Source organism: Carcharhinus amblyrhynchos, chromosome 19, assembly GCF_965287045.1.
Source record: "Carcharhinus amblyrhynchos chromosome 19, sCarAmb.v2.hapA, whole genome shotgun sequence".
NCBI lineage: Eukaryota > Metazoa > Chordata > Chondrichthyes > Carcharhiniformes > Carcharhinidae > Carcharhinus > Carcharhinus amblyrhynchos.
Window position 1 is genome coordinate 23,971,143 of NC_137342.1, and position 72,089 is coordinate 24,043,231.

At 42.2% G+C, this 72,089-nt stretch overlaps 1 long non-coding RNA gene across 1 annotated transcript; it reads right to left on the reverse strand.

The window, feature by feature from the left end:
- Positions 1 to 16,669: 16,669 nt before the first annotated feature.
- Positions 16,670 to 42,826, reverse strand: LOC145355619 (uncharacterized). The gene is made up of 3 exons (XR_013889013.1): positions 42,522 to 42,826; positions 22,397 to 22,564; positions 16,670 to 18,609 (listed from the first exon to the last, which is right to left on the reverse strand). It is a non-coding gene; the product is annotated as an uncharacterized LOC145355619 (long non-coding RNA).
- Between the last annotated feature and the right edge of the window lie 29,263 nt (positions 42,827 to 72,089).

Genomic DNA, 72,089 nt, shown 5'->3' on the forward strand with positions numbered 1-72,089 from the left:
AGACACTGCAGAATGTAGTGTTACAGTCATAGCGAGGGTGTAGAGAAAGATTAACTTAATATGAGGTGGTCCATTCAAAAGTCTGATGGCAGTAGGGAAGAAGCTATTCTTGAGTTGGTTGGTATGTGATCTCCCGACTTTTGTATCATTTTCCCACTGGAAGAAGGTTGAAGAGAGTATGTCCAGGGTGCATGAGGCCCTTGATTTGTGCTGGCTGCCTTTCTAAGGTAGTGGGAAGTGTAGACAGAAAAATGGATGGAAGGCTGGTTTGAGTGATGGACTGGGCTATGTTTCTTGTGGTTTTGGATAGAACAGGAGCCAAACCAAGCTGTGATACAACCAGAAAGAACATTTTCTATGGTAAATGTTGGTGAGAGTCATAACGCATATGCCAAATTTCCTTAGCCTCCTGAGAAAGTAGAGGTGCTAGTGGTCTCTAGCTATTGTGTTGGCATGGAGGGACCAGGACAGGTTTTTGGTGATCTGGACACCTAGAAACTTTAAGGTCTCGACTAGTTCCACTTTGACCCATAGGCATTAGTAATGCTCTCCACCCAGTTTATATGAAATTCAGTTTCTATTAAACTGGAAATTATGGTAGATTAACATGACTTCCTTCCAGTCCTTGGACATCTCCAAATCACTGCCATGGGGTAAAAAAACAGTAATGGTGATCATCCCTGTGCAGCTTTCATTGGGTTGCACATTCCTCACAGCTAGATATTTTCTGGTTTTACAATTAATGCTAATGGAGGATTTATGGCCAATATCTCAATTCACAGGGAAACAACACCTCACAAAGAAATAGTCGAGGATTTTACTGCTCCCCATCCCCCGCCTCCTCCACATGTGTGTTTGGGGGATGCGGGGGGTGGAGGCTGGGGTGGGGAGGGGTGGGGCGACCAGGAAGATCATGGAGTTTGATCAATCTCCTGATGCCACCCTGCTGTTAAGCATTTTTTACCAGCATTTTACCCCAAGGAACTAGTATGGTGGCACAGTGGTTAGTACTGCTCTGTCACAGATCCAGGGACCCATGTTCAATTCCAAATTCCAGCCTCGGGTCACTGTCTGTGTGGAATTTGCATATTCTCCTCGTGTCTGTATGGGTTTCCTCTGGGTGCTGTGTGCAGGTTAGGCGGATTGACCTTGCTAAATTGCCCCTTAGTGTCCAAAGATGTATCAGTTAGATGGATTAGCCATGGTAAATGTATGGGGTTAGAGGAATAGGGCTTGGGTAAGATGTTCTGTCAGGTAGTTGGTGCAGACTCGTTGGGCAAAATGGCCTCCTGCACTGTAAAGATTCTGTGATTCAAGACAGGTGGCTGATTTAGATGTCTGAAGCCCATATAATGCATCTGTTTGCATTTTACACGGTGAATCCAGCAGCTTGATGGGGGTAGCTTCCCAGCAGCAACACAAGAGGGAAGATCTCAAGGGCTAAAGAAGGGACCGTGGACTGAGAAGGCAACATCTACGGCTTCAATATCCTTCCCGGAGGGGTTTACTCTCTGACATCTGGAACTGTGATTTTAATCTTTTTTTAAATTACCAGCTCCACCTTCTAAGTTTCACTGTGTACCTCAGCAGTGCTGCCTTCTCCTGGTGGGGCTGCTGAGGCTTCAGAGCTGCTGACCCACCAATTGGACCAACAGCATCAGCAGCCTGTCCACCACCCTTAATTGGACGGCAGGTCTGTAGGCAGCCAGTTAGGCTGCCTGGAGTAAGATTGCTGAGCAGCTCCTGTAGCCAGCAAATGCGGGCGCACAGCCTGCTTTATACCCCATCACCAGGGCTTCAACATCCTTGTAAAATTCAGCTCGTTGACTAACGAGTTGGATAAGAACTCACTTTTAAACTGCAAGGTCTGTATAAGCTAGTGTAGTCCTGAGGGACAAAACTGCAATTGTTTAGCCAATTGTTCAAAGAGAAGCGTGACATTAACATCGAAACGCTCAACAAGTTTTGAAGGGCAGAACTGAACTGAGGCTATGGCACAGCTCCCTAGGTTTTTAATAGAGAGCTGGAGCAGGAAGCATTGTGCATTTCTATGTGCATTCGTATGACTTGAAGTTCGTAGGTAAAATGGTGGCTTCATGGAAATGTCACTAGACTAGGAATCCTGAGCCCCAGTTGTGGGACAAATCCTGCAATGGCAGCTGATGCAACATACATTCCAGATTTATTAATTGAATTTATGCCATGCTAGTAATGATGATCAGTGTCAATTATTGTAAAAATCCATTTGCTCTTTAGAGAAGGAAATCTGCCATGCCTTAGCCTGTCAGACCTGTGCATGACTTCAGATCCACAGTAATGTGTTTGACTCTTAACTGGCACCTGAATTGGCCTTGAACAGGGCTATTAGCAATGGGTGACAAATGCTGGCCTTGTTGGTGAGGCCCACATCCGGTGAAAGAATAAAGGAAAAGAAATGGACTGAATCAAATGGAGCTATACCCATCAGAGAAGATATTCACTTCTGTTGAGTTCAATAGAAATACAAATCACGAGAGATGTAAATGAGTTGTTGACTTGCTATTACTCGCATTAAGTCAAGATTTAGCACTTGTTTGAGGTGATTGTTGGTACAGGACTCCAGGGCTTGAGCACACAATGTAGACTGATTCTTTTGCTGGGAATTTCTGGCCCCACTGTGATGGATTTTTCCGTGCGGATGTAGTGATTCATTGAAATTCTAATTGATTTTGCCAGGAGTGGAAAATTGTTCAGAGAAGCGTGGCATTAACATCGAAACGCTCAACAAGTCACACATGTTGGACGGAACTTTCCTAAGAAGTGTCATGAGGATTGGTGAGGAAACGAGACTCCTCTGCGCCGTTCTTTTTGGTGAGCTCTGCACTGCCATCTTCCGTCAATTCTCTTGACATTTGGGAGCTTTGTGCTGGTACAGTGTGGGAAGGGGTGGTGGCTGCAAATGCCAGTGAAGCCAGCTTAGAGAGCGCTTGGGCACCTTTTTTTTTGCAAGGTGCCTGATCTGCCGCTGAATCGGGAGACCTCATCCCACGCCACCCCCTCCTCAGCCATCAGATTCCCCCCCCCTCCATCAGTGGCATTGTCATCCTCCACACCAACATGGGATCACCAGCGTTGAGGCATCAGGACCCTCCTGATGGGCCCCCTGCAGACCCCTGACGTGCCCCCTCCGTCATAACCTCCTGCACGACTCCCACCTGCACTGCTGCAGTTTCCAAAGTGCTACAGTGCCCTCGGATTACCCACATGGTTTCATGGCACCTTATCTCCAGTGGTGAAGATTCGTGCTGGTGTGCTGTCTCACCGGCGTGGTGGGAAGCAGCTGTCCCAGACTCGCTAGTGATGTGGAGATCCAGGCAATCTCATCCCAATGAGCTTCGTTACTCATCTGGGCATGAAGCTATTCCTGTCAGTGGAAGGGGATCAGGAGGGTAGCAATCCAATTTGCTGCAGGCACAAATCAGATGTTTGGCCCCTCACACTACGTCCCCGGCTCGCCGCTCTGATCGATGGGCATGGTGAGCTGGTAAAATAGCACCCATTGTCTTTTGGATGAAACGTTAAATCAAAGTCCCGTTTGCTTATCCAGCTGGAAGAAATAGAAACTATAAAAATCATTGAAGGGACTACATCCAGAAGGAAGCATTAGGCTCTGTAGCTGCTGTTTTTCAGGTGTTACAGTCAGGAATAGTGTCCGAAATGCGTGTAAACCAGAAAGTGTGCTGGTTACTATCTCGGTAATGGAGCTTGTACAAGGGCATCGAATGACCACTGACAACATGTGGAGCAGGCAGATTGACAGTCAGGGTATCACACTGACTTAACAGCCTGCCACACTCCAGCCTAGAAGTAGGTTAGCCATCCGAAACCACTGGAACCACTCACCCATCAGCCCACAGGTAATTAGAAACAGAGCTTCTCTGTAACAGTGGAGATGGATGGCCTGGAGTGGGTTGTTAACCTTGCACAGCTGAACACAATATTAAACAGCATGAAGGAACTTGCCACCAATACTACTTAAAAGGATCGTGAACTACTTACAGGTTAGTTGCTGAATTATTTCTTCCAGCTGCTGGTGCAACTGCATGTGTTTGTGGAGCTTCCCTACAATTGCCTAAAGTTTGAATAGTCTACAGAGCTGGTGCCTTTTTGCTTATTGAGAAGCTTGTACTGAAGCAAGTTGCTTCCAGGCATGGATAGGCTGGCAATCCTTCCTCTTGTGATTCATCACCGCAGGAAGAATGACAAGAGGCCACAGAGCTTTGCATTGGCCGGGAATCGAACCCGGGCTTCCCACGTGCCAGGCAAGAATTCTACCACAACCACCAATGCACAGAGCCAACAGGGAGCAGGACAATTTGCCAGAAAAAGAGAACGAGGAAGAGAAAGGGCCTCTTAGAAAGAGTGCTTTTAAGGATCACTTCTCTTCCTGCAACTTCAACAACCAATAGTCGTAACATCTTTGCTTTATTAACAATATCATGACTGAGATCTGCTGCAACTACAACTACAATACTTGGTCCAGCCTACATGTGACTCCAGAGCCACATGTGGTTGACTCTCAGTTTCCCTCTGAAATGGCCCAGCAAGTCAGTCAGTTAATTCACTGTTTCGAGAAGACAGCTCACCACCACTTTCACAAGGGCAACTAGGTTTGGGTAATAAATGTTGGCCAGCCAACAATACCATGTCCCAGAAATGAATTTAAAAATTTCAAAAGGAGACCACATTGGTTGTTAAGGTAGTTGTAACTCTTAACTTTGATCCATCTCCCTCCTTTCAGGCTGTTGCTGGAGATAAAGGCAACATCTCGCAGTTTGCAGTGTACTCTGTACAAGCAATGCCACTGAGGCCCCCTATACATGGAGAGACGGCTTCATCATGTTTTCTCTTGCCAGAGATGAGTGTTTCTATGGATTTACATGATGCAGGATGACTGCATGCATTCATGTGTACTTCATGTTTATTCTACCATTTCCATGAACCTAAGGGGTTTCCATTCCCTCACAATGGAGCTGGTGTGTGGGCACAGGTAGCATGAAGGTTCTCATTATCCCTTCAATAGCCACAATTCCTTCTTCCTGCAGCAGTGTGAGTGAGGGTGAGGTATAGTGTGTGAATTCTGGATTTGAGTACTGATTGAAAGAAAGTAATGACAGGTGAGTGATGGGTTGTGGGTGAGATTAGCTGTTCAGTTGTTAGGATCTATCATTCGAAAATGAAGTCACCGACCTTGGTGATTTATGTGAGACTACTTCTTGTACTTTATCTCTTCTTTTACCAAGTCTCCTAGCCTTGATTCCTGCTGTGACCTGTTGCGTCTCGAGCATCTGTCGGGAAAGCCTCCTGACCCACTGCAGGTGGAGGACACTTTCTTTCTATCTCTTCTGCCAAGATCTCCAGTGCAGTGCCTGAAACCTCTAGTGTTCACTCTCTTGCATTTTCAACTTGCGTGCAAGTATCAAAGCACTCATTCAATTTGCAGATGACTCACCCTGCTTTTGTGCCATCACAATGGCTGTTTTGCTAGTTACAAAGTTGGATCCCCCTGCTGATGTGTGAGGCTAATGAACACAGTGCAGGTAGTGCTGATTGCGTGCACCAATTAAAATTTATTTATTGGTGTAACAAGTAGGCTTACATTAACACTTCAATTAACTTGCTGTGAAAACCCCCTAGTCGCCACACTCCAGCACCTGTTTGAGTACACTGAGGGAGAATTTAGCACCTAACCAGCATATCTTTTGGACTGTACTCAGAGGAAACACACGGAAACATGTAGACCCCGCAGACACTGTGACTCAAGCCAGGAATCGAACCTGGGACCCTGGTGCTGTGAGGCGGCAGTGCTAACCACTGTGCTGCCTGTAAAGCAGCAGGTAGCATGAATTTACCATGCTGTTTGTCAAGAAATGAAAGGACGTGGATTCCTCTCAAATCTCCTCCATCGTTGTTTGGAGATTACCTAATTTAATTTGCAACCGTGAAACTGCACTCCTCCCCCACTCCCCTACATTTATCTCTCAATTACCAATGACAAAAGTTGACTTACTGATTATTTATCTCATTGTTATTTACTGGACTTTGGTCTTTGCAAATCGGCTACCACATCTGCCCTAAAATGACAGCAAAAGTCATCAATTTGAAGCAGTTTGGGACATCCTTGGGGCGTGAAATGTGCTTTTGAAATACAACTCTTTCCCTTCCATTTGGTTGTGCAGATGCTGTGATTGAATGTGAATTTGCACTGCAGCGGAGTGGAAATTGAGTTTGCAGGTGAGCATTTAAAATATCTCCAGCGGCATTTGAACTGATGTGGTCCAATTTTAAGAAACACCTGCACTTCTTTCCTTGGAAATTCCTTTCCGTGAAAACGGCTGACACGTTGACAAAATGCTGCACCAGGGATGTGTTTGAGCTGACAGGAATTGGCCATATGCTGTCAGTTGTAGGAAACTTTCAGCAAACAAGCCCAAATGGGAGGGGACAAAGTGCACAGTCTTTCTGCAATAGTAAGCTGTTTCATGGCTATTTGTATGCGAAGTGATTCAGCTGCAGTTTGTCTCCATAGCAGGAACATTGGTATTCCTAGTCATAACATGCCTTCAAATTTAAGAACTAACCATGGTTCATATTTTAAAGTCTCCACACCACAGTGGACATCAACTTTTGGATTAGGATCGTAAAATAACAAGTAACCGGTCTGTTGTGTGATGGGATTCTTCAAAGTAATAAATACTGACGTGGCAGCTTTTTGCAGAATCTACTCAGATGTTTCGAATGGGATCCAGCATATACATGAAGGCGGGTTCTACCAAACGTGTTGCACACTGAGACAAGTTTTTAAGTAACAACTGCCTCTTATAATGATTCCTGTTATTTGATTTGGAGGTGGGGGTGGGTGTGTGTAATTGCAGGGGTGGGATGGAAGGGGGCGTTGTAATTTAAACTCATCAAGGTAGGTGGGTTTCTGTGCGGGTAGCTGGCACAGCTGGCAATATCGAGAAGGTCACAGAGGTGTGTTGGCTTCCTGGATGGGATTTTCCAGCCGCGCTTGCCCCAAAATTGGAAAATCCTGCTCAAGTTCAGCGGACCTCTGCATGGTCTACACGCGGCCTGCTACGATTCCCGTGGCAGTGGGACAGGAAAATTTCCCCCCCACCCCCACATTTAACCTGTGTGTGTTCTTCAGTGTGTGGGGAAATCCCCTGTGGGGTTTGACAAGTCTGCCAGTTACGTGAGTAAAATGAGCTCTGAATATGAACATGGTGTTCTGTAACTCTCAGAATCATAAAACTCCTACAGTACTGAAGAAGGCCATTTGGCCCATTGAGCCTGCACCGACCATAATCCCACCCAGGTCCTATCCCCATAACCCAATTATTTACCCCGATAATCCCCCTTTTCTATGGCCAATCGATCTAACCTGTACCTCTTTGGAGTGTAGCCATCTGTTTCTGCCTACTGGGAATTAATGATATCGCTAATGGAACTACGTGACAAAAAATGGCAACTCGAGATGCTTTTTTTTTGAAGAACGTACGAACTTTCACTACCCATTTGAATATGAGCTCTATGGGTAGAATATACACTTTAAGCTTAATGTAATTAAGAATTGTTTGCACAAATTGATCATGATTCAGTGAAAGAAGCCTGTGGAGCATTGGAGCGCTGACAACATATTTGAATAATACAGTTACAAGACATATGAAATATAATCGTTAGTCAGAATCAAGTATTTCAACAAAGATTAAACATATTTAATTATTCCATCTGAAATATTTCAATCAATTCATGTAAACTAAAGGTGTAGCCTAGAAATGGATACATTGTTCAAAAAGATGTCCTTCACTTTAATTTCTAATTACTCGTTTCCGACTAACATCACAAGGCAAATGCTATGGGGATCAAAGTTTTATGGTTTGTTATACAAGTGTGATAATTCATGAAACCTCATGATATCTGTCAACTATTCTATTTCCATAATCTTTCTTTAATTATTGCAATCTGACAACAGTGTAGGAACACACAATATGAAAACCGAGAGAGATGTTCACTTTACAGTGGCACAGTGGTTAGCACTGCTGCCTCACAGTGCCAGGGACCCAGGTTTGATTCCTGGCTTGGGTCACTATCTGTGTGGAGTTTACACATCCTCCCAATGTCTGCATGGGTTTCCTCTGGGCGCCCCAGTATTCTCCCACAGGCCGAGACGTGCGGGTTAGGTGGATTGGCCTTGCTAAATTGCCCCTAAAAGTCAGGGGAGTAGCTAGAGTAAATGCATAGGTGTTATGGGGATAGGGCCTAGGTGGTATTGAGGTCAGTGCAGGCACAATGGGCCGAAAGGCCTCCTTCTGCACTGTAGGACTCTATGATTCTACGAGGACACAATCAGGTATTTATTAATGACAATTAGGTTTGCGTTTTCTGTGGATGATTTTCGGATCTAGTTCACCACGGTACCATTCACAAAGAAAAAATTAAATGGCAAGGAACCACTCTTATCCAGAATTAAATTTTACATGGAATTTCAGCAAAACTTCACATGAAAGACCTTGATCCTAATTTTCCAACAGTCTTCTGCGAGTCTCCAAATTGCAGGACTACAGTAGAACGTTGATTATCTCTTATTACAGATTTACTCCTTTCCCCTGGGTTGATAATGGATATGGTTGATAACTGAAAATCTCTATGCAGTTAGTCTGACAAATTGAGGGTCAATTAAACAACGATGTGTAACAAGTGACATGAGATCAATCCATTTTTATGCATTTCACTTCAGTTTCTGAAAATTTTAATGGGTGGCTGATCTGATATTGCCCATTTACACTTTAATCCAAAGTCAGCATGAGTTTTAACTTCTATGCATATGATTCCCAGTATGTGTGGGTTAGTCCCATTTTTCTATTTCAACAGTTTTTGAAGTAAAGATTGCCACTTGATCTCCTGGATCCAACTCCCTATTGGGTATCACGGTGGCACATTGGTTAGCATTGCTGCCTCACAGCGCCAGGGACCCACGTTCGATTCCCAACTTGGGTCACTTTCTGTGTGGAGTCTGCATGTTCTCTCTCTGCGTGGGTTTTCTCCGGGTGCTCAGGTTTCCTCCCATAGTCCGAAAGATGTCCTGGTTAGGCATATTGGCCATGTTAAATTCTTCCTCAGTGTACCTGAAGGTGGCGGCTAGGGGATTTTCATAGCAACTTCAGTGCAGTGTTAATGTAAGCCTACTTGTGGCACTAATAAATAAACTTTAAACTGACTGCTGAACGTCCCATCCATAATTAAATTACAGCACAGCGTAGACAACCATCTATCAGATGGTAATGGCCATCTGGATAACAACTTATTGTTCGACTGGATCAAGAAGTTACGTTGTGAAGTACCAGTGTATTTAAATTTGCAACATGTATTCTGCAATTCCTTTCTTTCTGTTGTCATAAGAGGTATGAAATTGTAACTTTTAACAGGCATATGGCTAAGGATAGGTCAAAGATGTCAGATCCAAATTTTGAGTTCTGAAATATTGAGGAGGAACTAAATAGGGGAGGTGGCATTGGTAATCAAAGATCCCATTACAGCACTTGAGTACAGGGGTGGTGAAAAGGTTGGAAGTATTGGTTGCAGTTAAGAAGTAGTTTAGTTTTTTGAAGGAGTCACGTGCTTTGGATAAAGGGGAACCGGTAGATGTACAGTACTTAAGATTTCCAGGAATCTTTAATAAGGTGCCACCACAAAGGTTATGGTGGAAAATAAAAGCTCATCGTGTAGAGCGTAACATAATGCATAGAATGAAGATGGGTTAACTAATGAAAAAGTAGAGGTTAGGCGTAAAGGGGTTTTTTTTCTGGTTGGCGGGATGTGATGAGTAATGTGCCACAGTGATCAGTGCAGTTTATATAAACGTCTAGGATGAAGGGATTGAAGGTATGATTGCTAAAGTTGCTGACGACACAAAGATTGTAGGATATAATTTTTGCAGAGGACATAATGAGGCTACAGAAGGACGTAGGTCAAGTAAGTGGGCAAAACTATGGCAACTTGAATATAATGTGAAGGATCTAGGTATCCTAGCATGTAATTAAGAAAAATAATAGAATGCTATCATTTATTTTGAGGGAAATTGATTACAAAAGTAGGGAGGTTATGCCTCAGTTGTACATGACATTGGTGAAACCACATCTGATATATTGTGTACAGTATTGGTCGTCTTATTTAAGGAAAAGTGTAAATGAATTAGAAGCAGTTCAGAGAATGTTTACTCAACTAATACCAGGAATGAACAGGTGTCTTATGTGGGAAGGTTGGGTTATAAGGATAGGGCTTGGATAGGATTGTTGTTGGTGCAGACTCGATGGGCTGAATGTCATCCTTGTGCACTGTAAGGACTCTATGATTTGCTCCTCTAACAGGAGTTTCATGTGGACCGCTGAAGATCAAAGCCAGGGGAAGGTGATAGGGAAAGAGACATATCAACAAATTAACAAAAATTGCAGAAACAAACCTATTCCCACAACAACTAAAAAACAAAATAGCAAAAACTGGAGTCCCTTGGATGAGTAGAGAAATGTAAATCAAAATGAGATTTAGCAGACGGGCTTATGACAATACTACAGCCAACAGTCCAAAAAGCAGAAGTTCAAATATAGAAAACAAAAAGAAAAAGTGAAACAAAACGAGTTAGAGTAGAGAAACATTCATTAAACAATTTGAAAAGTAAGAAAATATCTAAAGAAAATACATATTACATGGAGAATGAGGAGTGACAGAGATACTAATTGAGGACTTTGGCTTGATTTTTACAGAAAACTATGTGAACATGAGAGTGTACAAGAAGCAAAAGTTGAATGAATAGACAGGATAACCAGGCAAAGAAAATGATCCTGAAAAGATTGATGGAATTCAAAAGGCATGCATTAGAGAATATTGAAAAGTTAGAGCTGAAGTATTAGAGGCTCTGGCCACACTCTTTTAAACCTCTTTGAATATGGAAGTTAAGCCAATGAACTGAAGAGTTGTAAAGGTAGCTCTGATGTTTTGGAATAGAAAGAGAGATGAATCAAATAACTCCAGAACTGTCAGCCACATCAATAATAGTCAACTTACTAATGGTCATAGTAGGTGTACCAACAACAGATGGATGGGAGGTTTTGTGGTATAATGGGTGGTGTACCTTCTTCTGAGCCCAAAGTTTCAGGTTTGATTCCCACCCCAGGATTTGAAGGCCAAGGAAGGTGCGTTCAAAAGGTGGGTCAAGCAAGTTTCATATTGGCCTATAAATCTTTGCAATGTACAATAAAGACAGGCGGTAATGGTGGGAGAGATTCCTGGTCAGCCATGTGACGGATAGAGTTCGTATCCTCTACCATCACAATCCATGGCTCCACGTAAAGATGAATGGATTTTCTGACGGCGCTCCTCCTGAAACTGGAGGCTTCAGACCTTTCCATGGTCTTCTCACCCGCTCCAATTCCTGTAGTGAACGCAATGGAAAAATTTGCTCCCCTGAGTGAACTATAATACCACTCAAGATACAAGGTTTCAAGAAGGCAGTTCACCATCAGCTTCCAAAGGGAAATGCCGGCCATGTCAGCCCCTCATGAAAGGAAAACATGATAAAAATTATAATTGAATGAGAATCTTGTTCTGTTGAAGAGGCGGTTGGTACAGTTCAAACAGGAGAATTTTTTTTTAAAATACAGATTTTTTTTGCTGCATTTGTTGATTATCATCGTAGAAATATTTAAATTGAAAAATTACAAATAGGTAAAATGTACCACTAGGCCAATGCCTAGTGTTAGGTTACAAAACCACATTGACATTTGTACCAATGCCAACAGTGACATTCCAGTTGAAGATCACATAATGGAGAATCAGGTAGCATGAATGCAGCACATCAATAACTTCTCATCTGCATCTTTACAACAAGATTCCATTAAAATGCCAAACAATCATCACCACAAGTTTGATTTTCAACAGGTCATTTCATTACATTGTAACACTTGGATCAATTGTCAAATTGTTATAAGCTTCTCCAGTTAAGGGCGGCACAGTGGCAGAGTGGTTAGCACTGCTGCCTCACAGCAACAGGGACCCAGGGTCAATTGCGGCCTTGGGTGATTGTCTTTGTCTTTGTGGAGTTTGTACATTCTCCCCATATCTGCATGGGTTTCCTCCCACAGTCCAAAGGTGCGTGGTTAGGTGGATTGATCATGCTAAATTGCCCCTCAGGGTTCCAAGGCATGTAGATCAAATGGAATAACCATGGTAAATGTGTGGGGTTACAGGAATAAAGTGGGGTTGTGGGCATAGGTATGATACTCTGTCAGAGAGTTGGTGCAGGCTCGATGGACCGTGTGGCCTCTTTCGCTAAGCTTATGATTCTTACCAGAGCAAATATCCAAAGAAAATCACTTTTTTATATTTACCCTAAACACAAGTGAATATAAATGTGATGTAAATCCGGGTATCATTCTGGCGAAACTGCACTGTACTGCTCAAAGGCTGAAACACCTTTCCTGAGGTTCAGTAGTCAGAACTGAATGCCATATTTCAGAAAGTGTGGCCAGGCTTCTGTCATCTGATGCATTATTTCCTCATTTTTACGTTCCAACTTCCTTGAGATAAAGACCAACATTCCATTCACCTTTTTAATTTACTTGTTATGCCTGTTCACTAGCTTTTAGCAACTTGTCGAAACAAATATCTTCATCCTTTTGCTCCTTCACAGCTCTTAGTCTTTCACTAGTAAGAAAAGATTCTAATTTGTCCTTTTTTAGATATAAAATGGATGACCACACATTTGTCTATATTAAAATCTATCTGTGATGGTTATTCTCATTCAGGCTCTTTCTTTTTAGAATATCTGCCCACTTTTCAGCCTCATAAATTCCAGCTGGCTGAGACGCTGGCACAGGCAAGTTCTTCAGTATGTGTGGAGCAGTGCTGGGCAACCTAGGGCAGTGAGTGTGCAGCATGAGTGGCCCCCCCCCCCCCTTCACTTCAGTGGACTGCAAGATTGAAATCCGACTTGTTCGCTACTCATGACCCCAAGATTGAGATGAAATTCATTTAATACACACTGAAAATGCTTAATTATTTATAAGTTAATAGGTACTTCAACTTCAAATGGTAAAAACAAAATAAATATTTACACTTTGGAAGCACATAGCTTTCACAGTCAATATTGGGTGCAATCAGCACACACCTCACTTCAATTGCCCTTGCTTAACTTCAGTCATAATGGTACAAAATGGAACTACCTGGCTGGAAATCAGCAGGATGTGGCACACTTGTGCATGGGCAATGGCCAACAAAGTGTCTCATGGGCCGCAGTTAGAACCCAAATGGGCCAAATGTGGCTCCAAGGCCACAAATTGCCCACCATTGATGTGGAGGTTCTACAGAAACCATATATTGATGGGGAGATCTAAGGCAATCACAAGGGGAACCTCTCCCTGAATGTGTAGTAAGAATCATGCCAATGAAAATCCACTATTCTTGCAGCAGCCATGATGCTTTCATCCTGTGCCAGTCAGTCAATCCTGCTGTCTTCCAGCCACCACCTCAAAACAGGTAGATTCAAAAGAACAACAACAGGCTTATTTCAGAAGTTGTTGCTTGTACAGAGTAGAAAAGGAAACTAAACACCCCAGTGAAATCACCATCAAGTCATGTGATCTGCTCTTCAAGCAATCATGCAACCATTTAAATATATAATACAAGGCAATGCCTCAGCAATCCTGGTTACTAATCTGTTGGAGGATAGATTACTGGACTATTGTGTGCTCCTTCTGAACACTGGTTTTACAGGCCTGATGGTAGCAGTCTGATTCTGCATGGCATCATGAAGCTGGGCTTGCATGACAACAAGCATAGTGAGCTGCGTCTAAACTTCCACTGCACAGTACTGGTATTAGGGAACATCTGCCCCTGCTGTATTTGAGGCTGAGACATTAGTCACCAGATGCTACACTGTGGTTTTGTGGAGCCAGAATATGCCTCATCATGTATTAGCATGTCACTTGTCCAGCTCTTGATTTTGCAATTACTTTTCTCCTTTTCTCCCAAGTTTCTGTGCTGTTTGATTCAATATTAAATTAATTAGAATTAATTCTCACTTACTTCTCTGGCTTTGCAGATTCAGACCCACTACTCTGTCTCAACACTGAACTTCATTTTGATCCAAATTAATTTCTCTCCCTTCATTTAACACAAACTTATTGCAGTCTCACTCAGATGGCCTCTTACAGCTAAGAGGCACGTATTACTTTATAATTGCATATGTCTATCACTTACAAGATGTGTTGCAGCAACTCGCTGTGGCTCCTAAAACAGCACCTTCCAAACAATCTCTACTTCTAGAAGGACAAAGGTTGCAAATGTATGGGAACACCACCACCTCCAAGCTATTGTTCCATGTCAGGATGGTGTATATCGCTATTCCTTCACTTTGCTGGATCAAAATCTTGGAACTCCCTTTGTAACAGCACTGTGGGTGTACCTGCACTTGGGCTGCAGTGATTCAAGAAAACAGCTCGCCACCAACTTTCCAAGGGCAATTAGGGATGGGCAATAAATGATGACTATGCCAGTAATGTCCACGTCGCATGAACAAATGAAAAGGTCTACGTAAACCTACTGGATAACACTCACACAAAGCCTTACTAACCCTAAGGAGAAATAGATGGCACCTGCATGGACATCTGTCAAAATCTCGAGATCTGATCTAATGTGTGCCTCCTATCATCTTGTTCCTCCTTAATAAATAACATAATGAAGAAACCTAAAAAATAAAACCACTTTGTGGAGTTAAGAAAAATAGTTTTTCACAAAATAATACTAATCAAATTTCAGAAATATTGGACAATGTTGTTGTAAAAATGTAAGTACATATTGCTAAAATAAACAAATAATTTGATGGTTTAAATTTTGCCTGTGTTCACGAGTCTGCTCTTTATTTCCATTTTAAATGGACACAAACAGAATGTGAATAAATCCAGGTCAAATTTCAAATGCTTCATTTAAGTGCAGTGCCTGTGCTACTTCCATACTAGCCTCAAAATGTTATCCAAACTTCAAAACATCATAGCGACATGGTAGCATTGTGATATCGCAGGTACATTTTGATAGTAAAACCAACCATTAATTTTCTGGTAGGTTCACTCTTTTTGCCAGAAATTGCACTCTTAAACAGCAGGGTGGTTTTCAACAGCTCCAATTAATACTAAGAGTTGAATCCAATATTTTGTCTCTGCTTCCAATTATGAAACTACTATTGTTCTCAACTGACAATTGTGATGCCAGGTTTCAATGCCATGTGTGTGTTATCCTTTTATGTGGAGCAGGCAGTTTGTGTTTAGTGGATCCTTTGGTACTTAAGCTGGTTTGTTCTTCAATGTTTGGAGTTGACAAATTTAAAAGATAAATTATTCTTTCATGGAACATGGACGTTACTGCCCATTGCTAATTGCCCTTGGGAAGGTGGTGGTGAGCCACCTTCTTGAGCCGCGACGGCCCATGTAATGTAGGTGCCGTTAGCAAGGGAGTTCCAGGATTGTGATTTGTGAATAGTCAAGGAATGGCAGTGAGGTTCCAAGCCAGGCTGGTGTGCATCTTGAAGGGGAACTTTTAAGTAATGGTGTTCCTAAGCATCTGCTGCCCTTGTCCTTTTAGATGTTAGAGATCGCAGATTTGGGAAGGTGCTGCTAAATGCTTATGTTAAACATGTGTCCAGTTTAGACCTTATACTATTTGCTTCAATTACTTATTCTTTCTGCCTGATACCTTAACTTGGAATTTCTCTGCTTTGAGGTTAAGTTTAATTGCTTGTGCTTTCTGGGAATTTAGTTCACTTTTTCCACTTTGATGACTTACAGTGGATGTGTTTTATGGGGAATGAATACTTGCTTCTTCACTGTGTCCTTTGGTTCTTCTATGTGGAAGCTGGGCTGGTAAGCTAAGTCAAATCAAAACATGAGTGAAGTTTTTCCTGAAAATATTGGTGAAATAAAACTTCTTAATAATCTTTGTATTTTAATATTAATTAACTGGTTTCAAAATCTACCATTATGCCTTTATAAAAGTAAAAGTAAATGCTGAGAAATTTATTGACATGTCTCCATTCAACAGGTGAAGAACTTGTTTTGCACTAGGTAATTCTATATTCTGGTCTGAGCAGTATAAAATGGACCCATCAATCAGCATTTGGCAAGTCATGTAAAATTAGTACCTCACTTATCTTTGGCACGGCTCACACTGTGTGAGCAATGAGGAGTTGGCTACGTTGAATTCAGAATGGCAATTCCTAACCACTATTTTTCAAGACTATTCCAGAAAACACAAAACTAAATAAGGCATCAGCCATGAAAGGGTTGTCACTCATCATTTCCGAGAACAATGGATTACATTGTCTCCTAACCTGGTTGTAAGAGGATGTTCATTGCTTGGGGGAGATGTGTGTCATACTACATTTTAATTTTTTTTGTAATGGCTGTAGTGGAAAAGATTTCTTTTCAGTTCAATGTGAAAGGCTGTGCTGGACCTGAGAGAAAATGTGCAAGAAGATCAGTGATATCAGTTACCCATTATTCAGTCCCGGAATGCAACAAAGCTAAGTGTTGAGCTGTGAGATACCACACAAAGCATAGATAACCATTACACCTTATCTCAAAGTTATTTAATTGCACAAAAGCTGCAAAGTACATTCTAGTAGGCCCATTAATATCCTTCTCATAACGGTTCAAAGCTCCATTCAGGCAAAATGCTGCCACCAGCATGTATGTTATTTTGAAGTGTTCTCAGACAGTGAGTTAAATGGATTTGGAAATGACCTGGTTTTGGGGTGATCACACAGTTGCTAAAGTATTTTCCCCATCCCAATGCCCCTTCTCCCTCATGATTACCTCCATCACACATGTTCCTCCGATAATAATCTTACTGAGACCTGCTACTACAGGTAGTGCAGTGTTGCTTGAACTTCAAAGCCACTTAACCAGCATCTCATAGAATCATAGAATTATAGAATCCCTACAGTGCAGAAGGAAGCTATTCAGCCCATTGACTCTGCACTGACTTTCTGACTGAGCATCTTACCTAGGCCCACCTCCCTCCTTGTAACCCTAGGCCCCACTAATCTTCCTAACCTATGCATGTTGGGATACTGAGGGGCAGTTTAGCATGGTCATTCCACCTAACCTGCACATCTTCAGATTGTGGAAAGAAATCAGAGCACCCGGAGGAAACCCATGCAGACACGGGGAGAACATGCAAACTCTACGCATACTGGACTGGAATCAAACCTGGGTCCCTGGCACTGTGAGGCAGCAGCGAAAACCACTGTGCCAACATATTGTCTCATTTAGCAGATGCAATTTAGGCCTAAGGCTCAATATCCAGTGTACCTCCTACCCACCCGTTAAGGTAGAATTTCTGAGCAATGTGTTTTGATAGTGGGTTAGTTGAGGGGAAACGTCCTGTTTTTCCTGGGAAAATTAAATGGGCAACAATATTGACAAACAACAATGTAAAGCAAGGGTTTTAACTCTTCAATAGACTGCAGTAAAACTATATTCCGCGAAAAGAAAAGAAAAGGTAAACACTAACGGGACATCATGTACAAATAGAAAATAAGAACATTGACAGTGGAGGTAACAGATGGCAAAAAATTACAAGAGGACTTAGGTTCAAGGTGAAGGACAAGAGGTTTGGGGGGGATGTGAGGGAAAATCTTTTCTATCCAAAGAGTGATGATGGTCTGAAATGTGCTGCTTGGGAGAGTGGTAGAGACAGGTTGCCTCATATACTTTAAAAGCTCTTAGCACATCCTAACATTCAAGGCTATGGGCCAAGTGCTGGTAAATGGGTTCAGGTGGAAGTTCAGGGTTTCTCTTGTGTTGGTGAAGACTCAATAGGCTGAAGAGCCTTTTCTGCGTTGTATGATTTCGAGATTAGGACTGAGATCGGAAAAATTGGGAGGACAAATGGGAACTATGAATTAAGTTATCAAGGAACATATAACAATGTTTTACAGACATATTGATGATAAAAATGATGAGATTATGGTGAGAGTAGGACCAATAATGAATAGACAGGATATATCACAGGTAAAGATGGAGAAATGGTGGAAATATTAAATATTATTTTGCTTTGGTAGCTCATTTTGGGGTCAAATATGACACCTACATTGTCAACGGCCAGGTTCAGCCTGAGACTGGTGTCAGGGAGAGGAATAAAGTTCATTTCGTTGTGGTAGTCAAAACAATGGCTGGGGTTTTCCACGTGGAAAACCATACTGTGTTTTCAGATGATGTTGAGGGTCAAGGATGAATCAGATGTAATGGTGCAGGTGTGGGAAGAGACATTAGTGATAGTGATTACACTGGCAGCAGATAAGTGCAGTCCTGCCCAGTTATGAGATGAACTGAGTGAAAACATCTATTCCTTTTTGGTTGCGATTTTGTTTCTCTTGATTTCCTGCTCAAGTTGCCTTCAATTTCATAGTCTACTCTTCAAATGAGTAGTGGGACGATCAAGCTTCCAGGTATCACCATAGCAACTGTTTATTGGTGCGTGAGTGGTATGGACACAATCCCTCAGTTGAGAAAACTAAGCCTGTGGGAAATGTTTAAATGCAAATGTTAGTCAGGGCTATGGTATTTAACAGAAGCATATACCTTAATCATTATTAATGATAATATGGACACGTCACAACTCAAAACATACCAAACATTATTTTTATTTTGGCCTGTAGAAAATAAATATGAAAGGGAAATTGTAGTTTTTTGAATACCCTAACCACCTAAGCAATCAGCTGTTACTTAGAATTCCTTGTTATTCCCGGATGGAATTTTGTAATTTTAAAAACATATTGGAATGGTATGCTGCAATTAACTTTCTACAAAGCTGAAGATTACATGCCCTGTGCATTTTATTTTGTGACTACACGTTTCTGTCTCAGTGGCTCTGGCCAGATTTTCTTGAATGTTAACTTCAACTTCGGAAATAATTATTGGAGATTTTTTCATTACTTCAAACATTACTGCATATCTTAAGGTTAATGTCAATTGAAAGCAAATTAAGGTGAGTTGGAAAAAGTGTTTCCACTGTTTCTCATATTGTTTAGTGACATGCGTTAACAACACTTTTAAAAAACAGCTCAGACAGAACGCACAGAGGAAAAAGCCCAGTCCCACTCAGAACCCAATCATGTCAACTTCAACAGGCACCTCACTATATTAACTGGCGTCACTTTAGCATACAGAGAATTCAGTGAAGCTTTCAAATCAAGCCATGAATTTACACAGTTGTACATACTGACGCCCTGCTGTACAGAGGATGACTGATTACATAGTCTGCATTTCTCGGTTGCCACAGCTACCAGCCGTTGAGGTTGCAAACATAGAAGAATGAAAACAAACGTGAGGTTTATGATATTAAGTCACGGCACAATACGTGTTCTGCTAAGCGGATTTCCATTATGTTCCGATGAAATTTATTTAGCATAGCAAAAATCATCACCCATGGCGAAAGGAGGGGAGTAAATAAGATGTGTGGACCTGGAACGATTCTGCAAGTTTGACAAACAACTAAGCAATGTATTTGATGGGTTTATTTTCCTGAAGTACCCAATCAATCCTTTTCCATCACACATGAACAAAGAATTATGCTATTAATAATGGTGCTTGTGATACATATAATACATTGGGACTGATGGATATGCTGCCTGGCTCAAGGAAAAGACTGGCCTTCAGTTGTATATGTGAAGCATGTGTACAAACATTACTGTTAAAAATTAACCTTTACTTTATGAAATGCATATGCATAAGATTTGCAATGGCGTTAAAGTTCTTAAAATATATCTGTCACTAAAATTTCTATTATTGTAACAAAGTCCTTTCACATTGAACCAATTTAAACTCCCCAGTATCAGACTCTCAATCATCAGCAAGTGCTAGAAGCAGTTATTAACAGTGCAAAAAGCAATTCTTACCAATGACCTGTTCACCAGTGTTGAGTTGGGTTCTGCCAGGATCATGTGGCTCCTGTCCTTATTATTACCTTGATTCAAATTTGGACAGGAGAGTGGAATTCCAAATGTAAGGTAAAAAGGACTGCTCTTATCATCATAGTATCACTTGACTGAGTATGGCACCAAGTAACCCTTTTAATATTGCGTTCAATAATGATTTGGGCAAATCTCTCCAGTGGCTGGAGTCATGTTTAACATAAAGGAGGATGACTATGGTTGTTGGTGGTATATCATCTCAGAATACGGCTGCAAGAATTCCTCAGTGCACCATCCTAGGCCCAACTACCCAATGACCTTTCCTCTGTCATAAGGTCAGAAGTGAGGCTGTTTACTGAAAACAAATATTCAGGTACATTTTCAACTCTCGAGCTAGTGAACCAGTCTACACTTACTTGTAGCAATTCATAAGGGATGGGCTAGTATGTCAAATAACCTATATGTCACACAAATGTGAGGGAATGGACAGCCCCAATGAAAGGAGGACTAAAACCTCTCTTTAATGTTAATGGCACTAGGACTACAGAGTCTCCCACCTTCAATATCCTGGGGGTCACAATTAACAGGAAACTTGATGGAATCTCTCAAATCAAGGTCATAGCTACTGCATCAGGTCAGAAATTGGGTAATCAGCACCTGTCACTTCTCAAAGCCTCTCTATTATCTGGAAGCACAAGTTAAGAGCCTATTCTTCACACGCTTGGATGGGTACATTTGCAGCATCTTCTCAGGACCTTCTAAAGACACAACCTCCTGCACCTGGAAGGTCAAAGAAAGTAGGAGCATGGAAACATTCTCACTTCCAATTTCCATTCCAATTGCACCAAGCTGCCATAGACATTTATTTTTGATTTGATTTATTGTTGTCACGTGCAATTTGAAGGGTAGGGTAGGTGAGTTGCTTGCAGAGTTGAACTGTCAACTTCAAAGGAGAGACCATATTAAACATAATGCCATCTTGGGCAACCAAGCATCGGAACTGTACTTCTAGATCCGAGATCACTTGTGAGTTCCCTCATAGATCGGCAAATATATTCGCAAAAGAGAATGAAAAGTCCAATCAACATCTTGTGTAATAAAGTTCATCATTGGAATCATTAAAATTAAGCCAACACTTTTAAATTTAGCTTATGTTGGAATGAATTGCTCCAATTGATTTCATTTCCGATTACTGATCCATATTTATTACATATTTACCTTTAATTTTAATATTGAGACTATATGGGGAAAATCTAAAAACTTGGTCTTCTTGATTGGCTGCGATAATATTGCTTTTTTTAGCTGGTGAAACAGTTTTCAAATCCTATTTTTTCTTTTTTGGATAATCTGCATCTAATATTTTAATATAACTCGATATAATTTATTCGAAAAACATTAGAATTTAAAACTGTATTCAGTTTGTGTTCTATTTTTTTCACCAAGCAAAAGGATCCCCTCTCCCTGGCTAAATCAGTATCTCTCTTTTTTTCTCCCCTTGAGTGCTCTCCACGACCATCTCATTCATGAAATCCAGCTCATTCTGCCTCATTCAGTGAACTATTTAGGATTTCATATTTGCTCCATTTATATTCTTTCCTCAGGTATTGCCCCCTCCTTTTAAAACCAGTGGGTGATACATAAAGTTAAAAGAGTTTAAAGTTTATTTGTTAATATCACAAATAGGCTTGCATTAACACTGCAATGAAGTTAGTGTGAAAATCCCCTAGTTGCCATACTCCAGTGCCTGTTCGGGTAACCCTGAGGGAGAATTTGGCATGGCCAATGCACCTAACTAGCACATCTTTCGGACAGTGGGAAGAAACCAGAGCACCCGGAGGAAACCAACACAGACAAGGGGAGAACCTGCAAACTCTGCAGTGACCCAAGCCAGGAATCAAACCCAGGTCCCTGGTATTGTGGGGCTGCAGCACTAACCACTGTGCCACCCTTTATCCCAACAGCCAAGGCAGCCCACCATTAGCCAGTAACAGGGTATTGGGGGGGGGGGGGGGCGCTGCTATCAGTGCGAGCAGCAGATTCCACCAACATGAAGGGCAGGAAAAGTTTGGCCATTGTCATTATCTCGATCCTCAAAATAAATGCATTTGACCTTTTCTATTCTTACAAATTCTCTCCAATCGCTTTCTTCTCAAGTGCTTGAACATGTTGTCATTTCCTAAATGTGTAACCAAATTTCACACAACTCACTGTTTGAATCTCTTTCATCAGAGTTCCAGTCCAGTCGCAGAGATTAAACAGTCCTCCTGAAGTTACAAATGATATCCTGTGTTACTGTGACCAGGCTGAAGTATTCCTCTGCATCTTCCTTGACCTCACCTCCATTCAGGTGTTCTCCAAAACCTCTCCTATCTAGCTCAGCAAGGTTGCACTCACCTGATCCCACTCGTATCAGTCCAGTTGTAGCCAGAACATAAGCAGCAGTGCTTTTTCATCCCACATCTGCACCACTCTGCAATCTTCCAAGAATAGGTGGAGGTCTTGACCCTTTTGGAATGTTGTGATCAAGATGGCATATCTCACACACGAGGGGCGAGCACTTCGCTGAATGAATTGGCAACAGGGAATCACATCAGAATAAACCCCCAAAAGTGCAACACTTTAGCATTGTCATTCATGCACAACCCCACTAAATTTGTACAAATGTAAACAGAACAGAAGAGAGTATCTTCAGGAGAAAGAACATGCAAGCTAGGAGCAGGAGTAGGCCGCTAGCCCCTCGAGCCTGCTCTGCCAATAAGATAGATCGTAGCTGATCTGATTGTAACCTCAAACCCACAATCCTAACTGTTCCCGATAAGCTTTCAATCCCTTGTCAATCAAGATTCTATCTAGCTCTGCCTTAAAAATGTTTAAAGATTCTGCTTCCACTGCCTTTTGAGGAAGAGAGTTATAGAGACTCACAACCGTCTGGGAGTAAAAACCTCTCCTCATCTCCATCCTAAATGAGAAACCCCATATTTTTAAACAGTGAACGTTTCTCTAGAAAGTTTGAGAAGAAATTTCCCTCGTCCATATGTATCTGTATCATAGCAAGCGGTGCAATCAGTGACCAGGGGCAGGGTTTTACAGCCTCATTCTTCCCAAAACTGTAATATCCCACCAGAGGTCATTGGAGTTTGCCATGTTCCGCCCCTCGCCTGCTCCGATTCCCCTGTGGCGGGCCGGGCAGTACACTTCCGGCCCAGATCTCTAAGCCATCTAAAATACAAGCTGAGCAAAGGAGGAGGGAAATGAAAAACTTCAGAAGCAGGAAGGCAAAAGATTTGAAAAGGAACGGAAAAGTAACCATTAAAGAATTAGAGAAAAAAAATAAAAGCAGAGCTAAAAAGGGAACAAAATGAAGAAAAATCAATACCGAGAAGACCAAATGGACAATGAGTAATTTTCATGCTTCTTTCCTTGTCCTTATTTAACAGCATATTTGGAAAACATAACAAAGCAACTTTACAAGACAGCAAGTTGCCCTTATTTGTTAAACCTCTGAAGCCTTTGCAGTGTGTCTGTGGGGAAGCTTCAGATCCAATATAACCTTAGTTGAAGTGAGTGCTTCAATTAGCCTGCACAATGAGGTATCCTCTTTCTCAGAGGACAAGCCCTAACTACTAAGGCTTACCGTAGCTTTCAACAGCTGAATCTTTGATTGATTTATTCTCTGCCTCACAGTCAATTTGCTTAGCACATCTTGAACAGATCCTCCTTCCTGTCTGTAACTCTTAGGAGCAGAATTGGATATGAATTGTGTTGTGTTGAGTGGTTCTGCCTACAACTATCAAGGACCCTTTCCAGCCCTCAGCCTGAACCAAACCCCAGCTGATAGCTTATAATGGTCAGAAAGTATCATTCAGAGAGAGATGATGGGAAGAGTGAAAGGAATGTCAGTTAGAGACAATGGAATTACTGCAGATGCTGGAATCTGAAACCAAAAGAGAAAATGCTGGAAAATCTCAGCAGGTCTGGCAACATCTGTATGGAGAGACATAGGCTGACATTTTGAGTCCAGATGACCCTTTGTGAAAGCTAAAACTGAATAGAGGCAATGGAAAACCTTGCTCAAGTTTATTTTTTGGTGTGATTTGAGAGCTTTCAATTTTTAACAATAAGATAATCCTTATTAATCAATTGTATATTTTGCCACTATGTTCATTTTTTTATTAATTAGATTGATCTATTATTTCATTATGGTTTAATATTGGTCATGCCTTTAACAAACGTTCCACCCAATTTTGCATTTTTCTTATGATCTCAAAGCAGTTGTACGTGCTAAATAAAGTTGAATCATTAATGATAATTAAGGGTGCAAGTTTGGCTTCGCCAACATATGGGGGCATCAGCACTGGGAAATGGAAGTTTCAATATCAAATGTTAACACTAGCCACTCTGAGCTTAAGTATAATAATCAGATTGTTGTGATTGTCTAACGCTTGACCATGATTTTGGGCTACTTAGTGTCACTGGTGCCAATGCTGTGGAATTCCTGAATTCATAAAATAGCATGAACTATGTTGCTGGCTGCTCCAGGTGCATTCTGCCCAGTGGCCCATTCTGGGCTGGGCATTAGTGTGACTGAGAGTGCAGTGATAATGTGATGTTAGTCAATTGTTCTGTATGGCTTGAAGTATGTTTTACAAAGTTAGTCTGGGAATGTACACTAAACATTGTGTTAATCACTGTCAGCTTAACATGTGTTCAGCAGCATGAGGGATCGCACCACATCCACCATACTTGTGTCAATTAAAGGTCAGACTTCCAAGTTACAGGTGAGGTGTTTTTGACTTACCCTGGCCATGGCAGAAGCTCTGTGGCTTGTTTTTGGAGGTTAACTGCTGCGTATGTTTGGGAAGGAAAGAAGATCTGGTCACCGAACAGCAGAGGAGATATGAGTGCTGTGATTGCAGTGTCTTTGTGTCTGCTACATAACTAATAAATGGAGCACAAAATGCAGAGAGAGAGCATGAGAGAGAGAGTGAGAGACAGAGTAGTGCCACATCCTTCAACGTGATCTTCAACCTCATTCTGAGCCACTGTCAGTGTAAAGGTCACAGTCACATTTGACCTTTTACGTGTTTGGATTCTTCCAGGTGGAAGTTGTCAAAGTACCAACCATCTCCAGTACGCTCCTCACTAATGGGAGACTGTCTATGCTCAGAGAGATGAACACAGTAAAAAGTCTGACAACACCAGGTTTTAGTCCAACCAAGTCTGTTGTCAGACTTTTTACTGTGTTTACGCCAGTCCAACGCCGGCATACCCACATCAGAGAGATGAATACATTGTTTTCACCCTTAGCGGGAAAACCAATATGGTAGGGCAGGTTCGTTTGCCAATTCTGGGAGCGTGAGTGCTGTCACCCTGAGAGAGTTTCTCCACCATGCCTTTAATAACTCAAGGTGACTGGATGAACATAAGAACTAGGAGCAAGAGTAGACCATCTGGCCCCTCAAGCCTGTTCCACTATTCAATAAGATTATGGCTGATCTTTTCGTGGACTCAGCTCTGCTTACCCACCCATTCACCATAACCCTTAATTCCTTTACTGTTCAAAAATTTATCTATCCTTGCCTTAAAAATATTCAGTGAGATAGCCTCAACTGCTTCACAGGGCAAGGAATTCCACAAATGTGACAAACCTGAAGATTTATTGACTGAGAAGAACTACGTACAATGAAGGATTTAACAGTACAACTATACAAGTCTACTTATTCCTAACAACACCCTGACTCCCAGTGAATTCTTCCAGCCCCAGGAACGCATGTCCTAAATCCTGATTGACCCAGGTTCACATGCTCACATTCCATTGGTTTTGGCCCAGTCACATGACCCATGAACGATTGCCATTGAAAGAGTCACGCTGCGCAATCCCCCTGCCAACCCACCCCCGCAAAACTTCTTTGACTACGTAAAAAGAAATATAGTTCACGTATAGGCAGAGAAACAACAATATTACAGAAGGGGCACCAGGGGACAGTTCATAACGTCAGCTTGTCTGGAGATTTCTGGATCCTTGCAGAACACTACATCTCCGTCAGGAGTTCTTCAGCAGCTGGTGACATAGGATCCACTGATAGAACGAATGTGCTAACTACCTTTGGAGCTAAGCCCTTGCCGGCCCCTTCTCCTGCCTCAGCAACCAAAGTCAGAGGCTGCCTTGGCTCGATTGTGGGCATCAAAATCTCTAGTTCATAGGCTAACACATGTGAACTTGATGGGGGACACACTTGCTTGTCTCCTGCAGCTGGCTCTACTCTACTCCTGTGCAAGTTCTATCACATTCCTATGTGCAGGCATTCCCTTAATAAGGGGATGTGACTCTTTTGCATCCACTTTGAAACCAAGGTACATAGCTTCATCAGGCCTGAAGGATACATTCTCATGTTTTAAATGTATGTCATCTTCTGTAAACCTCTTTAGGACCTCTTCCAGGTTTGCATTATGTTTGTCAGAAGATACATCTGTAATCAAGACATTGTCCAAATATACCGCCATTTTGGGGATTCCTTGTAACAGGCTCTCCGTAGTGTGCTTAAAAAAAAAGGTGCAGGCTGAGGAGACATCATATGACAATAGGGTGAACTGATATAAGCCCTTGTGGGTATTTATTGTGACTAACTTTCTGGAGTCCTCTTCCAGTTCCAGCTGTTTGTAAGCATGAATTAGGTCTACCTAAGCTGGACCTAATTCATGCGTACAAACCTCCTGCTAACTTAGCAAAGAGGTCCTCTATCCTCAGAATCCAGCTGAGCTCCCCTGTTTATCATTAGTTTGCAGTCCCTGCAGATCCTTATGGTCTGGTTTCAGGACGGGAATGATAGGTGTGGGGAATTTGGAAAACTGCACAGCTTGATGATGCTGAAATCTTCCAGCCTTTGCAGTTCTAACTCTACTTTCTGGTGTACTGAATACAGAACTGGGCGAACTCAGAAAAAGCGTCATAGTTTATGTAAAGTATTGGATTGTAATCATAATAACCAAAAATGCTTCCTATTCCTTAAATGGAGATTCACCTCAGTTGTTTCTTTTTAAGACTGCATATTCCAGAGGCAAAACAGCAGTCCATGAACCTCAAAGACATTCTTTAGGCAATACAACTTCACATTAACAGATCAATACTGGTTTTACTCAACAGTAGAAAAATCACCACCAATAAAACGAATAATTAAGCAGCAGAATTCAAAAGCATGCAATTCAGCCTCTTCAGGGAGAAGACTAGTTAAAGTACTTAAAACATTAACTGGATCAGTATACATTTGTTGAGAGGCCTAATATAATTGTGACAGAGCAAGTTAGGAAAGAGAAAAAGGAAGAACTTGCAATTAAAAAGCACTTTCCACAGCCCAAAGTACAGTGTAGCAAATTAAGTACTCTTGGATTGTAGTCACTATTGTAATGTAGGAAACAAGGTTGTCAATTTGTGCATAGCAAGATCCCACAGGCAGGTGTGAAATTAATGGTCAACAAAGACTATAAACATTAGGAGATGGAGTAGATGGTCCTTCGTTCTTTGAGTCTGCTCCACCATTCAATAAGGTAGTGAGTGTTCTTTTACCTTAACTCCATCATTCTGCACTATCCCCTTAATTCCGCCAGTAGCTGAAAGTCGAGCGAGCTCTTTCTTGAATATAATTAAGGGCGGGGTGGGGGGGGCAATTTTCCACTCCATTTTTGGGACGGTGGGCTCAGTGGCGGAAATGGGATATCCTGCAGGAGTCCCAAATGGTGATGTACGCCATTGGGATTTCCTGATCCAATCGACCCCACCTCTTGCCGATTAATCATGATGTTGAACCCATGTAACCAACACCCCCCACTCACCCCCTTCTCCTTGAATTATTGAAAATTTTCCCACAATGATGTTAGGTTGAAAACTCCAGGATTTGGAACCATTGATAGTGAAGTTGCAGCAAGAAATGTTCAAATCAGAACGGTGTGACACAAAATATTTGGGAGATTGATTAGGCTCTCTTTTGTTAAAGATGGTTATTGCCTGACATCTGGATAGCATAAATGTTACTAACAACTTATCTGCTCAAGCTCAAGTTCCAGCTCCAGATTTTGCTGCTATGTTTCATTAGTTGAGGATTTGAGAATTGAACTGAACACTGTGCAGTCACAACCAACAAGGACACTTCTGCCCTTGTGATAGAAAGACGTCATTGATGAAGAAGCTGAAGGTGGTCAAACTTGGGGGTCCTTTACTGTGTGAGTCTGGGCTGAAATGATTGGTTTCTAACAGTCACAATTATCTCCTTTTGTGCCAGGTACGCCTCCTGTCATTTGAGAGTTTCCTCTTTGACCACATTGACAATAATTTTACTGAGGCTCCTAAGTGATGCACTTGATTTTGAGGCGAAAGACTTCACCAGGTTAACACACACATTTTCAGGATAGTCTGTGGGGGTGGCCATGGTGGCACAGTGGTTAGTACTGTTGCCTCACAGCGCGAGGGACCTGGGTTCAATTCCAGCTTTGGGTGACTGTCTTGTGTGAAGTTTGTATGGGTCTGCATGGGTTTCCTCCAGGTGTTCCAGTTTCTTCCCTCAGTCCAAAGATATGTGGGTTAGATGGGTTGGTGATGTGAAATTGCCCCTTAGTGTCCAAAGATATGTAGGTTAGGTGCAGAGGAGGTCAATAAGTTGGTTTTTCAGAGAGTTGGTGCAGATTCGATGGGTCAAATGGCCTCTTCTGGCACTTTAGGGATTCTACATTGCTTCTAGCTTGCTTTTTTAAAGTTCTTCAGTGAACAATGGTTGGTCATCTGGTAATGGCAGAATGATATGCTGTCATCAAACACAGTGCTACTGTTTTTGATTATCTACAGTGCATCATGGATGCCCAGTTAGGGTTTCTAGATCTCTTATTAACCTATAGCAACTAGTGGTGATGTCCCACCTGACACAGCGGAAGACATCAGTGCTGTGACTGCTGCTACCAATACCATTGAGGACTAATGCATCTATGTTCTATAGATCATGGCTTCAAGGTCAATTAATGTAAACAGTTTACTCAAATACATAACAAAGCATCTCTTTAAAATGCAGCTGCCATACCAAGACCGGTTTTCATTTTTTCACTGCTGTCAGCTGTGTATATACACCAACTATGACCAGTGAAAGTATGATGAGAAAAAAATAGAATTTTACAGCAGCCATTAGGATGCTATTACTAAAACTTGTGGAGTGAAATAAATTATTACTTTGCAGACTTAGATTGGAGTTGCACCTGGCATGAAGCAAGTGCTCTCAACCATCTTGCTAAGAAGGACAGCCAGATAATTCAGCTGTTTTTGTCAAATTCCGAAAACATAAAATTGTCATCGCACATAAAATCTTTTATCAACCTGGTAAATCTAAGATTTCTTGGATTCTTCATCATGGAAGCATCAGCATCCAGCAGGTTGTGTCCTAAGACATGGTGGCACAATGGTTAGCACTGCTGCCTCTCAACACCAGGGACCTGGGTTCGATTTTCGGTTTCTGCACATTCTCCCTGTATCTGCATGGGTTTCCTCCAGGTGCTCCGGTTTCCTCCCACAGTCTGAAAGACGTGCTAGTTAGGTGCATTGGCCATCCTAAATTCTCTCTCAGTGCACCTGAACAGGTGTCACAGTGTAGTGACTAAGGAATTTTGACAGCAACTTCATTGCCGTGTTAATGTAGGCCTACTTGTGACACTAATAAAATAAACTTTATAAGTTTCTTCCTATGATCTATTTACCTGCTGGGATTTTGTGCCTCAAATGTGTTGGGAAAAAAGATACTGTTTCCTTAAATTTTAGCCTATCTACCATTCTGTCTGTTAATGTAATTTCCAAATTACTACAGCCAATTTATCCCTCACACATTTGTACTTTCCTTTGTTCAGATTTAAGATTTTAGTTTCAGATTAAACTTCATCACTTTCAAACTTAATGTAAAATTCTATCATATTATGGCCACTATTCTCTAGAGACTCCTTTACAATATTCTTAATGAGCCCTTTCTCATTGTACAATACAAGATTTTAAAATAACCCATTCTCTAGTTGGTTCCTGAACATTCTGTTTGAGAAAACCGTCTTATATATATTCCAGGATTTCATCCTGAGCATTAATATTAATTGGGTTTATCCAGTCTATATTTAAATTGAAGTCTTCCATGATTACTGTTTTACCCTTGCTACATAATCCTTCATTTTCCTGACTTATATTGTGCCTTGCATTACCTGACTGTTTGAAACAACAAAGAACAAAGAAAATTGCAGCATGGGAACAGGCCCTTCGGCCCTCCAAATCTGCACTGACCATGCTGCCTGACTTAAGTAAAACCCCCTACCCTTCCAGGGATCATATCCCTCTATTCCCATTCTATTCATGTACTTGTCAAGATGCCCCTTAGAAGTTATCGCCGCATCTGCTTCCACTACTTCCCCTGGCAATGAGTTCCAGGCACCCACTACTCTCTGTGTAAAAAAAATCTGCTTCGTACATCTCCTTTAATCCTGCCCCTCGCATCTTAAACCTGTGCTCCCTAGTAATTGACTCTTCCACCCTGGGGAAAAAGCTTCTGACTATCCACTCTGTCAATGCCTCTCATAACCTTGTAGACTCTATCAGGTCGCCCCTCAGCCTCTGTTGCTCCAGTAGGAACAACCCAAGTTTCTCCAATCTCTCTTCATAGGTAATGCCCTCTGTACCAGGCAACATCCTGGTCAATCTTTTCTGTACCCTCTCCAAAGCCTCTACATCCTTCTGGTAATGTGACGACCAGAATTGAACATTATATTCCCGGTGCGGTCTAACTAAGGTTCTATAAAAATGCAAAATGACTTGCTAATTTTTAAACTCAATACCCCGGCCAATGAAGGCAAGCATGCTGTATGCCTTCTTGTCTGGTAGCCTATAAACAGCTAATATTTTCTGCCTTTTACTATTTTTAACATCACTCAAACTGATTCTACTTCTTGACCGTCAGATCTAAGATCTCTCTCCTAATGTACTGATTTCATCCCTTACTAACAGTGTGACCTCGCCTCCTTTTCCTTTTCACTTATCCATTCTAAATGTTGAGTACGCCTAAATGTTCAGTTCCAGCCTTGGTCACCCTGCAGCCACATCTCTGTGATGGCAATTAGATCACATCTGTTTACTTCCATTTGCACTGTCAATCCATCTACCTTGTTTTAAATGTTGTGTACATTCAGATAGGGTGCCTTTAATTCTGTCTTTTTACTCATTTCACAACTTCTAATCATATCTGCTGGTAAGCTTGTATGCTCTCTCCCTTCTATGCCACACTCAGATTATCAATTCCTTTATTGCTATCTTGACTACTTGCCTTGCCCTCCCTGATTTATCACACATCCCCTCACTCCCGCTATTTCCCTCTCTTTCATCCTAGTTAAATGACTTGCCAGAACACTGATCCCTGCAAGGTTCATGTGAAGACCATCCCAGTGGTGGTACTCCCATTTTCCCCAACACTGGTGGCAATGCCCATGAATCAAAACCCATTTCTCCCACACCAATTTTTGAATCATGCAGTTAATTCTCTAATTTTATTTACCCTTTTCCAATTTGCTCCAGGACAGAACCTTGAAGGTTCTACTTTTAAATTTATCTTGTAGCTGCTCATACTCTCTACACAGAACCTCTTGCCTTGTCAGTACCTACATTTCACAACACCAGATCTTTTGTCTCCCATTGCAGGTTCTTATCCAGCCCAGAGCAGATGTGCTGACCCCTGGCACCAGGTAGGCAACACAGCATTCTGGACTCTTGCTCTAGGCTACAGAGAACTGCATCCACTTCCCTGTCCCCTACTACCGTTACATTTCATTAACAGGCTCTCCCTTGCTAACCCCTATACCCTGGTTGAATGGATTCCTGTACAACTGGTGCCATTGCCAATTTGCTCACCTTCACTGCAACCACTGCTTTTGTCCTTGCAGGCTGCAACACCTTCAAACCTGTTGGACAATTGCGAGAACTGAGGTTCTTCCATTTCTATCTCCATGCCAGCCTCACCTTTCATTCAAACCTTCCTGTCTCTGACTATGGATCAAGTCAAATGATGATGTGACTTATCTGTGACTGCCTTCTGAAACAAAGTAGACAGGTAACTTCCCCCACCCCCCTCACTGATAGTCACAGTGTCTGCAGCTTAGCTTCCAGCTCAATGACTCTGAGTCAAAATTTGTTCAGCTGCAGGCATTTACTGCACGTGTGTTTGCCTTCATTCACACCAGTATTCATGATCACCCACATTCTGCAGCTGCCACGCATCACCTGCCCTGCCATCTTCACAACATCTAATTAATTAATTATTTTTCTGATTAAACTTTAATTAAAGTCTCTAATCCTGCCTGTGCTTATTATTTCAATAGATGTTCTACTTAACTGATTGGAATTCCTTAACTAAGTAGAAAGTGCTCACTAGCCAATCTAATAATTTAAAACTGTTAGTAAGCCTTACTACTGCTAATGAAACCTTACAACTACCAAAATTACTTTAGTTTTGAAAGCTAAATGTTAAATACTCACCAAGCAATCAGCAACATGTTTTTTGCAATGTTGCCATTAGACTTTTCTCAGAATGCGGTTGGTCTGTTCTAGAACTATGACTTGGATAACTATTTTCAGTGCTGCTGACTTCTCTCCCACTCCTGTACTTAATTTCTCTCAGCTTTATGGTGCTATTTCAACTCACGCCCCCACACAGTATTCTATACCTCTCCATTAATAATCCAGCACTATAACAGCAATACACCAGAGTAACCTGGTTTAGCATTCAGATATAAAGGATGACAAATCACTAGTGATAGGACTGAATTATATGATTTGGGACTAAATTAATGTTCCTTCTGTAGACCCCATTAATGAACCAAAGTGAAGTATCTTGAGCAATGTCCAACTCGGCCATATGCAGGAAGATGGAAGTTGAAAGAGCACCTGGGTGTCTTTGAGATAACATAGACAAGATGGGCCGAATGGCCTCTTTCCGTGCTGTTCATTTCTTTGGTTCTGTGATGTTATCACACCATTCCAGCAATGACCGCTACTTTCTCCCATAAAATATGTCAATGAATGTTGAGGCTGCAGTAGATGTTTACTAAGAAAAACCATACAAACCTGATTGATAAAAATGATTCAGAAATAGCAGACCTTTCTGTAAAAAGCGGGAAGCACCTGTAGAAATAATTGTTTCCAATAGAAAAATTCAGAAATCACATCAAAAACACCTGTGGAAAAGAGTTTACACCCACAAAAATAATTAGAAATGTGGGAAAAGGCATGATATATATTTAGGTGGTTGTTTGACTGCTTAAAGAGCCAGTCACATGGTTTGATGGTGAAATCATTGAGGTGTTCAGAGACTTCTCTTTAGTTTTATTTTCTACTCTGTACAGGCAACAGCACCTGCAATAAATCTGTTGTTATTTTGAATCTATGCATATAAACTACATCTTTTTCTTTTTGTTTAAAACCTGCAACTCCTAACATAGTTGGGACATTACATGGAGTAGGCCATTAAACTCGTTGAATCATTCCACCATTTAATGAAATCAAGGTTGATCTACTACCTATATCCATGTTTTTCCCATATTCCTTAATGTCTTTGATTAAAACAAAACTTAGTTTTAAACCTAATAATTATTCTTAATTTTGGGGAACTTCTAGTCCATCAACAATGCATAGTGCAGGTTTAAACCATTTCCAATCAAAATTGTAATTCTGGTCTTGGTTATATAATTGAAACTCAATTTTGATATTTAAGGGGATCCTACACCTGAAACAGAGAGGTGCTTTGGCCATCTCATTGATAGATCCCTTTTAAAATGGACAATGGTATTACTGATGTTAATGGGCATTAAGGTTACCAAGCCCTATTTTGAGTCCCATGAATGCCAGATGAAGGGATTAAAAATTGTTGTCCAACATGTTTCAGCTTAACCAATATATCCCTATTTTCCGCTGCAAGATTCTGAAGTCTGGCAAACATAACGTTGAGCAAATGCTAGATGAAGCTAAACGCTCATATTGAGCAGGCCACATTCAGGGGATAACTTTCTTTATTTTAAACAATCCATCCAAATACATTACAATCCAAGTACATTATAAATTACAATCCAAATACATTATCATTTCACGGTGATAAATTATTAAAATAACAAGCTGATATAATCACAATGTCAACAGCAATATACCCTCCCTAATGCAGCAGCAAACAGCCTCTCTTCCAATAACAATGGAGTCCATCGTAAATTAAGTTACCTGTCACCTTTCAGATTTTCGCTTTCCAGGATTTTGCATTCTGGGGGTTACGCCTTTTGGGATTACAACTTCCAGAGCTTTATCTTACGGGGTTTCACCTTCAAGGGTTTTGTCTTCTAGGGTTATGCCTTCTGGAGTTTCGCCCTCTGGAGTTTACCTTCAGGTGTTTGGCTTTCCAGGGTTTCACCTTCCAGGGTTTTGCTTTCCAGAGTTAAGCCTTCTGGGGTTACACCTCTTGGGGTTATGTCTTCCGGGATTGCATGTTCCAGAGTTTCGCTGGCCACGGTTTGACTTTCTAGGGCACACAAGTCCCAACCGGAATAATAGTTTTCACACAAGTCCCACCTGAGAAAATATTTCTCACGCAAGTCCCAACCAGGATAACAAGTATTCATAAGCATGATTTCCAACAATTTTAACAGGCACTGGAGTTCCTGGTAGCCTGCCAGAGACATAGTGGTCCATAGATATGTAGTGGTCCATTTTGGCAGGTCCAATGGGATGAAGGAGTACAATATCAAGGGTGGGAGTCTTAGCAGTGTTGAGGAGCGGAAGGACCTTGGGGTCCGGGTCCATAGGACTCTTAAATCAGCCTCACAGGTGGAGGATGTGGTCAGGAAGGCGTATGGTGTACTGGCCTTCATTAATGGAGGGATTGAGTTTAGGAGTCGGGAGGTAATGCTGCAACTTTATAAGACCCTTGTCAGACCCCACTTGGAGTACTGTGTGCAGTTCTGGTCGCCTCGCTACAGGAAGGATGTGGAAGCTATTGAGAGGGTGCAGAGGAGATCTACAAGGATGTTGCCTGGATTGGGAGGCATGCCTTAGGTTGAGGGAGCTAGGTCTCTTCTCCTTGGAGAGACGAAGGTTGAGAGGTGACCTGATAGAGGTTTATAAAATGTTGAGAGGAATAGATAGGGTGGATTCTCAGAGGCTATTTCCCAGGGCTGAAATGGTCGCTACGAGAGGACGCAGGTTTAAGGTGCTGGGGAGCAAGTACAGAGGAAAGGTTAGGGGTAAGTTTTTCGCTCAGAGGATGGTGAGTGAGTGGAATCGGCTGCCGTCGGTGGTGGTAGAGGCGAACTCGCTGGAGTCTTTCTGGATGAGTACATGAGATTTAATGGGATTGGGAGTTACAGATAGTTCTATGGCCTGGTAGGTATGGATATGATCGGCACAACTTGTGGGCTGAAGGGCCTGTTTGTGCTGTAGTGTTCCATGTTCTATGTTCTATATGCCCAAAGAGGTGTTGATAGCCACCTGCCCAGGGCAAAGAGGTTGATCTTACACTGAGTCTGACAGGATCAGTGCTGCTGGATGTTCATCATCATAAGCACAATCACAGCTGCAGGAACATCAGGTCCCTTTTTTTTTAAACATTTGCTTCTGCTGGCACTGATCTTTCTTTTCCCATTACCTCTTCTTTCCAGTCTCCTTACATTTTTTTATTTGAGTTAAACTTTGACACACTTCTATTTTTGCCTAATATTGCCTAATCTGTGCCTCCTTTTTTCCCTGCTTCATTCCTTTCAACATAAATAACCCCTTTGCTTTTTTTTTCCAGCTGCTATTCATTTCCAAAGGTTTCTGTCCCAGTGACTAAGAATCAGAAGACTGTTGCACCATTGCAGAAAAGATCAGAGTTGATCTCAGTTATGCAGCTAATGGATAAAAAGTTTTGCCTGCTTTGAAAATAAGGCACTCAGATGAGTGTTCAAAAGGTTGCTTGCTTATTGTTGGGCAAAGAAAATTAAGTTTGGTTGGCACAGTGGTTAGTATTGCTTCCTCACAGTGCCAGGATTAGGGTTCGAATCCCGGTTCGGGTCACTATCTGTGCAGAGTCTGCATGTTCTTCCTGTGTCTGCATGGGTTTCTTTCGGGTGCTCCGGTTTCCACCCACAGTCTGGAAGTCATGCTGGTTAGGTGCATTGGCCCTGCTAAATTCTCCCTCGGTTTACCCGAACAGGCACCGGAGTTTCACGACTAGGGGATTTTCATAGTAACTTCATTGCAGTGTTAATGTAAGCCTACTTGTGACACTAATAAATAAATTTTAAACTTCAAGTTTGCCAAGATTAGTTTTAACAAACCAGTCAAAATTTCCAAAGCACTTACCATTTCAAACCTGCCAATATTGGCCTTGAAATTTCTCTTGATTTGATTTGACTTCTTATTATCACATATAATGGTACACAGTGAAAAGTATTGTTTCATGCATACTATACAGACGAAGCGTATCATACACAGAGAAGAAAAGAAAAAAGTGCAGAATGTAGTGTTACAGTCACAGCTGGTGTACAGCGAAAGATCAACTTAATAAGAGGTAGGTCCATTCAAAAGTCTGATGGCAGCAGGGAAAAAGCTATCTTTGTGTTGGTTGGCATGTGACCTCAGTATATTTTCCCCGATGGAAGAAGGTGAAAGAGAGAATGTCTGGAGTGTGTGGAGTCCTTGATTATGTTGGCTGCTTTTCTGAGGCAGCGGGAAGTGAAGACAGAGTCAATGGGTGAGAGTTTGGTTTGCATGATGAACTGGGCTTCGTTCATGACCCTTTGTAGTTTTTTGAGGTCTTGGACAGAGCAGGAGCCATACCAAGCTGTGATACAACCAGAAACAATACTTTCTGTGATGCATATGTAAATGTTAGAACATAGAACATTACAACGCATTACAGGCCCTTCAGCCCTCGATGTTGCGCCGACCAGTGGAACCAATCTAATGACCCTCTGACCTAAACTATTCCAATGTTATCCATATGCCTATCCACTGACCATTTGAATGCCCTTAAAGTTGGCGAGTCCACAACCTTATTACCCTCTGAGTAAAGAACCTACCTCTGACATCCGTCCTATAATTACCACCCTGTAATTTAAAGCTATGTCCCCTTGTGTTAGCCATCACCATCTGAGGTAAAAGGCTCTCACTGTCCACCCTATCCAATCCCTTGATCATCTTGTATGCCTCAATCAGATCACCTCGTAATCATCTTCTCTCCAATGAAAATAACCTCAAGTCCCTCAGCCTTTCCTCATAAGACCTTCCCACCATACCAGGCAACATCCTAGTAAACCTCCTCTGCACCCTTTCCAATGCCTCCACATCTTTCTTATAATGTGGCGACCAGAACTGTACGCAATACTCCAAGTGTGGCCGCACCAGAGTTTTGTACAGTTGTAACATGACCTCACGGCTCCAAAATTCAATCCCTCTACCAATAAAAGCTAACACACCATACGCCTTCTTAACAGCCTTATCAATCTGGGTGCCAACTTTCAGGGAGCTATGCACATGTACCCCGAGATCTCTCTGCTCGTCAACTCTACTAAGAGTCCTCCCATTAGCCCTATATTCTGTACTCCTGTTATTCTTACCAAAGTGAATCACCTTGCACTTTTCCGTATTAAACTCCATTTGCCACCTCTCGGCCCAGCTCTGCAGCTTATCTATGTCCCTCTGCAAACTGTAACATCCATCCTGTTGGTGACAGTCATGCAGACATGCCAAATTTCTTTAGCCCCCTGAGAAAGTAGAGATACTGGTGGGCTTTCTTTACTGTAGCATTGGCAATGGAGGGACTAGGACAGGTTGTTGGTGATTGGGACACCTAGAAACTTGAAGCTGTTGACCATTTCTCCTTCGTCCCCATTGATATAGACAAGGACATGTTCTCCACTATGCTTGCTAAAGTCGATGACTATCTCTTTTGTTTTGCTGACATTGAAGGAAAGATTATTGCCGTTGCATCAGTTCACCAGACTCTCTCTCTTTCCTGTACTCTGTCTCATCATTGTTTGAGATCCGACCTACTATGGTGGTGTCATCAGCAAATTTGAAAATTGAGTTGGAGGGGAACTTGGTCTCACAGTCATAGGTATATAAGGAGTATAGTCAGGGGCTGAGTACATAGTTGTGGGGCACCTGTATTGATGATGATCGTGGAGTTGGTGTTTGAGGCTTATTATTACTGATTGTGACCTTTGCTTAGGAAGTCTTGGATCCAGTCACAGAGAGAGAAGCTGAAGCCCAGGCCATGGAGTTTGGAAGTGAATTTTGCAGGGATAATGGTGTTGAAGGCTGAGCTGTATGAATAAGAGGCTGACATAAGTGTCTTTATTATCCAGTTGTTCCAGGGCTGAGTGTAGGACCAGGGAAATGGTGTCTGCTATGGACCTGTTGTGGCTATAGTTGAATTATATTGGATCCAGACAGTCTGAAAAGCTAATGATGGATGTCAGAGCCACTGGATGAAAATCTGTAAGGCACGCTGCCTGGCTTTTCTTTGGTACAGGGATGACGGTTGTCTTCTTCAAGCAAGTAGGGACATCAGATTTGTGTAAAGAGCGATTAACAATGTCTGTGAATATCCAAACCAGCTGGTTCATGCAAGATCTGAGAGCTCGTCCACATACCCCATCTGGGCCGCTTGCTTTCCATAGGTTGATTTTCAAGAAGGCTGTTCTGACCTCGCATCATGTTCAGCCGAGGCTTCTGGGGTGGAAGGCTCTTGCTAAACTCTTGCTCAAAACAGGCATTGAATGCGTTGAGCTCATCAGGAGGGGTGCATTGGAGTCAGCCAGTGTTTAATATATTCTTATTACATTTTCTGCCTGAAATTTCCAGTCAACTTAGAAGAATGTCGCATGGATGTGTTCAGTAATTGGCTGCTTACGTTTCTCAAAAGAAATTTCTAAATTTATTGGAGAAATTTTCCAGTATCTCTGTAAAGATATGCAATCATATGTATTTATTTATTGATATTCACACAGACAAGTCCATGCACCAGGGTGCAGACCAGGGGAAACCTCTCCAATGTGCCTGTACCATCACACTGGAAACAACAAAGAAAGCTCCAGAATGACTATCATTCAAATAACCAGAAATATTTCTGAAGTATAATTTAGGGAGAGAGAGTGCATAGTTTGCTCGTATCACAGTTTGGAAGGTGTATAGAAAAATGGCATTGAGCAACATGTTAAGATATGAGTACCAGGATACTACTAAAGGGTCAAGTTTGGAATAGAAGTCCAGTCAGAACTCGCATTTTGTGCTTTAATTCTTCAAAGCCGCAAACCTCTAAAAGCTTTCATGTACATAAAATGACAATGAAAGTTTCTACTGGAATTACTCCCCAGTCATCAAAAGGATTTATAAACTAACTTGACTCTAAAGAACCAGAATCAGAGACCCCATCCCAAATCCCAGTGACAGGGGAAGATGTACATCTAGGTTAGCCACATTAAGTCTGCAGCATTCTTTCAGCCACAGTGCCATGCTATTTCAATGGTGGAGAGGATAAGTATTGAGATCTGTAAGATACTCTTGTTCTTTTCTCATCCCACTGCTGAAAGAATTGAACAAATGCACCATCCCCCCCACCCCGGCCCCACAAGATATGGAATCAAAGAATGGTTACAATGCAGGTGGAGGCCATTCATCCTATTGTCTTCATGCTGGCCCCTAATGGGAGTGACTTAACTAGTGCACTCCCCTGTTTTTTCCCATAACCATGCACATATTTTCATTTCAGATAATCATCCAATTCCTTTTGAATGCCTTGCTTAAACTTTCCTCCACAGCACTCTCGGGTGCTGCATTCCAGATCCTAATCACTTGCTGCATAAAGAAAATTTTTCCTCATGTCACTATTGCTTCCCTGACCAATTGCCTCAAATCTGAGCCCCCTTGTTCTCGGTCCTCCCACTAAAGGGGAAAGTTTTTCCAGATTTACTGTCTAGACCTCTCATGCTTTTGAATATCTCTATTAAATCTCCACTCAGCTTTCTCCTCTCCAAGGAAAATGCTCTCAACGTCTCCAATCTGTCTACATAACTGAAATTCCTCAAGACCAGAACCATACTCTTGTGAATCTTTCCTACACACTCCCCAATGCCTTCACATCCTTTCTAAATTATAGTGCCCAAACCTGGATGTAATACTCTTGCTAAGGCTGAACCAGTGTTTTATACAGGTTTAAAGTTAAAGTTTATTTATTGGTCACAAGTAGGCTTACATTAACACTGCCATGAAGTTACTGTAAAAAACCCCTAGTCATCACACTCCAGTTCCTGTTCAGGTACACTGAGGGAGAATTTTAGCATGGCCAATTCACCTAACCAGCACATCTGTGGTCTGTTGGATGAAAGCGGAGTGCTGTGAGGCCCTAATGCTAACAACTTCTTTACTTTTGTACTCTGTGCCCATATTTATAAAGCCCAGGATGCCGCAAGCTTTATTTATCATTCTCCCAACCTGTCGTGCTACCTTCAATGATTTGATGTCTATCTCCTCAGTCCCTTTGCACTGAACCCCTTTTACAATTGTATCCTTTAGTTTATTTGTTGCTCTGTGTCCTTCCAACCAAAATTAGTCACTTCACACTTCTGCAAATTAAATTTCATCTTCCACTTATCTGTCTATTTTACCAACCTGTCTACGGCCTTTTCAAGTTGTCAGTTATCCTCCTTACAGTTCACATTACTCCCTATTCCTCGTTGCCTATAAATTTAAAATCATGCCAAGGTCTAGGTCATTAATGTGCATCAGGAAGAGCAGGATTAATGATCTTTGGACTGGGTTTTTGCCTCGAGAGTGGTAAACAAGAGCCAGGACTGTTTTCAGGTCCCAAACATATCACCAGGGAGAAACTATCCCTGGAAATTTGACTGGAGACAGGCCCCCTGTCCAGTTAAGAGTGGTAGGTGGGTCCTCAAAGCTAGAGGGCTCGTCAGAGGCCTTCTGGTTTCACAAGATCAACAGGGCTGCATTAATGTCACTGAATTAATAACCCAGAGGCCCAGGCTAATACCCTGGGAACATGGGTTCAAATTTTGCTATTGCAGTGGTTGGAATTGACATTCAATCCATAGATCTGGAATATAGAAGCTAGACTCAGTAATGGTGCCCATAAAACTATCATCAATTGTTGTAAAAGCCCATCTGGTTCACTGGTCTCCTTTAGGGAGAGAAATCTGCCGTCTTTACCCGGTCTGGCCTACATGTGACTCCAGACGCACAGCAATGTGGTTGATTTTAAACTACCCTGTGAAATGACCTAGCAAGCTGCTCAGTTCAAGTAAAGTTTGGAAGGATAATAAGTACTGACCCAGCCAGTGACACCTCATGCTCCATGAAAGAATAAAAAAGGGGAATTTTCTCTTTCTTTTGACACATCAGAAAAAATCCCGAAGGCAGGTCCCACATCACCGCCAACATTCTCAGCCCCTGACAGATCAGTGCTCGAACCGGATAATAACAAAAATATCAAACATAAAAGCCCCAAAGAACCACCCCCTCCCCCTCCACCCACAGACTTAGGATACCCCGTTCCCTAGGACTTGGGAAGCCCCAACCCCACCTTCCCCACCACCTAATGGACTCAGGAACCCCCACCCCTCCCCTGGGGAATCACGATGTGGATATGCCAGTGTTGGACTGGGGTAAACACAGTAAAAAGTCTGACTTTTTACTGGGGAACCACCCCACACTCCAAAACTCCCTGACGGATGTCCCTCCTGGAACTGCCTCCCTGTGTACTCACAGCCAGGACAGTTTGCCTGATCCCCATCTGTCAGGACGTGCAGTAAACTCCACCTACATGACAATACATTGACGCAGAGGGAGTAGCGGAATCCTTACGTGGAGGAAATAATACAGAGGTGAAGCACGTTAATGATATTTAAATAATGATATTGTAGAGCTTTTCATGGCAGAAACACCATAACATTATTTGTGGAATGCGGGGGCAACAATCAAATGGCATGAGAGCCATTTTGGTTCTCCCCCTTAATTCTCTACCCCACCGTCATTCTCGCCTGCCAAAAACAGTGGTGGTATATCCGCTCCCAAAGTAACTAACTAGGAAGTTGCTTCAACAAGAAGGTCATTAAGCCATCTTTTCAAAAATAAAATAAATCAAAATGTACAATTAGCAGCTAGACTATCATTATGGTGTTCAGGAGCCCCCCTATAGGGTGGCATTGGGTTGCATTCCCACCAGACAGGCAGGGAGTGCCTGTAGGCCTGCTTGGAACACTGGATTCCAGCGTGTGGTTGGAGGTCCATATCCTGTTCGTTGATCTGCCTCGGATCAAGTCATAAAACTGGAATAATAGAATCCCTACAGTACACAAGTAGGCCATTTGACCCATCAAGCCTGCACTAATAACAATGCCCCCCGCAAGCTCTATCCCCGTAACCCCATGTGTTCACCCTGCTAATCCCTCTGGAAAATCCCAGTCGGCCTCCTAAACCTACCTTTAACAGGCTCTTGATGAGTCTAATTGGTTGCCTGCTTTCTGAGGCTGGAGAGATTGGCACACTGACCGGCATCGTGATTTTTAGGCCCCATTTGCCTCTGTTTCCAGCATCGACACTGCTTGGAGACTCAACTCTTAGCTTCAAGCTGTTCCTGACAGCGAGTAAAGCAATATATCAGGCAAATCAGAAAGCAATTCAATCCTACAGTGATAGATCCACATTGACATAAGTCTTGTTAGTTCAATACTTTCTCATAATACCCTGAAGTTTCTAAACACTGGTCAAAATGTGCAAAGACTGGAGAATTTTTTAGGAATGGAATAAGCCTTCAATATCTTAACCTTTATTTGAGTGGCAATGTGATTCTGCGACTTCGGTGTGTCAGTGCCTATTTGCTGACCAAATCAAAGTCACGTTGTGCTGGTAACTCACTTTGTTGCTGACTCATGTGTTTTTGTATTAAGTTGGTGAACTAGTTGACTACTGGATAACCCATTATCACATATGATTAGTAAGACATTTAATTATTGACCCTACACACTCGTCAAAAAACTGATCAGTTAATACTTATTCCAGTGAAGCAATTGATGATTGACTTGTGGAATAAATTTCTGAAAAGACTGATTAAAATTCCTTGCCTCTCTTTTATTGCTGTGTTGCATAATCCTTTCACCCACTCTGTCCAGACTTTTTCAGGACTTGAATGGAATTTGCCATCTTATCTGTCTGTAACAGATGAGAATTTTGCTCAGATGGTGGATCTTTGCATATTCCTTAACCATCTCTTAGTACTTGACTGAGATGCTTGTGGAACTGAAGGAGGTTACTTTCTTGATCAGGGAGAATGGTGGAGAAGGGCAATGGGTAAAGGTTGTGGAAACAACGTATGAAAACACACTTTTTCAAAATACTGTCGTGGCTAAATTTGCAGAAAAAGGAACATGTACAGATTGAAAAAAAAATTAAATGCGGGTTTTTATGTCATTATTCTAAATCTTCGCTTATGTTAATAGATATCCATGTCCATAGTGGGCAGCATGATGACACAGCAGTCAGCACTCACAGCGCCAGGGACCTGGGTTTGATTCCCAGCTTGGGTCACTGTCTGTGTGGAATTTGCTTGTTCTCGCCATTTTGCGTGCATTTCCTTCCATAGTCCAAAGGACACACTGGTTAGGTGCATTGGCCATGCACCTAAATTCTCTCTCCGTGTACCCGGACAGGTGCAAGTGTGTGCCGGCTAGGGGATTTCCACAGTAACTTGATTGCAGTGTTATCTTAAGGCTACCGGTAGCACTGATAAATAAACTTTACAAACTATATCATCCTGTCACAGGAGTTGGCATTCTATGGGATTGTGCCAGTTGTTAATGCTTTAAGCAAGAGCTATAGAAATTCAGAAGGAACAGGGTAAATAGTATTTATGGCATTTCCCCCAAAGAGTAGTAGGAACATAAAAAAAATAGCACAGATAGTTCAAGTCAAAGGTAAAGGCACAGCTGAAAAGCACTGATCAATAAAGGCAGGGGGCCATAAGGCAACTCTGCTAGGAAATCTCAAATCTCTTAACCCCTTCCTTAAAAACCGCAGCAGCTTCAACAAGTACACACAAACTATTAACAATAGAGCCTAATCAATGCCCAAATGTTCTGCAACTTGCCACCACTCTGATCTCAGTTCGCAGACTTGAGGTCACCACGAGTGCTCCCTTCAGTCTCCATATCTGACCCTATTGAGAATCTTTTCAAATAACAACTGTCAGTTCTTGATGAGAAATTGAATAGCTATCTCAGCTCAGTACAGATAACACAAAACCCTACGATCCGTGCCCAAACCACCCATGAGATCTCATAACAGATAACTTAAAAATGATTGATTTCATTTTTAAAAAATGCGCTTGAAATGCTTTGTGTTACATATATCCACATTGGACATGTGAGGGTGCTGTCTCTTCACTGTTGCCATATAGTCAACACTGTACTGAAACTCAGACATTGTAAATGCTGTGATCATTTGCCACCCAGGTTTGTTTTCTAACTGTCCTCAGAGAAAATACTTACCTTCGATTAATGTAAAACCAACTTCTTTATTACTGTGTAAAAGTGTACATTATATTTGAAATAATGGTAACACTGGTAGTTAAAGGTCGCACAGCCTAGGAAGGGTTGGACAATTCTGGAGTGCAGACAACCAAGGCAGAATGTTACCCTCCCCCATCACGCATACACATGCGTATTGCGGCAGAGACTACTGGAGAAAGAGCCATGAACCAAGGAGCACAGAAGTCTTTTGTAACTACCTTACTACTAGTCTATGCTGAGATCAACAATACAAGATAAACCAGAAAACAAACTTAAACCTGGCTGTGTATTTATAACGGATAAACAGAAGAAAGGCATTATTAAAAGAAACTTGCAAACATTGTCTGGAATTCTCTGTCCATTCCTGCCACTCTCAGCGAGAACGGAGAATTTGGCGCTCAGCCAAATCTCTGTTGACTGCAGCGGGACCAGAAAACCCCATCTGCAGGTGAGGTCGGAGACTTCCAGCCATTGTATGTCATATTTCCATAACGGGGGAGGGGTTGTGGGGGAGTGAAATTGTTTTTTTTTCAGTGACTTGAAACCCATTCTCAGCAGACCAGCAGTTAGTCCCACACCATACTCAGTGGAACAGGAATTGGGGTGCTCTGTAAAGTGTGTAGCTGCTTCATTATGACTGCATTTCACACCAATTCAAAAGATTAACTTCATCGCCAGAATACTTCCCCATGCTATTTTACTTGAAATGGAACATATTTCGGTAAGAGTGACCTGCCCTGACCCTTATCAGTTTGACAGTCAGATTATTTTATCACCCAAGCCTCATTTACATTCTGCCAATCAACTAGAAATCAAAGGGATGTAATTTCTCTATCACTTTTCATGGTCCGAAGATGTTCCAAAAATACTTTACAACCACTGAAGTACTTTTGCATTTCCTGTTTTGGGCAAACATAGTGTGCACAGCAAATTCCAACAAAGAGAAATTTGAGAATGACCAGATAATTTGTCCGAGTGATATTGGTTGAAGAATAAATATTTCTCAGGAGATAAGAGGGAATTTTTTTGTTCCACTTCAAATGTGTGCCATGGGAGCTTTTGTAACTAACTGTGATGTCAATGGGGTCTTAGTTTATGATTTCACCCAGAAGACCTCTGACAATCTTGCACTTTTTCAACACTAGACTGGAGTATCAGACTAAATGATGTGCTTAAGTGTCAGAGTGGACCTTGGACTCGCAACATTTCACCACTGAAATTCCAATGTTTGGTCAATGACAGGAATGTAAGTAGTAGATATCGACAGGGTTCTTGCAGTTGGGAAAGTGGGTGGAATGTCAAGCAGCAGAAGTTCTAGTTGATTCCTGTTCCTCTGGGCCCCACTAAAAAAAAGTTCAACACTTACCTTTTCTGGGGCCTCCTCGATCTACAGAACAGCTTTCACTTAGCCTGGCACTTGTGTCAGGTATTAAAAGGATTTGTGTTTCTGAGTGAGATACAATAGCAAAAAAATCTTCTTCTAAAGTTTTAAACGAAAGTTAATAATGCAACATATTTACTATAATGTTGGAATTATCAGGGGTGATTTTGAGCTCACATTCTCTGTCTGCTGGAATGGCAAAGTGTGCTCAAAATCTGGAGAGCGCTATTTGCACCGGCAAGTTGCCAAGTTCCAATCTTCCTGGTGCCTCGCTGGTGGAGTGGTAGGAAACCCGTCGCAGGACAGCAGAAAGTTCACTGTAACATGTCATCAGTGAGCACTCTCTCTGTGACTCCCCCCACTGCTCCCCCACCAAACATTTAGTGCCTGACGTCACACTGGAGCCATTTAGAACAGGTCCACATAGCATAAGGCTAGCACCTTCACCTCTGAGGGGGCGTTCGGAGGTGAGCGTTCAGGCAACCAGCACCCTCCCTGGTGTGCACTGCTCAAGTGGCACCAGGGAGGACTCGGGGAACATAGATAAGTTCAACTCGAGGCAGGGGATGTGAGTCCCAGAATTGCCATTTCAGGAGAAGGGTTGAAAGAAGTCACTTGCAGACCCCACCTTCCCTTCATGTCAGGGCCTTAAAGGGGTTTATGAAGGCTGGTATGCAGGCAGCACTTCCTGTATCCTCCTTCCTGTGTTCCGTCAATAGTGAGGGCTGACAAGAGGGGGAGGGGGAGGGACGTAGAATTGTCATTCTCATACTCCACAGGGAGGAGGCACTGGGTGAGCTCAGTGGTTCTCCCAAGCTTGATGGCACGAACATACAGAGTGGGGGGTCTGTAGGTGAACAATGTGAAATGCATTGCCAAAAATTCAAAACAAAATGGTGACCTATATACACTACTGCCTATATTCACCTGCGTCCACTAAGTGACTATGGTTTCTTTATCCTCCTCAATCTCCCACTAGATCTAACTGTATTCCTAGGATCCACAGCTGAAGTTGAGGTGGCCTGTTGACTTCCACGCCCCTTTACTTGATTCACCCTGAAAACATAATGGTACCTTTGAAACATAGGAATAGGTGGAAGCCCTTCGAGCTTGCTCTGCGATTCAACACGATCATGGCTGATCGTCCAACTCAATAGCCTAATCCTGCTTTCACCCCCTAACCTTTGATCTCATTCACCCCAAGTGCTGTATCATGCTGCCTCTTGAATACATTTGATGTTTCGCCATCAACTACTTCCTGTGACAATGAATTCCACAGGCTTACCACTGTTCAGGTGTAGAAATATCTCCTCACCTCTGTCCTAAATGGTTTATCCCCAGACTGTGACTCTTGGTTCTGGGCTCCCCTACCATTAGGAATATCCTTCTTGCATCTAACCTGCCTAGTCCTATTAGAATTTTACAAATCTGAGATTCCCCCCCTCATTTCTCTGAACTTTGGTGGGAAACACTTCACTTTTCATGCTGGAACTAACACTCTGCCATTTTTTTTGGAAAGATTTCACCCATCATCTGCTCAAGCTGGTATCATCTCAGTGGGGAACCAAAAAAATCTAACTACCACAGCTTGGAATGCCCAATCTGCCCACTCTGTGCATGTTAATATATTTACACTTTTCACTTCCACCGCTTAAAATAATATTCACATTTCAGACAGGAGTCTATTTACTGTGAACAAAACTGGCACCAAAGCTACTGCCACCCACTCAAAGGAACATCACACCCCTGGGTTATATTCAGCACTGGAAAATTTCAAACTCTCGATTCCTTTTACACAAAGCTTTTACGCATGAGCAGATAAAACAGTGACAATGACAGCAGTTGGAGATTGATGTGAACACAGGAATCAAACTTTCCACTTTGTAAATTGTTTTGCAAAGGTTTTGTTTGCTTGCTTGACAATTAACTTACACAACAATCACACTGAAAAAGTTTTGGGTTATGGTACACTTCAGTTTTGACCGTCTTTCTTCGTTGCAGTTAAAACATTGCCTGTTTAAAATACTGCCCAAACGATTCTAACAGATCTATAACCTAGTACAGAGTAGCAGTTGCTCTGTTTATCCAGAGCAGATTATGTATATCAAATAAAAAATTGAATCACAACACATTTTATTTTGCAACAGAAAAATAAATACTGCCTCTGCTATCAAAAACAATATTGGATCATCTTAAATTTCCCTCTGACGTTCTACAATGTAATCCTTTTTACACGTGGGGGAGTTCCATGAATGAGTCTGAATTAGCGGTTTTCAGTATTTCCTGTGTTAGAACTCCTTTCAAATAATCGCTCATGAGGTAAAACAACAGCTCAATCAACTGCACAGAAACACTTCTTGTAAGATCGCAACTGGGGATCTCCTATGTTGGAGTCAGCCGTCTGTCAACAGAACTCATACATTAACTGGAGAAAATTATTCAACCAAATATCTTTCTTCCCTGCAGGAAAAAGGTTGTACAGATTCCACAACTCCAAAAAAAAATGAGGAAAGAGATAGGGAATGGAATGTAATCTATAAAATTAGGTCGGAAGTTTTACTAACCTGGCATTGCCTAATTTTATTCTCCTTTACCTACCATTTTCCTCTGCATGCCCTCTGTAAATTCACTACTTCTTCTCAAAACCCAAAAAATCCAAGCTATTTTCTATCAAAATGTGTGTAATGTGCTTCTTATCAAAAGTCCCAAAAGCAACAGTTGTACAGAACGCTACACTTGATGTGAATATGAAGAAACCCACAAATACGTTTTGATTACATAGATGAGAGAGGATGATTTAACTTTCACTTGTTACACTTAGTCTGGCAAAGTATCATGAGACTGAAAAAGCGATGCCAAAATCAAGTGTGGCTTACTCGACCAGTTGCGTTAAACTCTTTCTGTTAATAGGTAATGATTTGGGTTTTTTCAACAATGTAACTCCAAAGTACAATTGACAAGAAGGAATCTGTCAGGCTGTTATGAAGCCACCTTCAGAAGGTCGTCTCACGTTGTTTTGGCTGCACACCCAACAATCAGCGAGTCGATTATTTTACTTTGTGCCCTTCAATCTTGCTTGTCAACATTGCAAAGCATAAACTCATACTCTATATTGTTTTATGGCCAGAAATGATGGCCAGAATTTCTAATATGTGATGACAATGGACAAGGCTCTACGCTGGAAACTTGAAGTGAGAAAATTATCTTTCATGGGTGCAACTGGGTCAATATTTAATCAATAGGTTTCCCAAATAGTTGACCATCACTGACCAGTCAGAAAGCTGTACAGACACAAAAGCAGAGCTCATAACAACTGCTTCACTATAATGAGGCCCTTCTCTCAAACTCTTACAATTTGGCATAGGAATGTGAAATTGCTGTATCATGAGAGCTGCATAAGAAGTCTCACAACACCAGGTTAAAGTCCAACAGGTTTATTTGGTAGCAAAAGCCACTAGCTTTCGGAGTGCTGCTCTTTCGTCAGATAAGTGGGGGTTCTGTTCACAACCAGGGCACATAAAGACACAAACTCAATTTACAAAATAATGTTTGGAATGCGAGTCTTTACAGGTAATCAAGTCTTGAAGGTGTAGACAATGTGAGTGGAGAGAGGGTTAAGCGCAGGTTAAAGGTATGTATATTGCCTTCAAACAGGACAATTAGTGGAATTTTGCCAGCCCAGGCAAGTCATGGGGGTTACAGATAGTGTGACATGAACCCAAGATCCCGGTTGAGGTCGTCCTCATGTGTGCAGAACTTGGCAATCAGTTTCTGCTCAGTGACTCTGCATTGTCGTGTGTCATGAAGGCCGCTTTGGAGAAGGCCTACCCGAAGATCAGAGGCCGAATGCCCGTGTTTACCCCAACTTACTGTGTTTACCCCAGTCCAACGCCGGCATCTCCACATCTTGTCAGAACTGAGGCAGAGCAGAAATTCCACCCATGATTGCGATGGGGACTTGGAATCAGCTATTTAAATAGGCAATGTGGAAGCATAGCTGCAACATCCCTCAGAGACATCAGGGTGAGGGAAAAATTAAACATCAAATGGAGGGATTGATAAAGGAGAATGAGTAGGTAAGGGGAAGGGATTAATGAAAGGGTTTGTGAATGGGGGAGGTAGTGGTGTTGGGGAGGCCCTGAAACACTTGGAGGAGAGGCAGAAGCTAGATGAAGCAGCAGAAGATAAAAGGTGCTACTGCTTAAAGAACTTGTGGTAGCACGGGAAGAAATAAGCAATCTGATTGAGAAGGCTGGCCAACAGATCAAAGAAAAAAGTTGGCACAGAATAGGAGACATAGTAGAAAGGATGCTCTGTTTGGAGATGGGGAATAGAATCCCGTTAAGAGTTTGGTGAAGTGAGGCAGTCTAACCGTGAATGCAACCTATTTGACTTCTACAGCACAGAATGGGCTTTCAAGACATCACCAGAACAGTCAAGGTAAACTAGCTTCCTCTGACTCTTCTTTTCAAATGTATGTGTTTTTGTGTTTATTACGCCAGTGGTATCAGAGGAGTCGGAGGGAAAAATAATATGATATTAGGATGTGAGGATAATAATACAGGAATCACTTGGAAATCTGGAGTTCTGTTTTGTAAAGAATAATCATTACACATTGGGGCCTATCTTGGGTGTCCTGAGATGGGCAAAAGGGCTCACAGTGTCATCCAATACCATTTTCAGTGCTTATATTCAAGAAAAGTTGTTGCGGTGTTAGATGGATCTAGTTGTTCACTATAAAACATGAATCCATTCCCCGTTGACCAAAAAGTCTTCAAACCAGTTGGTTTATCCCAATTGGATGCTTTGACCATTCGTCTTCAGGTGATTATCAGGAGAAATGACTGCTAACTGACTTCCAGAGATTTGGGAAGTCATTTATCCAGGAGTCATGTTTCACTTCTGACTAAATAGTAGATATTACAATCAGAAACCAACATACGTTGGAACAATGGCATGGTGGCCCAGTGATTAGCATTGCTGCCTCACAGCGATTCCTGGCTTGGGTCACTGTCTGTGTGGAGTTTGCATGTTCTCCCAGTCTCTGCATGGATTTCCTCCAGGTGCTCTGGTTTCCTCCCAGAGTCCAGAGATAGGTAGATTGGCTGTGCTAAATTCTCTCTGTGTATCCAAACAGGTGTCGGAGTGTGGCGACTAGGGGATTTTCACAGTAACTTCATTACAGTGTTAATGTAAGCTGACTTATGACTAATAAATAAAACTTTAACTTGGATGACTAAATTTCACCTCAATTTGGCCATTTTCTCTCCACCTCGTCACAGATATCTGCACATGTAGGTGAGAGGCTTCAGAATCAAGCTGCCTACATATCTCTGGGCAATGCAGTCTGCTGAGTGGTCATTCAGAAGTATTGAGATTTACAGCTGCCTCAGTCCAGAAAGACACATGATACCACCAAGATTCCAAGTACCACTGGCATCATTAGTCTTGGAAAATATGCTAAATTACCCCATTAAGATACCCCTTTCTGTAATGAGTTATAGAAAATGCTTAATCACGTATCTATTAACTGTTATCAACTTCAAATGGTAAAAAAAAAGAAATATTTACACGTTGGATGCTGAAGGAGCACACAGCTCTCACAGCCAATGTTGTGGGCAATCAGCACGCACCTCACTTCACTTCAGTCGTACCAATAGGAAATAAACTACGTGGGCAGAATGTGGAAACCCTGCGCACGGGCGACGGTCAACAAAATGTCTCATGGGCTGTACTCAGAACTCATATGGCCCTTGGCCACAGGTTGCCCACCACCGGCTGAGAATGTTCAGGGTACTGATTGACTATAACCTGTTTTATGCACCAAAATATATCTTAATTCACAATTCCGCACTTGGAAGGAACTGCAATAGTTCCAATTTTAAACTTTCTGTAAACATATATGGCTACATACTCATATACATAAAATCTTCATGCAAAAGCAGAATGCTGCAGATGCTGGAAATCTGAACAAGCAACAGAAGGTGCGGAAAATACTTGACATCTGTGAAAAGAGAAACAAAGTTTCAGATCAATGGACATCTGTCAGAACAGTAAAAACTTACAGACATAACAGGTTTTAAACGAGAACAGAGGCAGAGAAAAAAGAGGTGAAAAGAACAAAAGGGAAACGCTGTACAGGAAAGATTAAATGACAAAAGATATGTTGACTTGAGACAAAAATAAATTGTAATGGGACAACTAAAGAAATAAAAAAAATAGATCTAGTGAAGGTCTGAATGGCTATAAGATCATTACCCATAGCTGTTGACCACAACAGAAAAAATATAAAGGAGAATAAAATGCGGTTAGGGGTTCCAATTTGAACTCAATATTGGAGACAATTCTTCCAAAAATATTCTAACTGTCAAATTTATGTAAAAACTGGAGTAAATCATGCTGCTTTTTTCAGCGGGAGTTTCAAAATAAATCTCCTATACTCTGTGCACTGCAGAGTGCACTAGCATGAACCATGCTGAAAATCAGTGGGCAGGACCTATTCCCGCTGGAGAGGCCAGCAGCATAGCGCTGAGCTGGTCACTGCGCATGTGCCGATCTGTCAGAGCCGAGATTGGCGCATGTGCAGTAATCCCATTCTGCCAGCCTCCTGATCACTGGCCAGTCCCGTGACCCCGCATCATTGCCCATCCTGACACCCCCCACGGCCCAGTTGCTGGCCCCCTAAATGTGTCTTCTAGCCAACCTCAGCCACACACCCTCCCCGCCGCAAAACCCTGGCTTGCCTCAATCTCCTGACGCCCCCCCCCTCCACCCCACACACCACCACCACCACTGCAGTCACAACACCCCTGGCAGGCTGATGTCCCCTTCCACCTCCCAAATCTGAAGAAGAGCAAAGGGTCCTTCTATTTCTGGACCAGCACCTTTCTTTAATCAATAATTCTGCCAAGAAAATGTAAATGGTCATTCATTTATTTTTGTTTGTAAAATGTTGCAGTGACAAAATAGCTTCCACATTCATCTGCAGATCAATGAAAGTAATTTGCTGTGTGAAGATGTTTGAGATTTTTCAGTGTGACGAAACATTAGAAAAATGTATGTAAATGTTATTAATAGATACAGAAGTACAATTTAACATGGAAGTCATAGCATGCACCCAATATATGTGGCAAAGCAATAAGTTAATTTAATTCAGACACAGATAGTTTGCCATGTCTTCATGGGAACCCACCCAAACTGTGATCTGGCAAAGATTATTTCATATAAAACCAGATCAGGCGCAATGCAATGTGTGAAAATCTCCTTCATAAAGTGGCTGCAGCTGGATCATGAATTTAAGCTTGAGTTTGTTTAACAGTCAACGACTTGTGAAAGAACCAGATATCATCAGCTGAGAATTGAGTGAATTCCAGCTTTTCCCCTTGAAGGCATTGTGAACTACAGTGGCTAGCGTGCAGCAGTAAAATGCCCAGCAAGACTATCAATAGCTGGATGAGCTGCCTGGGTAGATTTCCCTGACAATGACAATCCAATTTTGTCCCTTCATTGTGGAGGGTTGCTGAGGAAAATGGCATGGGGAAGCCTTGTGTCAGTCCCGCCCAATCCTTCCCTGTCGGAATGTGTGGACGCCTTTCTATTCAGGCCAGATTTCAATTGTGCACTGATTACCAATGTTGGATTTCTCTTCATGAACTTCTGTGGCCCACCGAGAAAAATTAACAGGACCAACTTTTGATGCTTTTGCTTGGCACAAACAGGATCACGGCAACATAAAAGTGACTTTAGGCCATTCACAGTCTTGTTGGCCCTTAACTAGGATCCACAAGACAACTGACACAGCCATCTCCTCCAGGTGGATGGTCAATTGGAGTCTGCAATTTAATATCCTGTGAAATGGATTGGGCAACTCGGCACAGAATGCAGCACTCTTCACTTACTTGAGATGTTTAACCAGCGATTTTAAAGGCTGCTCAACCAAATCTTGGACTTTTATATTTTATGAGGCTAGAAGAAATCATAGAAACCTGAATTATAAAATCCTGTAGTGCAGAAGGTGGCCATTCGACTCATCAACTCCGAACTGACCACAATCATACCCAGGCCCTTTCCCCATCACCCCATAATGCCATGCATTTACCCTGGCTGGTCCCCCTTTCTCAAAGGGACAATTTAGCATGGCCAATCCACCTAACCTGCACATCTTTGGAGTGTGGGAGGAAACTGGAGCACCCAGAGGAAACCCAGGCAGACACTGGGAGATCATGCAAACTGCACACCGACAGTAACCTGAGGCCAGAATTGAACACAGAGTCCCTGGCGCTGTGAGGCAGCAGTGCAAATTGTTTAGTGCATCTGTGCATAACCAATGCTATTGATATTCTAGGTGGTTTAGAATGATTGTCTAGCATAAAATGTCAACATGTTGGTGACTTGAGGTACACAATCTATAGTAGAAGTTAGTGGTGGGTCACGTAGAAGAGTTTGGCATTGTGTTGTGAAGTGCTATCACGTCAAGGACTCATCCAGGGTAAACCTGAAGGATGAAGATCTTTGTATGCTCTGAAGTGGAGGTATGGTGGGTTGGTATCATGCACCACCTGTGATTCCCGTTCCCTTGACTGTATAATTTGATTATTCCCATAGAATAAGGAATTATAGCATCTTCAGGAAAGCTCTAAGGCAAAAATGTATGTAGATAAAATATCAGTGATGAAAAACAAAATTCCAGTGTCAGGAATTTAGATGATCTTTAGCATTAGATTTTTGGTAATTCGTTCTTAGGATATGAGCATTACCCATTCATTGCCCATCCCTGAGGACATTTAAGAGTCACATGTAGGCCAAACCGGGTAAGGATCACAGGTTTGCTTCCCTAAGGGACATTAGCAAACCAGATGGATTTTTACAGCAATCGACAATGGCTTTTCATTCCAGATTTTTATTAAATTCAAATTTTGCCATCTGGTAATCGACAGTGGTTTCATGGTCATCAATAGACATTCAATTCTAGATTTCTCGTAAATTCCACCACCTGTCGTGATGAGATTTGAACCCAGATCCCCACAGCATTACCCTGGATCTTTGGATCACTTGTCCAGTGACAATACCACTACACAACTGCTTCCCCTAAAATGAAATATAGTATAGTGTAATCAATCTTAATGATACCCTATTCTTAACAAGTGAAACTATTTCTATTTTATAAACTGGTTTAAGGTGAAGACACAATGAAAAATTATTGACAAAGTTTGTGGGATGTAAGATGCGCAGAAAGTGTAATTGTTGTAACCCAATTATGGGCTGAATCACTCCATGGTAACCAACGGATCTATTCAGATAAATTTTCACCTGTACCAGTTGTGGTTATTAACTAGAGTGGATCATTATGTAATCCATTGAAAATCAGGTGACTGGTATATATGATTGAATGGTCTGTTTCTTGCAATGGACCCCTACAACTGACTTGCATTTAGTACTTTTAATACAACTGACATGGAATGATATATCACCATCCGAAACAGCATAATTCAAGGAAGATAACATTTTCAAGAAAAGCTTCCCATTTAATTACTTTAGTGATAGTGAAAATGGTTGAGAGATTCAAGTTTCTAGGTGTCTAGATCACCAACAACCTGTCCTGGTCCCTCCAGGCCAATGCTATTGTTAAGAAAGCCCACCAACGCCCCTACTTTCTCAGGAGGCTAAGAAAACTTGGCATGTCTGCTATGACTCATCAACTATGACAGATGCATCACAGAAAGCATTGTTTCTGGTTGTATCACAGCTTGGTGTGGCTCCTGATCAGTCCAAAAAAAACAAAAACTTCAAAGGGTTGTGAACAAAGCCCAGTCCATCACACAAACCAGCCTCCCATCCATTCACACCGTCTACACTTCCTGCTTCCTCGGAAAAACAGCCAGCATAATCAAAGACCTCACGTACCCTGGGAATACTCTTTTCCAACTACTTTCATTGGTCTGAAATCATGTACCAACGGACTCTAGAACATTTTCTTCCCTACTGCCATCAGACTTACTTTGCATTAATCTGATCTTTCTCTACACCTTAGCTATTTCTGGAACGTTACATTCTGCACTCTTTCTTTTCCTTCTCTATGTACGGTATGCTTTGTCTGTGTAGCGCACAAGAAACAAGACTTTTCACTGTCTACTAATACATGTCACGGTAATAAATCAAGTCAAATCAAATCAGTCAAAATGCTTACGGAAACATGCTCTGATTGGCAATTCTAGTGATTTCACAATTGTATTATTTTTAATTCATTTTATTGCACAGAAAAAGATAAACAAAATGTTCACAGGGATTCTGTTTTAATAAAAAAAGCTACTAAACATATTTACAAAAGATTTGACTGAAAACTGATGTTAAAAGCCAAAGAAAACATTTTGTGAAGCAAAATTGGCTAACTTCGTAGCTTTCACTTGAGTGCCGATGTTTGACAGATTCAAAGAAAGCTTAGAACTACAATCTGGCATTTTTCATAACTCAGTCAGTCTTCTGTCCCTCGATAGCTTTAAAAGCATTTGTATTCATATAAATATGAGATAAAGAATGAACTTTGAACAGCCAGCCCTGGGTTTACCACAACCTTGTGTTGAGGTTTACAGGAAATCCACAGTTCCAATCTAATCCACACCACTCCCCATAGCTCCCCCAGGCATAAACCCTGTGACTTGTTTTCATCTTGTGATCTTTAACAGTGGAATGTTTGCAGTCAGGTGCACCAACTGACCTAATACAGAAGTTATGCAATATGCTAAGAGGAACAGCGAAGCAAATGGTTTTTCAACAAACTGCAGGAATGTCGAGTAGAAACAGACTGAGCTGGATTTCCAGCCCCCACTGGGACAGGAGTCGGAGAAAGGCAGTTGCTAAAAATGGCCCCACCGGTTAGCACGCCGAATCCCAGCTTCAGTCCACCTCTGCAATATCTTTGTAGAGGCAGGATTAGTATGGATGGATGTGGGGAGGAGTGGGGGAGCATGCAGTGTGTAACCATCATCATTCATTGTGAGCCAGTTGAAGGAGGCTGACTGGGATTTTCTTGTCAGCCTCCAAGTCCCTGCAACCAGCAGGGAGACTGCATGTTCCTAGAAGTGGTTTCCAGGTGATAGGCTGGGAAGAGGCCAGGTAGCAGCCTAGAGACATCCCCTGCCTAGCTGGATGAGGGACTCATCACACATGCACCAACCCACATGCCAACCAGCCCCCTCCCACAACTATCCTCAAGGGTGGCCTAGCTGCACAAACCATTTTTAATCTCGATGTTAAAAATTTTGGTGAGAAGATGCCTCCATTTAGAAGCACCCTCTCTTTTACTTATCATTCTTCACAGCCTGCTGCTACTTTCAGGCTGACCCTCCAGCTTGGAGAGCCAATACATTGCCCTTAATCAGACTGTGAGCTCTGGAACTCATAGGAATGACTTCTTCCTCCGGGAAGTGGGATCAGGAACCTGGGAACCTCTGTTTCCTGACCCACATTTTCCCCCACAGCCCCCAGCCAGCGCCCCAAAGGGAAATTCTGCCCACTAAGCCTTCCTGATCTTGTCCCAATTTCAGAATATGTTGAAATTCCGGCAGAAGACCTTGGAAAAATGACTACTTCTCCCCTCCCTAATCCAAGAGATTAGGGTCAATTGTAGTACCCTGTAAAGCCACCCTGACTCTTACCATAGATGGCATGCAGTCTCAGCAATGCCACCATTAGTAATGGTGATTGCTGAGGCTGCAGCTCCAGGATGCCTCAGTGCTGGGTCACCCTCAAAGACCAATTGAGTGGGAAGACATGGAGCAGAGGGTTTCCATTAGAGGATCCCACCATCAATCTGGGCAAAAACTTAGGAAGCCGTCAGTTCTACAAGATATATAAGTTACAGGAAGCGAGCACAGACCTGCTTGATTCTTTGCCTGTGGCCACAGAGCAGTTAGATTTTTATAGAATGGAATCTCTTGCAGTTCACATATGCTGCCGGCTGTTCCGAGGGACCTCTGATGGCCACATCAGTGCTGTCAATCACTTGCACTGGCACTCTAGGGAAGTAAATGATGACCACAAAGCCTGACTATCGTCATCTGTGGTAAACCTAATGCACTCAATGACAGAGGACAGCAATGCTCACCTCTTTGACACACCCTTGTGTGGCAGCCAGTGAAATATGGCACATATCACCCATAGAGCCTTGGAAGCAGCTGTGGTGAAATGCTGAGTGTAGTTGTCACTTTGAAGGTCATAGGCATGGGGTTGCCACGAACTCCATGTGGCCGCACATTTAGCTGCAGGATCTGGAAAACCTCCATAACCACTTCCCAGGATAGCTTCAGGCAACTATGACATTGTCTTACATCCCAAGGCAGTATGTCCACCTCCTGAAGATGCACGGATATGATCTTCCCCTATGAAGACTCCCACACCACCAGGAATATGGGGACAGTTCAGGAGACAAGAAGGTGATGGGCTGCCCATGTTTTATGTGACCCCATGCTGAAGACAAATGCTGTTCTGTGTTTCTCAAGGACAGCTTCCTACAGGTAGCTCCCATAGCTACCTATAACATCATTTGGCATGCTGGCCTCCTTCCAAAGATGTCACTCCTACCCCCACCCACCTACCCCCACGCTGTGGAAAGGCAAAAAGTACATGGGAAGAACAATGAGTTCCCCAAAGGCTCAGCACTGGCTCCAACCCTGTTCAACTTGTACACAAATAATGTTCCAAAACCTCCTGAAAAAGCAAACACGCTGATGTCTGCCTCGCAGCTCAAATCCCTGAATTCATTACCTTGGACTGGGTCCTAAATGAGGACTTATCAAAATTTAAATAATACTGCAACACATGGCGACTCAAGCCAAGCCTTGCAAAAACAATGTCCAGCTTATTCCATCTTCACAATGTAAAAGCCAATAAAGAGCTTAACATTCAAATGAATGACTACAAGTCAAAGCACTACCCAACTCCAGCATACCTTGGAGTGACCCTAGATAAGACATTGACCTTCCAGGAACACCTAAAACAATTGCAGCCAAGGTCAAGACCGGAAACAACTTGATTGCCAAACTAGCCAGCTCAACATGCTGCCCCACCCTCCAAACCTTAGTGCTTGCAATCTCATACTCAGTAGCGGAATACTGCATCCCTGTTGGGTCAAGATCATCACACAAACCCATTTGAATGCTATCATGCATGTCCTTACTGGAACACAATGCTCAACATCACTCTCTTGGCTCCCTGTGCTGGCAAACATCACTCCTCTACATACTGCCAACTTGTAACAAGTTGATAGAGAAAGTTTACAGTGCACCACTTGCCACTTCATGCTGATCTATTCAACCCATTCAAAGTACGATTCCCATCAAGAGCCCTACTGTAAATTCCACCTGGACAAATGAATGGGAATCATTGGACACGACAGACAAGCACCTGGTCTCAAAACCAACCCATCAGCTGCCTGGTTTCAATCTTTCAAGGAAAGAGTGGTCCTTCTCGAAATGTTCAGAACTAGCCCTGACCCCTGCATGGCCAACCTCCAAAGAATGGCCATCAGTGTCAGTCCCCTATGTCCTGTGAGAAAGAGTGAACTATGCAGCACATTATAGAAAAGGATCCACAGACTCAGTGGAGACCTATCTGCACTCAACACAGCAGGACAGATGAAATTGCATTCACTGAAAAAAACCTGAAAACACAGAGGTTGGGTTTGGTGGGGCAGCGTGGGGGCTTGGGGGGAGGGGGCTTGTAAAATCCAGCCCAATAAATGAAGGTTTCACACTCATTTTTAAGCACTTGTGAACTGATTAACTTACAGCATCCGCTGCTGTTTCATATATTAGAGTTCATTCTACTCATTAAAAGCTGAATGTTTCCCAAGGTTATAATGAACATATTGGAAGGACAAGCTATTTGTTCACACTTCTGGCCTTTGTTTGCCTCAAAGAAGGGGAGGCGATGGCCTAATGGTATTATTGCTGGACTATTAATCCAGAAACTCAGCTAATATTCTGGGGGCCTGGGTTCAAAAGGCAGATGGTGGAATTTGAATTCAATGAAAAATTATCTGGAATTAAGAATGTACTGATGACCTTGAAACCCTTGTCAATTGTTGGAAAAACCCATCTGGTTCACAACTGTCTTTTAGAGAAGGAGATCTGCTGTCCTTACCTGGTCTGGCCTTAATGTGACTCCAGAGCCATAGTAATGTGATTGACTCTCAACTGCCCTCAGCCAACTATGGATGGGCAATAAATGCTGGCCAGCTGGTGATGCCCATGTCCCATGAATGAATAAAAAACATTGATACTGATTTTGCTTGGATCACGGAAGTTGGGCTGTGCATATTAAGAAATATTTTTAATGACCAGAGTAGCACATGACTGCCATTAACAGCACTGTATTAATGTAAAAACATTTAATACATTCCACAGTGCACACAAAGGAAGTAAAGAAGGTGACTTAAGTAAAAAATTGAAAAGCTCCCTGTGAAATACCAGAATTATTTTCACAAATGTAGCTGAAGAGAACATCAGTCTATTCCATCGATTAAAATAAAACTTATTTCATGGGAATGCCTTCATTATTCTTTTTGTCTAGTGTCCAGTCATCGATCAGAACTGTCAGGATTATGGGGTGAATTCTTCCAGTTCCGACTGCCGTGGGAACCATTGCAGGCAGGACAAAAGATTTGACAGACAGTTTAAAGGCCAATAGACCTCAGGCAGGAATTTTTGGTCTCCCAGGGCAGGCGTGACCAAAACATCCCCTACGGCCAAAATATTCTGACTGTTCACACCGACGGGATTCTCTGGTCCCACTGCAGTGATCGGAGATCTGGCTGAGCACCAAATTCTCCGTCCTCACTTCAAGCAGGCGGTGGACTGTGAACAGACGGAAAATTCCGTCCCATGTCTTTAATCATCATTTGTCTCAGGAAAATGACCCCAGTATTCAAATCAAGGTTTCTAAAGGATTCGATACAACTATAGTTTGAGTACTTCAATATATTTTCAGTCTAGCTAATGATGCTTTGTGTAACATCTCCAGAATAGTGGTCATATACATTAAGGAAGATTATATCTTGAACAGTGTGACCTTACAGGAGAACGTTTCATCTGTGAACTGTGTTCAGCAAAGTCACAATGGTCTTTATAAAGATTGTATCCCCACTCATTGGGCACAAAGTAAGTTATCCTTTTTTTGTAAATTGTGGGTTGCTGGATATCACCCACGCATTTTAGTGATTATTGTCAGTGTTATACTGAAAATAATGCACATGGATTAGTGTACCATTTGGATGATGATACCACTGCCTTCTGGACTCACCAACCCTCCAGGATTATCCTGTAGTCTCCCAGAACCAAAAAAATTAATTATTGGGACATTGCTGGGAGAAATTTCATTGGCAGGATTTTCCGCCCCCCCACCCCCACAACATATTTTCCAGTGGCAGAGATGGTCGCCAGCAGGATCTTGTGGTCATGTCAAAGTCAATGGCCATTTGCGTTGCTCACCAGCCACACAACCAGGGAACCCACCGATCAATGGTGTCCCACCTCTGGTGACGGAAAACCTGGGGAAAACCCCCCCATGGAAGGGGAGAGGGCATTGTGGGGGGGTGAGAATCTCAGCCACTGGGCTGAATTTTCCCAACCCATTTGCCACATGAATTGTAGCGGGCGGGTCAGGACAATATTAAGGTCTGTTGTTCTTGGGTGGGATTTTCCAAACTTGGGGCAAGCCCATTGTGTATTTTCTTTACATTTTCTTTCATTAGTTGCATTAAAAAAAATGGAAATGTGGAGGGAGAATGGACTCTTTGATTGGGGTGGCGGTGGTTAAAGGTGGTGATCATTTGATGAAACCTCCATGACAATCTCCAACTACAGATAGCGCTCTTTACCCGGGTGGGCCACTATATCTACTATCCTTGCTGAAAGAAAATTCACTGAGTACAGATAGCTGAATTGTGGCAGGCAGCCACAAATTCTTGTAACCTTTCAGTAATCAGTCCAAACAGAAGGTGTGCAGGAATTTATTTTTGATATTGTGAGTTTTATTCAGATTTGAACAATGTACTCATGCGTGCATCCCAAGCGTATTTCTAGAATTCAATTTGAATGAAAAGAGTGAACTGACAGAACAAAGTCAAATTAAAAACAGGAACAGCAGAATATAATCAATAAAAGGATTGTTCCTGTCAGTTAGTTACAAGGAATACTCACATTTCTCCCTCTGGATGCACATTTCACATCAAATGCCTGTTGTGGGATCCCAATAACTGCATGATGTCAGAGGTAAAACATTGGTTGGGGAAGAGCGTGCCCAGCTCCTGAAGATGTCTGCAGGTGAGCCTAAAGCAAACGGCAAAGATGTGTCTAAGGTGGAGGTTATCTAAGAAAGATTAGGAGAATTTTAACTCTCAGAAATATGGGCAGCACGGTGGCACACTGGTTAGCACAGCTGCCTCATAGTGTCGGGGACCTGAGTTCAATTCCAGCTTTGGTCACTGTCTGTGTGGAGTATGTACGTTCTCCCTGTGTCTGCTTGTATTTCCCCCAGGTGCTCCAGTTTCCTCTTGCAGTCCAAAGGTGTGCAGGTTAGGTTGATTGGCCATGCAAAATTGATCCTAGCAGAATGATGTTATGGGAATAGGGCTTAGGTGGGATTCTGATAGGTGCAAGGCGTAATGGGCCGAATGGCCTCCTTCTGTACAATACGGGTTCTATGATTTCAGAAATGCGTAGGCTTGGATCAGGTTGGGTGCAAAAACTTAAAACTCTCAACTTGATACCAACCCATCTACTGCCAGTTTTAATGTTGAAGGAATTCTGGTGCGGGCAACCAACCCATTCCCATGAGGTCAATTGCTAGTTTGTGTAATTTAATGAGGCTGCATGCCTCAAATTTTATATATCTTCCAGGTTTAACCCTGGAAGATATATAACATCCCTTCTTCCTGTACACCAGGAATGACAGTTAAATAAGGTGAGAATTGCAATAAGAAAAACCTTATGAATTACTGCCCAAATCCAATCTCCCTTTCTTCTCCAAAGCCTTGTCCATCTTTCCCAGACCTCCATGTTAGGTTCCCAACTTGAAACAGCTAATAAATTTGCAAATATCATCCTATGTGACTGACAAAAGCAAACTGTTTTTCACATCCTATCTACCTGCCTGCTAAATACACTGAGTCTGTTTCATATGTCTTCATGTGAAGCATATCATAAATGGTCCCAGGGTGTGTTTAATAGATCATGGGAAACAAGCCAACGAAGAACCTCCAATCATTTATTAACTATATACAACTATACAGAGATACATAGTCACAAGGTTCCTTCCACAAAGGTTCTTTCTAACCCTGGATTAAACCTCAGTTCCATTTCCGTAGCTCAGCCTGTCTTGTTAATTGAACTGCCTTGGATATAAAGTAAAGTTTATTGGTCATAAGTAAGGCTTTCATTAACACTGTAATGAAGTTACCGTGAAATTCCCCTGGTCGCCACAGTCCGGCATCTGTTTGGGTCAATGCACTTAACCAGTATGTCTCTCAGAATGTGGGAGGAAATCAGAGCACCCGGAGGAAACCCACGCAGACATGGGGAGAACATGCAAGCTCCACACAGACAGTAACCCAAGTCGGGAGTCGAACCTAGGTCCCTGGCGCTGTGAGGCAGCAGTGCTAACCACAGTGCCACTGTGCTGCCCCTGTACTATTGTGCCTTGTTTTGCAGAAAAATCTCACCCGTTCTATCATAATCTTCAGCCAATGTCTGAAATATGACTCAAAGGACATAATAATGTCTTTATAGACTGCTGTGTCCTCATTAACATCCTCCTTATCAAAATATATCTGTGCTGTTGCTCATGGAAAAGAGGAGTGTGCTGACCTGTTTTTTATCAGGCTTCTGTGCTAACTCTGAAGTGGACCTCCATTTGTTGAATCCATGATGCCAGATTTGTCAGCTTTCTGCTTGATTAGGGCCCCCTTTGAGGTTAAAGAACTTTTCCTATAATTATCTGTTACCTTAATTGACTACCTTGGAACTCCATTCCTGCTTTTTCCTTCCTTTCCCGCAGTTGTTTCCTGGATGCTATGTATTCAATGATATACACTTGCCCGCTATTTTCAATGGGGATCTTTGCTATTCAGTAGGTTTACCATTGCCACCATGAAATAGAACAAAGAGGACAAAGAACAAAGAAAATTAGAGCACAGGATCAGGCCCTTTGACCCTCCAAGCCTATACTGACCATGCTGCTCGACTTAACTAAAACCCCCTACCTTCCAAGAACCATATCCCTCTATTCCCATCCTATTCATGTATTTGTCAAGGTGCCCCTTAAAAATCTTCTTCCACTACCTCCCCTGGCAGCAAGTTCCAAAAACTCACCACCCTCAGTGTAAAAAACTTGCCTCGTACATCTCCTTTAAACCTTGCTCCTTGCACTTTAAACCTATGCCACTTCGTAATTGATTCTTAACCCTGGGAAAAAGATTCTGACTATCCACTCCGTCCATGCTCCTCATAATCTTGTAGACCTCTGTCAGGTTGCCCCTTAACCTCTGTCATTCCAGTGAGAACAAACCAAGTTTTGCCAACCTCTCCTCATAGCTAATGGCCTCCATACCAGGCAAGATCCTGGTCATCTTTGATGTATCCTCTTGAAAGCCTCCATATCCTTCTGGTGATATGGTGATCAGAATTGAACACTATATTCCAAGTGCAGCCTAACTATTCTATAAAACTGCAACATGACTTGCCAATTTTTAAACTCAATGGCCGATGAAGGTAAGCATGCCATATGCTTCTTGACTACCTTCTCCATCTGCATTGCTGCTTTCAATGGCCTGTGTATCTGTGCACCCAGATCCCTCTGCCTGTCATTAAAGGTTCTTCCATTTACTGTATATTTCCTATCTGACCTTCCAGATATATTTACTGTATATTTCCTATTAGTCCTTCCAAAATGCATTACCTCACATTTGTCTGGATTAAATTCCATCTGCTATCTCTCCGCCCATGTCGCCAACCGATCTATATCCTGCTGTATTCATTCAATTATATTCATAACCATTCCCACAGTGGAAACAAGACATCCTGGAACTTCCAAACATTTACGTATATTCCATTTCTATATACAGAGGTAGATAAGCATGAGGTTCCTTCCATTAGGATGCCTCTCTGAGTTATAGCCATGCATTGAAAATTTCTCCAAGCTTTTCAGCATCAGCTTACAATGAGCTTATTAGAAAGAGTTAACAGATATTTAAGCATAAAAACCAGTTTATTTTGCAGATGATCTCTCCATCTCCCTTTCTAACTTCAATGGGAGATTGGTTTGCACTCTGGAGAAAACATGAGTGTACAAATGTTCTTGTGACTCCCTCTCCAAATTGGCTCTCATAAAATTGGTTACTAAATTTCACAGAATCAGAGAATGGTTACAGCACAGAAGGAAACCATTCGACCCATTAATTCTGTCCTGACTTGCCAAAAGAGCAATTTGTTTAGTGCCACCCCATCACCTCCTTCCCATAACACTGTACGTTCTTCTTTTTCAGATAATAACCTAATTTTCTCTTGAATATGTCAGTTGAACCTATCTCTACCCCAGGCAGTGCATTCCAGATCCTAACCATTCACTACTTGGATAAGTTTTTCCTCATTTTGCCAATGCTTCTTTTGCTTTAACATAAATCAGTGCCATTTTAATCTCGATCCTTCCACAATGAGAACAGTCATTTTCTCCTTTCTACTCTGTCCTGACCCCTTATGATTTTAACTGCCTCTATCAAATCTCTACTCAAGCTTTTTTTCACCAAGTAAAAAAAAAACTCCCTCAATCTATCCACATAACTGAAAAAGAACAGAAGGAATTTTTCCTTCTGTCTGGAAACACCGTCAATAAAAATAATTAGTTAAAAACAATTCTTTCCCCATTTCATTCAATGATTTTTCCGTCATGTATTTGTAACTGTGCTCAATGCAATATTGTCAAGAGAGTAACACCACTGTTCATGTTTCTCCAGCAGTTTTCCATCATTTATTTATAAATTACAAATTTGTTTGGCATTTATAGAATGAATAGTTTACAGTGTCACTTGCTATCCTTAGAAGAACAACTAATTTTAGCAGTGAGTGAACTTAAAACCTAGAAGTTTGTTGGACATGGATATCTGTGAGATTTATATGTGTGTACAGTTTACTGACCTGCTAGTGTTGCCTCAATGCTAGATTATACACAAAGTGTTGCTCAATAAAAACCCATACTGTCCATTTAGCCCATTCTTTCTAATGGTTGGATTCAATCATGAACTCTGCCCAATCAAATACATTTGCTGAGCGAAGATTCTGCATAGTTTCATCTTGATCTCATTAAAGCTAAGGGCAGCATGGTGGCACAGTGGTCAGCACTACTGCCTCACAGCACCAGGGAAACGAGTTCAATTCCTGGCTTGGGTCACTGTCTGTGCGGAGTCTGCACATTCTCCCTATGTCTATGTGGGTTTCTCTGGGTACTCCAGCTTCCTCCCACAGTCCAAAGATGTAAAGGTTAGGTGGATTGAACATGCTAAATTCTCCCTCACTATACCCAAACTGGCACCAGAGTGTTGTGACTGGGGGATTTTCACAGTAACTTCATTGCAGTGTTAATGTAAGCCTACTTGTGACACTTATAAAAAAAATTAGATAGCACCCAAAACAAACATGAGGATTGAAATGCATGAACCTGGTAGGGGCGAATCAAAGATTAAGCAGGTAACCTGCAGGGTTTAACCATGATCAGGCAAAGGATGAGGTTAGTCCATTCCACTTGGGTCATGCTGATACCTGCAATGGTGGTTTGCCCAATCTAGGGTAGGGTAAAAAGAGCAGCGTAGTCAATGAGATTAAACCGAGGCTTTACCTGATGCAATTTATCCAAGCCACCTTGGCCTTTTGGCTAAGATGAAGCATTGGATCAAGCCCGGGATGGGGGTGCAATGCCTCATCCTGTCAGCTTGGATCTGGTTTGATCAAGGTCAAGATGGGATGAAGTGTCTTGTCTTCTCAGCTTGGATCTGGTTTGTCCCTCACATGGGGACCATAATTGGACTTAATTTGAATTGGCTTTTTTGATTAGAATTAAAGTATCAAAAGGTACTGTATTGATATAGCTTAATACTGAGAGCCCTTCCCTCCCATCACTTCTTCCCCTTCACTCTTCCAGCAGTTTGTCTTGCTCTGCATTGTCTCTCTTCAGTTTTCAAGTTACGCTGTAATCTCAGGGGAAAGAAAACTATTGCACCCATAGGACCAACTGGTTTATGCAGAAATCTTGAAGTCAGCACAATGTCCTTCAGCACCTGACACACCACATCCTTTAAGAATTTTATAACTTGAACCAACTGTACAAAACACCAGAGGATATCAATCAGCTGCTAACCTGTAAGTAGTTGATGATTTAAATAGTACTGGATCCATCCTGCTGCTAAATATGTTCAGTTGTGCAAGATTAAGAGAGGACCTTGGCTGGAGCATTGAGTTCCAAAATACTACTGTGTTCAATCAGCAGTGCAGTCAATTACTCAGTTTGTTCTGAATTGCTGCATTGTAAGTGGATTTTTAAAACAACGGGTCAATTTCCATTACAGTTGGATACTGGGGCAGGCTATGGGTGAAGCAATCATGCCATTATGTATCACTTTATCGCACCATTACAATTTGGCGAGCAGGAGTGCAGTTATATTCACTCTAAGGGGGTTTCGTTGGTTAGAATGAAGGAAACATAATTGAATCATACAAACATGTGATATCCCACCATCAGCTTGATACCTGCATACATGACAGAAAGGAGGCAGGGCCAGGTTATCTCTTCAGCAGAACAAGATGTATGGCCTGCAGCAGGTCCATTCTGTTAACATAGCTGCCAATGGCCACATCACTCTCTCCTTAAGCATAGTAACCCAGTGTCTCATGAATTCTCACGATTCAGGTAGTGCCGAAAACATTGTGGCGTAATTACTGGATAAGTCCTGAAAGCAAGTGTAGGGTATTGTGAGGAACAATTCATCTCAAGCTGTTCCTTCCATCCTGCCTTCTCATTTAAATGTTGTAGTTTGGTGCCCTATGTCAAATAGTCTGTTAACTAGCTGCACGCCTCAGCGGGTGGCTCACGTTCAAGTGAAATTGGCACCGCGTAATGCCAGGCTGCACCTCTGGATACATCAGATCCTAGAAGTGACTGGCAAAGACATTCAGAAGAGCATAGCATATCACAATAGTACAACAGGCAGATAGTGGGCTCCAGAGATTCAGCACTGGAGGGCTTGGTGCAAGAGGAGGACAGGAAAGGACTCGTCCTTGATTCACAGGGGACTGGGAGGTCCACCTTATAGATATTGCAAAGGCAACAGAAGCAGATAGTTGACATGGTCAATGCCAACAATGTAGTCCAGAGGACATGGATGGAGTCCCACATGGTCAAGGTCAGAGAACGCAGCTTCAAATGCCATTCCTATTTGAAAACAAATCTCGCATAATACTCAATTTACAACCTCTCAGCTTCACTATACCAGTAATCACTAACTACTTTAATATGACTTTAATGGATACCATTAAGGCATCTTTCAAAGGAAAACATTTCATGAGATCCCGTCATAGTTCCACTTTGACTTTGAGTAGAGCACTCACACAGCCTCTACTTAAACCTAAGTATGACTGTTCTCGCGCCTAGTCTTAATAAATGAACCCACAACGTGTTCCCCAATCACTTCTGTGTGATTTAGTGGTAATAAGCCCAAGATATTATTACGTCATTATGAAAACATAATATTAACTCTGTCTCAAACTTCACATTCAAAGCTTCACCTTACCCTCATATACTAAGCATGACTCACACCTGTATCTATCAGCTTGCATACACTGTCAGATATTCAATTCTGACAACCACAATCGCACAAACACATTGCTCCATACTCAGTGATGCACTTCCTCTTCTCTTGCAGGACAAGGTGGCAGGCAGCAGGAGTTATCCAGCAGGGCATAAGCATGGCTACACGTCTGTGTCCCGATAGAGGAGGCGATACTTGTCGTCATTGATGCAGCTATAATTCAGGCCTCCCCTCTCACAACCCTTGTGTCTTTCTCCTTCCGGATATTCAAGAACTGGAATCTGGCGAGATAGTGTTGAAGGAGCAAGATGAAGAGGTTGATGGTAATGAAATCCCTCACTAGATCTCACATTCTACAAAATAATGAGCAGCGTAGAAGGGTAGATAGTCAGAGGCTTTTTCCTAGGGTGGAAGTGTCAATTACAAGGGGGAACACAGGTTTAAGCTGAGAGGGGGAAAATTTAAGGGAGATGTGCCGGAGAAGTTTTTCACGCAGAGAGTGGTGTGTGTCTGGAGCACGCTGCCAGGGGAGGTGATGAAAGCAGGCACATTAAGAACATTTAAGAGGCATCTGGATGGGTACATGAATAAGGAGGGAATGGAGAGATACGAACCAAATCAGAACAGATGGTTTTTCGTTTAGTTTAGTTACAACATTGCAATTGGCGCAAGCTTGAAGGGCTAAAGGGCCTGTTCCTGTGCTGTATTTTTCTTTGTTCTTTGTTCTGTTCACAGCCACCAACCCAGATGCTGTTACAGTGTATTTGCTAGAGGGTAGCACAGAGACAGGATCTGCACAGACCGGCGCTCTGCAGCTAAGGCAGGGGAAAAGGATAGTCCAGGTGGCAATTCCCTGGAGCTGCATGTGAGCTCCATTGCAGTGGACGCTAATAAGAATTTTGATAGGTCAAATACAGAAAAGGCTAAAGCGTATTGACAAGTCCACAGAAAGACTGCTATCACCGACAAGGAGGATGGAGGAGTCCAGTTCCAAATTAGCACAGAGTTTTGTGTAGAGCTTGGACCCCATTCTTTCCACCGTATAAAGCAATGGCAAACCCCATGAGGACATTTGCAGATCAAAGTAGAATACAGTGTCTGATGGCCAATGTCTCAATTCCCATTGCAACACAAGCAGAAGTCACCCAATGTCAGATTGAGGTCATGGAATCTCAGCTTAGTGCCATGCATGCTCAGACTCCTGCCATTAGGGCTGAGGATACCAATGCTCAGAAGGACTTTCAGGCTCTCAGAACAATGCTATGATTTGTATTCCAGAAGATTACCAAAATAACTAAAGTTGCACCTTAGAAGCATGAGACTCCATGGCACATGGTCCTGCTGTCCGTCCTCAGTTATTGTGCTCCCATCATTGCCACTATGCCTCGTGCTCTTTTTCTCCTGCCTGCCAGACTGCTGTCACTTACACTGAAGTGGTGTAGTCCCAAACCCAACCTTTTAGATCCAGAGGTCCTCAGTCATGTCTTCCAAAGCCACCTGTGGCTTGTGTGTGTGCCAATGTGAGGATCATTCCAGAATGAAGCATGCTCAATCAAGTAGGATTCACAGAGAAATCCACGCCATCATCTTCTTTCAAATAAACATGTCCAATTCAGTGCAAAGGCAAGGCTCAATAAAAAAGACACACAATTAGAATTTGGTGAACTTTTGAACTAGTCCTTATTAAACTTTGGCTGGAATTTTCCAGCCATTCACGCCAGCAGGGTTCTCTGATCCCGCTGCAGTGAATGAAGATTTGGCTCAGTGCCAAATTCTCCATTCTTGCTTGCAGCGACGGCAGGACGAAAATTCTAGCCTATATCTGGCTAGAGTCAGCATCTTCCACACTCCTCATGATTACCTGTAAGTGGGTAAGTGTTCAACACCCATTAGACACTACCAAAATGGCCATAGTGTAAAGCACCCCAGTCTAATCCAAACGTTGGTGCTGCAGTGCGAGCTACCAAATTCAAGCTCTTTTGTGTTTCTGTTTCTCAGACATGCTTCATTGGATATATTTTTTGCTCAAGGTACATGGATTCACACAGTGATGTCTGGAACAATGTTTTGTGCTGTTAGCCTACCGACAATTGTTCAACCTATTTCTAACTTGCAACAAATAGGGAGGCCAAACTTCCCTTCTAATACAGGAATGATGAGCACTCTAGAAATATTGCAATAGCTAAAGGCAATTAATTGGAAATTCATCAAGCAATATGCTTCTTGCTTGATTATTACACTGACTGTTGCACATAGCCACACTGGTGCAATTGCTCATGAGAAACCTGTACCATTGGGAATATCAAATCCTTCTAAAAGGAGCACAGTAAAAAGGGTGGCACGGTGGCACAATGGTTAGCACTGCTTCCTCACAGCAGCAGGGATCCAGGTTTGATTCCTGGCTTGGATCACTTTCTGTGTGGAACCTACACGCTCTCCCCATTCTTCGTGGGTTTCCTCCCACAGTCTGAAAGACATGCTGGTTCTCCCTCAGTGAACCTGAACACGCACTGGAGTGTGGCGACCAGTGGATTTTCAGAGTGATTTCATTGTAGTGATAATGTAAGCTTACTTGTGACACTAATAAATAAACATTAAACTTAAAAAGGACTTTCAGCATTTTCTGCTATTGCATATTGTATATTCACCTACATGTTGAAGCAGGACATGGTTAATACATCAACAAACTGAATGATTCTTGCCAAGGTAGCTCCTGCCTTAGAAAAAAAATCATGTAGCAAAAGAGTTGACTCCTCTTGACATTTTTAGCACTGCTGACATCCAAGGTCTGAGGCTTGGTTCCAAATAAATATTAAGCTCCAATGGTTCATTACATTTTATTTTGAGAGGCAGATAAAAATTTGTTGGCAGCTTTCATAATAATAAGTGCTTAAAGTTTCATGTTATTTTCTTCCTTTCTCTTTTGTGGTTATTTCTATTGAATAATCTGCTTACTGATTGATGCGCTAAAAATAAACGCGTCCAAGTAAATGGAAGTCTGGGTGACTGATATTTAATCTGTTCAAAAATTAAAACTCCTGCAGGAAATTGCATTGAGGGTATTGTGCTGACTCCAATGCGTAATGTTTTGACGAACTACACATAGACTGATAATTGCTAAGCTGTGTCCAGAAATAGGGAGATGGTTCATTCAATTTGCTGATTAAAATTCAAGATCTTTTCTTCACTGAGTGTGGGTGAGGGGGAAGGAGGTGGAGAGGAGGTTGGTGATGTGTGCTTGCATCGGGTTTGGG